We start from the raw sequence: 72,089 nt of genomic DNA, 5'->3' as shown, positions 1-72,089 counted from the left end.
TCTCTCTCAAAATAAATAAACATTAAAAAAATAAAATTGTTAAAATGATCAGTATTAAGTATGAAATGTTTATTCTACCTAGGTTTACTGAAGGTCAAATAAGCTTGTGTTATCTCTGTTGCAATTTGTTAGCAAAACAATGACTAAAATGATGACTAATTTGGGGGCACCTGGGTGACTCAGTCAGTAAAGTGAGTCTTGATTTTGGCTCAGGTCATGATCTCACAGTTCATAAGTTCGAGCCTTGCATCAGGCTCTGTGCTGACAGTATGGATCCTGCTTGGGATTCTCTCTCTCTCCCTTTCTCTGCCCCTTCCCCACTTGTTTTCTCTCTCTCTCTTTCTCTCTCTCTCAAAAATAAATAGATAAACATAAAAAATGATGAATAATTTTGTCTTTTTTTTTTTTTTTTTTGAGAAAGAGAGAGCGTAAGCAGGGGAGGGGCAGAGGGAGAGGGAGACACAGAATCTGAAGCAGGCTCCAGGCTCTGAGCTGTCAGCACAGAGCCCAATGCAGGGCTCGAACTCACAGACCCAGACTCTCAGTTCATGACCTGAGCCGAAGTTGGATGTTTAACTGACTGAACCACCCAGGCACCCCTCAAAGTCTTTGTTAACCTGAAACTTGAAAGTGTTTTTGGATGATAAATTGGATTTAATTCATTGGATATTTAAGTCTTTTCCAAATAAGATAAAATACTGAAGGACTGATCACTAAACATAAGGTTTATCTGCTTTTGACTTCCTATAGCAGAAAAACTAAAGGTATTTAGGGTCTGTTGTGTTTAATTGATTCACAAATTTGCCCTCTAAAGAATTCTGATGTAACAGGTCACAATTGGTTACTACTTAGTTTCCATTGGAGACTAAGGTTTCTAAGAGCTAAAATTCTGCTAAATGCAACTAAGAGTGATGGAAATAAGGGAAGCAACTCTGTATGTAGGAAAGCAGGAGATGTGTAAAAAAGATCTAAGGAATGGGAATACGTTTTTGTTAAAGGAAAAAGAAAATAAGTTTGTCCTAAAATGAGACTAGTTGTTTGGAGAAAAAATGGCTTGGGACAAAATCTGCATGCAAAAGAAAGTTGTGGAAGGTTTGTGAAGGGAAATCTTTGGAAAGGAATTTTTTGTGTGTGGTGAAGATGGGCTAAGATTGAAATGAATGGATTTTAAAAATACACTGGTATAAGATTGAAATTCTGCTTTTTCTCTGATGAACAGACCAAGTTTTCTTGGATTGTTGGTTTGCTCTTGATAAGAAAATGTAAACAAAGTTTTTTCCCTTTTATCTGCCTAGAAAACCAAAGTTTCTATGTTTTGTCTTTATCAGCTCTTTGATGATCTGTAATCCTATTTAGGCATGTGATTTTAGACTTTCTAGGGTTTTAGGGGTACCTGGGTGGCTCAGTTAATGGTCTGACTCTTGGTTTCAGCTCAGGTCATGATCTCACGGTTCATGGGATCGAGCCCTGTGTTGGGCTGTGTGCTGACAGTGCAGAGCCTGCTTGGGATTCTCTCTTTCCCACTCTCTCTACCCCTCCCCCATGCCCTCTCTCTTTCTCTCAAAAGAAATAAATAAACTTAAAACTTTCTAGGGTTTTAACAAATTTGCCCAATATTTGAATTGTAAATGAAGTCTCTTGGACTAATTAGGCTTGTTTATTTGGTATGATATGTTCTGGTATAAAGTCTTCACTTCATATTCTGATTATTGAAGTGTTGTGTGCAAAGAATTAACTGAATTTCCTTGTCAATTGCATCACAATGAACTCTTATATCAGATCTTTAACGATGTCCATTTCTGAGCGTTTTTTTTTTGTCTTTTATAATTGTTTTGATGCTCTTGAGAAACGTGTTTAATCTTCGAGGAGATTCATAAGAAGGACTTTTTTTGTGACAAATATGGTATTTGATATCTTTAAGATCATGAAACTGAGATGGGTAAGAATTTTCAGAAATAAGAAGCTACATTCAAACTAAATAAGAGTTAGTAAAATGGGACTAAATGAATTGAGGAAGATGATTATAGTTTTGTGACTCTTGTTTGAAACATTGCTGGTTCTCCAGTATTTGCTCTTTCAAATTAAGGAAACTTTCTCTTAAGATATCTAGGATTTCAAGAAATGTGATAAACTATTCATTTGTAACAAATTGAAGTATTGAACTTTTCTCTCTCACCTGAACTCTCTGAAATTAAAAAAATTCAGTAAGTGTTTTTTTCTTCCATGGTAGTTATAATCATTTGTGTAAGTTCAGTAAGAATCTATTCTCCTTCAAACAATCCTAAAATTTGTATGGGACCACAAAAGACCCCGAATACACAAAGTGATGTTGAAAAAGAAAACCAAAGTGGGAGGCATCACAATCACAGACTTTAGCTTCTACTACAAAGCTGTAATCATCAAGACAGTATGGTATTGGCACAAAAACAGACACATAGACCAATGGAATGGAATAGAGAACTCAGAACTGGACCCACAAATGTAAGGCCAAATAGTCTTTGACAAAGCAGGAAAGAGTATCCAATGTAAGATCCAGGGCTATCTTTAGCAAATGGTACTGGGAGAACTGGACAGCAACAGGCAGAATAATGAAACTACACCATACACAAAAATAAACTCAAAATGGATGAAAGACCTAAATGTGAGCCAGGAAGCCATCAAAATCCTCAAGGAGAAAGTAGGCAACAACCTCTTTGACCTCCGCTGCAGCAATTTCTTGCTTGTCACATCTCCAAAGGCAAGGGAGTTAAAAGTAAAAATGAACTATTGGGACCTCATCAAGATAAAAAGCTTCTGAACTGCAAAGGAAACAATCAAGAACACTAAAAGGCAACTGACAAATGGGAGAAGATATTTGCAAATGACATATTGGATAAAGGGTTAATATCCAAAATCTATAAGGAACTCACCAAACTCAACACCTGAAAAACAAATAATCCAGTGAAGAAATGGGCAGAAGACATGTCTTTCCAAGAAGACATCCAGATGGCCAACCGACACATGAAAAAATGCTCAACATCACTCATCATCAGGGAAATACAAATCAAAACCACACTGAAATACCACCTCACACCTGTCAGAGTGGCTAGAATTAATAACTCAGGAAACAACCGATGCTGGCGAGGATGTGGAGAAACAGGAACCCTCTTGCACTGTTGGTGGGAATTTAAACTGGCGTAACCACTCTGGAAAACAGTGTGTGTGGGGGGTCCTCAAAAAATTAAAAATAGAACTACCCTACAATCCAGCAATCGCACTACTAGGTATTTATCCAAAGGATACAGGAGTGCTGTTTCAATGGGATACATGCACCCCAATTTTTCTTGCAGTGCTATTGACAATAGCCAAAGTATGGAAAGAGACCAAATGTCCATCTACTGGAATGGATAAAGAAGATGTGGTTTATACATACAATGGAATATTACTTGGTGATCAAAAAGAATGAAATCTTGCCATTTGCAACAATGTGGATGGAACTAGAGTGTATTATGCTAAATGAAATAAGTCAGAGAAAGACAAATATCATGACTTCACTCATATGTGGAATTTAAGATACAAAACAGATGAACATAAGGGAATGGAAGCAAAAGTAATATAAAAACAGAAAGGGAGATAAACCATAAGAGACTCTTAAATATAGAGAACAAACTGAGGGCTCCTGGAGGGGCACTGGTTGGGGGGACGGGCTAAATGGGCAAAAGGCATTAAGGAGGACACTTGTTGGCATGAGCACTGGGTGTTATATGTAAGTGATGAATCACTAAATTCTATTCCTGAAATCATTATTACACTATAGAAACAAAAAAGGAATTGAGGTTGACTTTATGAAACATGAAGTCAATAAAGCTCTTTGGAAATGTTGGCCTGACATATTGCTTGCAGAGTTCCCAGCAGCCTCACCAGATGAGTAAAGAAGGTCACTTCCTGGCAGATATAGGAACCTCAGGATATTTTGGGGGCCTCGAGAAGAGGAATTTGCCCAATCTACAGATATAACAGGCATATCTGATGGCAAGTATTTGTTTGGATTCTGGCCTAGAAAGGCTACTAAAAGTTCAATCAAGGGGCGCCTGGGTGGCTCAGTCAGTTAAGCATCTGATTCTTGATTTCAGCTCAGGTCATGATCTCAAGGTTCATGGGATTGAGCCCTGCATTGGGCTCTGTGTTGACAGGGAGGAGCCTGCTTTGGATTTTCTCTCTCTCTCTGTGCCTCCCTCACATGTGCTCATTCTCTCTCTCTCTCTTTCTCTCTCCAAATAAATAAATAAACATTAAAAAATAAAAGTTCCATCAATATGTCTTATAAAAGTTCCAGCAAAGCAGATTTTAAAAGGTCTATATGATCAATAACTATTCTTGCTAGCTTATGTAAATAATTAGGCCAAGTTTGTTAAGTATTGAACTTGTTTTTCATAAGAATTTGTCTTGATTTGGCTATCTCTGGAAATAAAGGTGATTTTAGAGAGAAAAATTATGTTTCAATAACACACCTTTGTGGATGTTAAAGTCTAGTTCTGATTGTCTTTGAATGTTTATTGTGTGCCTACGCTACACAACTTGTGGTAAACTTCAGAAAAATTGCCACAATAGCTCATGTATAGACAGTTTTCATGTTTGTTATTCTGTGGAGATAGATAACATGACCTCTTGGGTATATGATTATTTGAACAGCTGGGAAATGAGATGGACTCCCCAACAATTGTATAATTCAACTAGCACTTGACCAATTCTGTGTGGCTGGAATGACACAATTGCTCCTTAAAAGCCAAAGTGTACCCCCTCCATGGAGTTAACTATGTACTTATGAAGATAATGGATGGCCCCACTTTCCTTATGATTGGATTGGATGATGCACTTGGTGATACCCACATTCCCAGACAAGTCGTCTTCTGTTTGCCAGTGATTCCTCATAATTAGGATATTGTTAAGGCTAAACATCAAAAGGGGATTCTTTTGTTCCCCCAAATTTTATTTAAATTCTAGTTAGTTAACATATAGTCTAATATTGGTTTCAGGAGTAGAATTTAGTGATTCACCACTTACCTATAATACCCAGTGTTCATCATAACCAGTGCCCTCCTTAATACCCATCATCAATTTAGCCAACCCCCACCCACCTCCCTCCATTAAACCTCAGTTTGTTCTATATAGGTAAGAGTCTCTTACGGTTTGCTTCCCTTTTTTTTTTCCTCACTTCCCATATGTTCATCTATTTTGTTTCCTAAATTCCACACATGAATGAAATTACATGGTGTTTGTCATTCTCTGACTGACTTGTTATGCTTAGTATAATGTACTCTAGCTTCATCCATGTTGTAGCAAATGGCAAGATTTCATTCTTTTTGATGGCTGAGTAATATTCCATTGTGTATATATACCACATCTTCTTTATCTATTCATTAGTCAATGGACACTTGGGCTCAAAGAGGGCTTTTTGATGGTTTTATCCCTTAGCCATTACTTGTCCTAGAAGCCACCTCTATTGATGTAAAATTGCAAATAGAATCTTTAGCAAGCATACAGGAGTCACCTTTAATCAAACCCAACTTGTAGTCACCCACAAATTTAAAAGGTAACCCTCTAAAATCAAATGGCCCTTGACTGCAGCTCAAGGAATAAACTATGCTTTATTAAAACAGAATGTTATGTATATACTTCAGATTACCACAAAAATGTGACAGGGTTACTAAAAGACTTAAATACTCAAATTGGTGCTTTAAAGGATTCCTCCCTTTCCTTTAGTGATTGGTTAAACTCCGGGACTGGAGGAGGATTTTTGTCAACTATCAAGGGACTCTTATTTGGGCTTCTTTTTCTTTTTGTTATTCTGATTATGTTTTCCTGTTTTCTCCCACATATCTCCACCTGGTGGCGAGATTCCTTCACTGCCATATCTTCAAGCCGACGGATGATCCTTTCTACCCGGAAAATGATACGTGTGGTCTACCTTGGATTCAGCTGCCTCTGCCTTTTCTAATTCCTCCATATAAGTTCCCCCACTGACCAATTTTGGCCCATAGGGAGGGACATCCTACACCACTATTCAGCAAGAAGTTACAGAAGGACAGACCTTCTACTCTCAGCAACCTTCAAGATTTAAGGGTCAAAATTGTTCAGGCTTCTTGTAGGCAACAGGCTTGAACAGTGGAAACTTGAGCAAGGGGAAAGGGCCCACAGCAACCACTTGGCTGAATACAGACAGGCCCGTCAGGTGACTCACCTCAAAACATCCACAGGCCCTAACTGACCAATGGGTTACTTACAGCCAGGCACAGCTACCAAAAAGGGGAGAATTTCATACCTCCCCATACTTCCTCACCTTCCCCTTCAAATACCTACTGCCTCATTGTAGACAGTCTCTCCTCTGCTATCCTGCCTGTGGCTCCTTTCTGGTGTATTCAATAAGCTTCTATCACCTTTGTTTTGTCTCAGGTGAATCCTTTCACTGCACCACATTTGGGGGGTCCCCATCTGATCTAAGGGACACACACTAAATGGTTATTTTGATGAATTGGTGGAGGCTGGGTGTGATTTAGTAGGAGAAGCAGAAACTCCTGGGGCCGCAGTCTTAAAGGTGCCTCTCCACTTTTCCATGGGTCACAATCCTCCAAAAACTCCACCAGGTTTTCATAATGAAGAGCCTAAGAAAAAATGTCCTCAATGCTCTGGCAGGGGGAAGGGAGAAGTAGCCATTGGAATGTGCCCTGAGCATTTACTATAATAAAGGTCTAGGGGCACCTGGGTGGCTCAGTCAGCTGGGCGCCTGAACTTCGGCTCAGGTCATGATCTTGTGGTTTGTGAGTTCGAGTCCTGCGTCTGGCTCTGTACTGACTGCTCGGAGCCTGGAGCCTGCTTCGGATTCTGTGTCTCCCTCTTTCTCTGCTCCTCCCCTGCTCATGCTCTGCCTCTCTCTGTCTCTCAAAAATAAATAAATGTTAAAAAAAAATAATAAAAAAAAAAGGTCTACTCTCCCAGGACATTTTATCAAAGGACAATTACCCAAATCCATCTTTAGCCTTCCTCCACCACCTATACAGAAGCTAAAAAGCAGTTGTCAGCATCACAGTCTAGAAACACTGGTCCACTAAAAGGCTGAGATTTAATCACCAGTTTATAGAATGTTTCTCCTCCTCTGCACTTTGCCATCACATTAATAGAGCTTCAGAATAATAACAGTAGATTATAGTTGAAAGAGCTACAAGGTAGAGTCAATATTTAAGGAGGAGACAAAAACAAGGACAGTGGGATCTGAACCTTCTGGCACCTGTAACTACAGCAAACATGAAGCGGCCCAAATCCTAGCTGGAATAACATAAAACGTCACACTAAAGGCCTTTTACTTCGGTTCCTATACCCATCCATAGGTCTGGCTTTCAACAAAAATTAGAAAGCACACTAAAACACACGCATGCACACACATACACACACAATTAAAAACAGTCTGAAAAGACAAAGCATGTCTCATAACTAGACTCAGGTATGACACAGATTTTGGAATTGTCCAACAGGGAATTTATTTGTTTTAGGGAGAGATCAAGAGCGAGCAGGGGAGGGGCAGAGAGAGGGAGAGACAGAATCTCGAGCAGGACCCACATGGTCAGCGCAGAGCCCGATGGGAGGCTTGAACTCACGAACTGTGAGATCAAGACCTGAGCGGAGGGGCGCCTGGGTGGCGCAGTCGGTTAAGCGTCCGACTTCAGCCAGGTCACGATCTCGCGGTCCGTGAGTTCGAGCCCCGCGTCGGGCTCTGGGCTGATGATGGCCCGGAGCCTGGAGCCTGCTTCCGATTCTGTGTCTCCCTCTCTCTTTGCCCCTCCCCCGTTCATGCTCTGTCTCTCTCTGTCCCAAAAATAAATAAACGTGGAAAAAAAAATTAAAAAAAAGACCTGAGCGGAAATTAAGAGTCAGACGTTTAACCGACTGAGCCACCCAGGCACCCCTCCAATACTTCTAACTGTTTAACTACTCTCAGTTAACTATTCTTATCATCTTTGGGAAGCGGGGATTATTACTTGTATTTTACGTTTTGAGAAAACTGTTAAGGGCCTCCAGTACACCGTAGACAAGAAATCCAGCTCTCTCCCACATGGCCTGTACTTAGTCTACGAATCTCCACCACTCAGTCCCCATGCATTTGTTAGTACCCACTTCCTTGTCCTCTGCCAATCCCATGGTAGTTTTGTAGGAAAATGGAGCATCATTTCCTGAGGCTGTGAACTGTGCATCTTTCTTTGGCTTTAAAATATCAGGAAAAAACCCCAAAACACCAGGCATGTAACAATAGCGATCCAGCAAGCTACGGAAAGGAGATTGCACCTACAGAAATCTCGGGCGACTCTGTCTTTTCCTTCTTCTTTCTTGGTCCTGCTCAGAGTTGTCTCGTTGGCAGGCAGCCGCCTGTGAAATGTGCACATTTCAAAGCAAATGGCTCCAGGAGCTCATAATTGCTGCCAAACGTGTGTGGATTTTAATAGCCCATTTTCATTAGCCTTGTGTGAAATCACCTGTCTCTGTGTTGTTACCCAACTTAATTGTCAATTATGGTGATTAAGCTTGGCTTTCACTACCATCGCTGGTAATCATTAGTATTATCTCTGAGGCTGAACGGAGGGGAAAAAAATCATGCCAGAAAAAGTAATTTTGTAGGTGAAGGCGAGTATTTTGGTGTCAGTGAAAGAGGTAGCGTTTTTCTTCATTCAGGCCGAACCAAACCTGAACCTAGCTGTCATTTCCAATCTGCCTTTAGATGTCTTGGGACAAATCACCTCTCATCTGTCACTTGGTTTCCTGTCATCAAGGAGGGGTTCCTGATACCCACCTCCTTCCAGTTCTCCAGAGGTGTGCCCCATGGCTAATTAGGAAACTAGCTAAGATAATACCTTTAAGATGCTTTCAGCAATGTTGATGATTCTAAGTAGAACAGGTGGAGAACTGAAACATTTTGGGTGTGGCCCAGAAAGTGGGGCCAGTGAGATGCATGAGATTTTGATTGCTGATTTTTTTCTACTTTCCTCAGCCCTGTTAAGTTTCGAACACCTTGCCTTGGCTTCCTATATTAGAATCACCTAATTGTCTTAACTAATCATTTACTTTTTCCTGGAGTTTGGAATGAACAATAACGAAAATCAAGCAAATCGTCATTTTTTTTCTCCTCCTCCCTTACACATTTCAATTTAGTAAAATACCCAAGCCCATTTCTGTTATGCTTTTATGGGATTTCAGGACATGATAAAATAATGAAAGACATTAACAAAATGATATTAGATGTCATCTCTAGTATTTGAATGCCATGTGTGTCCCCAAGCTTTCTAAGACTCTTAAGATTTGATGGTTTCCTTGATCTTTCCAACACACTTTGAGAAAATGAAGAGATTTTTTATTCTAATTTAATGGGAAGAAAGAAATTAAGTCATGCAAGCTTAAGGGATATAGAGAGTGAATTAGTAACTGCTGCCTTGTGGGATAGAGAGGGAACAATCCCACACCGTCCTTAATAAAAACACCCAAGTCCATAACATAGCAAAGACCCTCTGGCAAGTCAAAACTGAGGCTGTGAAGAATTATAATGGAACCAGTTTTCTGAATAGTTTGCCTTCTCTTCCAATTTTCCCATTCTCATTTACTGTTGTTTTGAGTTTTTTTAAAGCTCCAATTACAACAAATACTTATGATTATCACTTTTTAAACCCTCTGTACTCAAAATTACTGTCAGAGTGTCTTCTTAAGCTTCATGGCCACCTTCCCATACACAGTAGAGGACTGGAATCTGAACTGTTATGGGATTTTCTAATTTCTATGAATATGTGTTTCTCTTGGGATATGAAGTGATATATATATGTATATGTACATATGTATATATATACATATATATGTTTTTAAATTTTATTTTATTTTTGAGAGAAAGAGACACGGCATGAGCGGGAGAGGGGCAGAGAGAGAGGGAGACACAGAATCTGAAGCAGGCTCCAGGCTCTGGGCTGTCAGCACAGAGCCTGACACAGGGCTCGAGCTCACAAACCACGAGGTCATGACCTGAGCTGAAGCCGGACACTTAACCGACTAGCCACCCAGGCGCCCCTGAAGTGATATTTTTATTTTCCCAAAAAGGAGACTATAATGTAAAATATCTAGGAGGGGCACCTGGGTGGCTCAGTCAGTTGAGTGTCTGACTTTGTCTCAGGTCATGATCTTGCAGTTCGAGCCCCGTGTCGGGCTCTGTGATGACAGCTCAGAGCCTGGACCCTGCTGCGGATTCAGTGTCTCCCTCTCTCTTTCTGCCCCTCCCCTGTTCACGCACACACACTCTCTCAAAAATAAATAAATTAAAAGAAAAAGGAAAACAATACCACCTAGGAATAAAGGAGGAGGACAAAGTACAGCTCAAATATTTTCTCTTCTATGAAGCTTTGCCAGCCTTTCTTCTCCCAAGTATCCAGGACAAAATACATCACCCCCTTTCCTATGTTCCCATGTTTCCTATGTTTCCTACTTTGTCCAAATGGGTTAAAGTATGACCACATCTTATTACAGTTTTTTGTTGTTTGACCCAAACTTGATGTCAAGTTTTGGTCAAGAGAGAGCTTCTTTTTCAGCTATTCTGTAAGTAAGGATAAGGGTGATGAAGGAGAGAGAAAATTCAAACACCCAAGAACTGTGAAGGATCCGTCCCTGATAGGGAACTTACAGGGTGCCTCACAGTGAACTGATTCAAAAGAGAATAAACTGCTTTGATAACCTGGTTGTGCTGTGAAGGCTGAGTGGTTTCTTTATTGGACAGCATTCCCCACATTCATGGAGATCCCATGTAGGCTTGTGAATGCTTGTGCTTTGTGATAGAAATGCCTCTGGAGGAGAGTAAGTCTAATTCAATACTTTCTTGTTTTCCCTTACAGTGTATGTATCTCCTGTTAGGATAAATTATGTATTGAACTCATTCTTCCCCATCACCTAGCACAGTGACTGGCCCAAAGAAGACAGTAACAAATGTTTGCTAAATAGGCTCAAAGTATTGTATTCCATCCCTATAACTCTATAAGTCAATTGTGAAATTATAAGTAAGGGAGAAACAATGTAAGATACTAATTTTCTTCCTTCAAAGTTTGCAACCTTACTGGATATTCAAGGCAATGAATGAAACAAGGCATAATGATACTTGATATTAGGATCTCAAATTCCAGCTGACCTCTCTCTACCTCTATTTTTTTCATAGAACCTATAACTTCTCTCAAGAGGCTGGCAGGACAAGAGATTGCTGTTTCTAGACCTCCTTTAGCTTCTCTTTTGTGCCATGGAATCTGTTTCTTTCTGGCTATTTAAATTTAGAGCTGCCTTTAAGATTTCAGCCCCCGGTACCAAGTGCTCCCAGTGTATCCCTGCAGAAGTTCCCTGATTCAGCCATCTCTGCCAGTTGGGGTTTCTGAGGAAATGAACCAAAGCCGGCAGTGGTTGCCATGGTGATCAAGTCTCTATGGCATGAAGTCAGGGGAGCATCCATTTGAAGGAATGGGGGAGCCATATTCTAGTAGAATGGCCACCCGCTAAGAATGAAGTGGTCCTGAAAAAGGAGTGGGGTTGGGGTTGGGGTTGGGGGTCTCTTAAGGAATGTGGAGAAAATTGGAATGGTACGGTACAAGGAGGGGTGTATCAGGGAGTCAAAAAGCAGTGAGTAAAGTAATTGTCTGAAAAGCAGTGAGAGTCCAACCCATGTGAGATTGGATGTATCAGAGTGGACCCTGGGATTATGGTTTTGTGGTTACTCACAGAAACTTTGAGCAGCCTGGGCATGGCAGACATAAGGAATAAACAGACATAAGGAATAACCCAGAGTTGGGTATTGGCAAAAAAGATACACAAAATATGTGTAGATCAAACACACCTGTGAAACATAAACACACTTCAGATTACTAAGAGCTACACTGTCAGAAGTTTTTGCTTGAATAGTTTGCCACAGAATGAAAAGACTTAAGTGTGATAGAAAGCAAAACCTTTTATTATTCTAGTAATAATCCCTAAACCACAGGGTTATTATGAAATAAACTTTAAAATTTATTAGTAGGTGCTAACAGATCACCTATTATATACCTTATGTTCTGTAAATTCTTGTCTAGATATTTAAAAAGTTATTCTCTCATTCCAGTTTATGTCCAATCTTAAGCCATACACTGGCAACATTTCTTCAAAGAGATCATAGCCCTTAAAAAGATGTGATGAACTCACCAAATAGTCCCACAAGGTAACTGAGAAACAGGCCTTATTAACCTCGTGATAGAAAATAGCAATGTTGACCTCTGGGAGACAGTCAAAGCCCCTCTTGGCTTCTCTGTGATTTGGGATCCAGGAAAACTCTCCCCTCTAACAAGGAGTCGAGATTTGGATTGGCCAGTTGCCAGCAGGTGAAGCTCTTGAAGAGAGCAGACTCAGCATACACACATGTGGTATTTCCTCTTCTCTCCTTTCGCTTCCTTCCTGGGTAGCGCCCGCCATCTTTCTTTCTCTTCTCCCACACGAATGCCGGATCTAGTGCTCAGGATTGAGAACCCAAGGCAGGCAGCATCAGAGGCCAAGTCCGTGAGTCTATGTGGGAACTACAGCAGAGACTTGTCTTTTCCTTGTTGTCCATTATGGGTGCCAGATCTGGGATTGAAGATTGGGTTTGTGGAAGGTCCAAAGAACAGGCCCCACAGATTACTTTCTTTCCAGGCCATTCAAGTCAACTTAACATAGAGAAAGGACTTCTCTCAGCCCAGGCCACTGGAATTTGGGAATGAATCTATAGATGTTGCTCAGTGTTTCTTTACCTTTACTTGGTTTACTTTGTCCTTTGTGTATAAATATTAGAATCCTTTCAATGGAGGGGTCATGGGGGCAGGGGCAGGGTTTGATCATCCCTGAAACTCCTGAATAAAATACCATTTTAATACAATATCAATGTCACTCTTTAAGAGGATCTCCATTCTATCATGTGCCAACACCTGGTCCATTATTCATCCTATGTCTTGAATCTCAATTCTTTCATCAATAAATGAAGCGGCAAAGATGTAAATTGACTTTAATCTCAGCTATGGAAGGGAGTACTTATCTTCTTGTCTGTCTGTTTGTCTCCAGGTTGGTAAGTAATTTGAAGGCAAGAATCACATTCTGTTTATTTTTTATGCTTCAAAGCTCTGGTTTAGTGCCTTTTGCACAGTAGCTTTCTAATACCTAGTTTGTTGTACCTGAATAAGAACTTCTCTAAGTTGGAAGGTATCTGAGAGGTCACAGGACTCAATCCCACAGCCAGGGATGAATCTCCTCTCAAACCTCCAGGGCAAGAGGTATTCAGCCTCTCCATGGATGCTGCCAGGGATGGGGAGCCTGCGGTCTCACTCATCGGCCCATCCTGTTGTTGGACAGCTCTCACTGCTGGAAAGTGCTTCCTTCTCTTGTGTTGAAATGTATCTCGCTGTGAGGTTCACCCATTGCACCTTTTGCTGGACTCAGAAGCACGCATAGTCTGTTCCCAGATTCATCTCATAGCTCTTCAAGTATTCAAAGCAGCTTCCAGGTCATCTGGGTTTGAATATCCTCCATTCTTTTATATGTTCTTCAGAGGAAAGGTCTTTCGAGATCCTGTATTTCTCCTTTGGGCCTGGTTGGTCAAAATTTCTCATAAATTGTAGAGCCTGGAATGAACCCCACATAACAGTGAGGTAAAAGCAGCAGAGAATCCAGTGGACAAGTCTTCCACTCATGTAGGTATGAACACTTAGCTTTGCTGGCAGTGGTTCCCTGGGCTCCTGTTTAACTTACAGCCAGTGAAAACACATGCTTCATCTCATACAAACTGCTGTGGAGTCCAGTCTTACCTATTCTAAAATTGTGTAGCTGGGCTTGGAGTCTGGGTAAATGGCTTTATATTAATCCCTATTAATTGACTGTCCCTATGGATCAAGCCTATTGAGATGTTTTTTTAAACCCTGGTTCCATTAGGACTATTGTTCTCTTCCTCAAGTGTTGATGTGAAGATTATCTGAAATAATGCATGCAAAGCACTTAGAATACCCTGCACATAGTAGGTCATACTACGAACTACTTCATGTAATATGAAGTAGGTCATATTATGAACTACTTAATAGTAGTTCATATTATTGAAACCAACTTACTGATAGGTTGAACTGGATAAATTCTAAGTTTTCCACCAGTTGTGGCAATTCTGGGATTTTATTTATTTATTTTTTTAGGATAAACATGCAATTTGGAACTCAGTTTAATACTCAGTGTAACATTTTTATTTGTTTCATGTTTTTGTACCCTGCCTCTAACCTAAAAAGAGGAGAAGTAACAGTTCAAAGGCAAACCATTCCTTTTCCCACCTCCACAAGTGGCTGAGCCAAATGAAGTAAACAGTAAGGTCATCAGATGAATAAGTGTCACCAGCAGTAAATTCTTTACTAAGGGAAAAGACGAAAATACACAGAAGCATTCATCAAGAATGATTAAGAAGCAGCAAGTTCAGTGCTGGGAGTGAAATTGGACAATATAAATAAAACATGATGCCGAAAGAGACATATTTGTATTTAATGCAAATTTGAGTCAAAAATGAAATAAGTGGATATATGTAAGTATATAAAATGAGTTACGTATAGCTTTCGTGAGTGAAACTCAACTTGGAGCTGGTTGCATTATTAGGGCCCTGAAAGTTGCCCTCCGGTCAGTAGTGCCAAATTTCTCAAAATGTGACTCTAGGCCTTTGTATATATAAGAGAATCACCTGAGGTGCTTGTTTAAAGTGAAGATTTCTAGATATTGTCCCAAACCACTGAACTGAAATTGTTAGAGACTGGCCTGGGAATTTGAATTTTAACAGATTTTCCAGTTGATTATGGTATGCACAAAAGACTGAAAACCTCTGCAGTATAGCAAGTGCCCAGAGGCCAAAAGACTACCCCTGCAAGGAGGATTGAGAGGGAACTTGACCACACCTACCTTCACACACATCTACTTTAGGCCTTAACTCACCCCCTTGGAGGATATATACTTTGAGAGTCCCATTCATTCTGGACCATACAGGACACCATACAGAGAAACTGGGGTCTTTACAATCATCAGACCTCTGAAATGCCTCAGCAAGATAACCTACCCAGGAGTCAGCTAATTCCTGGGAGGCCAGAAAGTCCCCCACCATTGCTGACCCTGTATATCCAAAAAACACTTGTAAGAATTAATTAGCTTGAGTGCATTGGAATTAATTTCCTGGATCACAATTTGGGACTGTGCTCCTGACCCACTGGAGTTCAGAGTTAGTTGTCATGTTTGTCCCACGTGACTCTGCTGTTCTGGCTAGTAGGAACAGGGATGGACACCTACCCAGGCTGTGACAATCAGATCTTTTCTGGGATTTTGGAGTTGGGTCTGCAGTTGGTTACAATTTGCTAACTCATTTGGTGAGAAGCAACATGTAAATTTAAGATCTGTGTCCGCTCTGTGTACAAAGGCACAGAGAAAACTAATTGTAGAGAAGATAGAGATATGATGTAGAGATGAGATGTGTATATAGATAGAGATAAGAAGAAAGCAAATGGGCAGGGAGAAACAAAGACAGTAGTTCTTGCTTCCAGCATCTTCCTCAGGTCCCACTGCTTTTCTTACCTTTGGTTTCAGGAGAGACCTCTGAATCCTTCTACCAAATCGTCCAGCACTCCTTTTTTTTTATAACGTATGGATTCAAGGAACTTTCTATTACTTTCAACTAAAAAGATCCTAATTAGCTAAGCCCATTTTGCCACAAATCCGTTTATCCTTTCTCAGCACCCAGTATGAAACCTTGTCCTGTTATCTGTCCCTCCGCTTACATCTCTGTGTTCTGTGTTTTTGACCTAATTTCCCACTGTTGCTCTCCCACCCAGAGTTTCTGTGGCATCTGTCATATGATAAACTCTCCTCCATCTTTAACTGATTATTCTGCTTCCTTTAGGCTTTCAATGAAGTTCAGTTCTCTCCAGAGTCTAACAATTCTCTGTGGTCTTCTGGAGAGGAGGCTACTCTTTTCATATGCCTGTCAAGAGAAGAATGAGATCACTAAGAATGGTTTCGGCCAATCATGATTTATCCTGTAGGCTGGGGTGGAGGCCTATTTCCCTGTGATTAAGGAATGTCCTCTGGAAGTTTATCTGGGAAGCAGTAGGAGATTGGCCCCAGGGTAAGCAATGGTGTGTGTTTGAGATGTCCCCCACTGTCCCCTACCCACCTCACGTGCACACACAGACACACACACACACACACACACACACACTCCGTTCTCTAGCCACACTAGCATTCTTTTACCTTTGGGCTTTTCCACATGTTGTTCCTACTGCTTGATAATCTCTTTACCTTCTTCTTCACCAGATTAACTCCTACTCATGCTTTAGGTCTCACAAAAATTTGTCCCTCACCCTGGGAGGTTTTCCCTGACAACTTCAAAAGGCACTTTTCCGGTGCCTTTCCCTGTACACACACTTTCCCACCTTAAAACACTGCTGGTTTAGTTGTCAGTCTTTGCTAAAGATTCTAAGTTCCACAAGAGCAGGGGCTTTGTAATTCTTGTTCACTCTTTCCCAGGACACATGATAGAGAGAGGGAAGGGTGACTTACTTTGTATTCTCTGTAGCTAGAACAGTATTAGGGCCATCATGGCAAGAATTCCATAAACAGGGGCACCTGGGTGGCTCAGTCAGTCAAGCACCTGACTCTTGATTTCGGTTCAGGTCATGATCTTATGGTTGTGAGATTGAGCCCCGCATTGGGCTCTGTGCTCGGCATGGAGCCTGCTTCGGATTCTCTCTCTCCCTCTCCGTCTGCTCGTACGCTCTCAAAAATAAATAAACATTAAAAAAAGAATATATTGACCCCCAAGTTTCCATAAAATGAGAACACATCTGAAATCCTGAGAGATAAAGAGGTCTCAGATAGATGCAAAAAGAGACATGAAGGAGTTCTGCAGCTACAAAAGAACAATGCATTGTTTTGCAATGAGCTGATTGCAGAACCGAGGGAATTTTTTGGATGAGAGTCTGCCTCCTGACCTGAAGATACAGGACAGATTCAGCAAATGTCTGGGCCGTATGACAGGAGCTAACATGCCTGTGCTTATCTGTGTCGCTAGATGGATGAGTCCCCCTCTTTGCCTTCCCCTTCTCTGGATATTCATATCTGGAGCAGTGAGTGGAGAGAGTATGGCTCTGGTCTTTTAAATTTGTCTTCTAGTCTTAAAATCCTTCTTCCCTCCCTTCTCGTTTCTCACCACTCCCCCCAGGACAAACAATGGTGTCTTTTCTTTCTTCTAGGTATATTAGACAAGAAATTGAATTTAGTTGAGGCAGGAAGCTTTTGGCTAGGTTTCTACCTGGAAATGCTATACAATGGGGAATAAAATAATAAGGAGCAAATAAGAAATAAGATAATAATGGGAGGAGAAGATAATAGAGGGCAAATGAGAGGCAAGTAAGATAATAAGGGGAGACATTTAAAACTATGGAGAGTATTATCAGTCAGGATTGGCCCTTTTTTGGAGAGAAAGCAAGTAGCCAATCATTTTCTGAAATTTTCCTTCACACCTGTGTTTCATAATTATCTATATCATGGTCCTGTGTACAGGTGACACAAAGGGAATGATTGGCAAGATTTCTATTATATTGTTCTTCATTTTTTAAAAACAAAAGCAACATTTCTTATTTAAATAGCCAACATTTTAAGTAGATGGAAAGTACAAGATTCAAATAAGTCAAACATTTAAGTGAAACCAGGAATCTTTCTCATGTTATCTACCACTGATCAACCTAACCTTGATTTGTGTTCTCAGGCTTCGGCAAAAATTTCCTTCTAACTTATTTGAGTTCTTATGTTGCTTTCACCCCTGGAATATTTTATTGGGATAAATCAGGGGTTTTAGGAGACCATGATTTCAAAATCTACCTGTCTGCCACTGCTTTCCTCAGTCCAAACCACAAACGACTTTTCTTTTTAATGTTTATTTATTTTTGAGAGAGAGACAGAGAAAGAGAGCACGCGAGTGAGCGGGGATGGGGCAGAGAGAGAGGGAGACACAGAATTTGAAGCAGGTTCCAGCTGTCAGCACAGAGCCCGGTGCAGGGCTCAAACTCATGAACCGTGAGATCATGACCTGAACTGAAGGCAGACGCTTAACTGACCGAGCCACCCAGGCGCCCCCACAAAGGACTTCTTTACTCTTCTTGCCTATTTGACTCTTAGGACTAAATGTAGAACTACTCTGCCTTCCTCTCTGGTTCTTCTGCTCCTCTTTCCTTTGCTTCTTCTCTTACAAACAGTGTAAGTGGAAAGAGAATGATTAGTCATGTTAATTGTTTGTATCAGTAGTGTGAACCTCTGTGACTATCTTTTTCATGATGAGGGAATAATATTTTATCCTCCTCTAAAAAGAATAGGAGCTATGTCTCTTCAGAAACAGCCTTTTCTCACTAGGGAGCCCTTACTTTTGCACAAAATTATTTTTCATAGCAATTACTTTATGAAGTTGTTGCAGAAGCAAAGTGCTTGAGTTAGAAGAACCATGTGCCTTTTTGTACAAGACAAGCTTTAAGAAAAAAAAACCATGCAAATTGAAAATTTGGCAATGCTTTATAGCAAATATGCTCAGTAATTCCATTTTACCACAAGCCTCCATGAAGAAAGTCAGATGAACACTCCTGTGCCACGATCACATCACAGCTTTTTGTCTTTTCTTTTCTTTCTTTCTTTTTTTAGCTTCTAAATTCATTTTTTCTCCTCAACTCCAAAAAAGTGCAGAAATGTCAAAGGCTACCAGCAACATGTCTAGTTGAGCCACTGAGTCACTCCACCCCTGGGAAAATACGATTAGCCTTCTCCACATCCAGAGTCATTTACAGGAGCGAGTGGCCATGTGAGATGCCTCCTTTGCACTCATTCTCCTACATTCAGTTTTCTTTCCTTGAAGTCCCTACCTCCTATGGGTATCATAAGATGAGTCCATGGAGGACGTGACCCACAGGTTTTCCACAGTCACCTGTACCTGCCTTTTGTGTTATTAAACTGAGCCAAATAGTTGCAGGGGAGGTGAATGAATGTCAGAAAGAAAACATTTTCTTTACATTAATTCAGTAGAGGTCTATGTTTTCAGAATACCGTCAAAAGTTGCTAGTAGAGACCCATTCTTTTTCTAGTAACTTATATTTATCACTTGATGTTCTGAACGAGTGACTTAGTCTCTTTTTCCTTACATTTATGTAGGGAGGATACTTAAGTAAGAAGAGATAGAAATCTTAGCAACAATAACTAGTATTTACCGAGTACTCTATGTCCCAAACTCCGTGCATTATTCACTTAATCCCCGAATACTTCTGTAGATTAAATACTATTATTATCTCTATGGTACGGATGAGGAAGCCGAGGCTTAAGTAGTAACCTGCCCAAGGTGAAATAATTATCATAATTGAGATATAGACCTGGGATAAGACCTTTATTTTATCCCCACTCAGCTCCTTCACAGCCCCTGGCTGGCATAAGATAAGGCTAGAGGTGTGGCAGGGGCTCTGGGTCTGCCCCAGAGTATTTAGGCTCTTCTGAATGGGGCCACTAGGAGAAGCTGAGAGTTCTGCACTATGATCTAAGGGTTAGTAAGGCAAACAAAGGAAACCAGGAAGATAGAAGGGGCTCCTTACTTACTTACCCAAGGCTGGTAGTTCCAGTCATACCTCTTCACTTCACTTACTCCGGGGGGGGGGGGGCAGGGGTGGAGTGGAGGGTCTTTGAAGGTTATTGTTAAATTTTGCTTTTTTATTTTGGCAGAGTCCTTATGCATAACCTGTTCTTGAATCCCCCTTTTCAACTGAAGGGTTCAATGAAGTATGACGATTGTTTTAGGTTTATAAAATATATCGGTGACAGACAGGTGCAGTATGAAAATTACCCAGTCCTAAATCCTTATGGGAATAATCTTTTCCCTCACGTTGTAGGTTGGAGTTAGCTGGTATAACATGGAGGGCAATGTAGGAAAGTGTGTTTCAACCACACATTGCTTCAGAAAAGCAAATAATGCCCTGCCAACATTGCTGATTCACTGCCAAGTTGCGCAGTTCTGAAAGGAATCAATTGAGTTATCCTGGGTGCAATCTTTAACCAGCCCTCTCCCTTTTCATACATACATATTCATCACTTTTATCAGAAGATAATCCATTCTGGAAAGGCAGCTGCTTTCTAAATAAATTGCTGTTTCTTAGCAGCTGAATCCAACAGGCTGTTTTTCTCACTTCAGTGAATTTGTTCTGACAACAGTGCATGCCAGTTATTTGCTCTTTTTCTTTCATGATTTGGTTTTATTATTAATCTATTCATTATGTTTATTGGCTCTGTCCATTATTTGAGAGCCTCAATGCATATTTACAAGTGCAATAAAAAGAGACAGCCTCAGCCATTCTAGCTTATAGTCTAATAGGCAATCCAGACAGAAAATGATCCTTCTGTCTTCTACCTCTGACTAAAGCTATGTGGGCAGTTGACTATTTGGCCAGATTAGCAAATACAGTATGATCTAGTCAGATGACGAGATAACGTAACAAAGAAAGTAGTTTGCCTGAGTTTTTCCCCCACCTAATTCAAATTCAAGGGTTAATTGTTCTATTTAACAATTCACATACCCGAAAATTCTTGCTTGGTAAAGTGTACAATTCAGTGGTTTTTAGTATTTCATCACCACTATTTAGTTCCAAAATATTTTTATCACATCAAAAAGAAACTCTTACCCAGAGCAGCCCCTCTCCTTTATGTCTGTCCCTCCCCATGCCGTGGTAACCACAAATTTGCTCTCTGTGTCCATGAATTTGCTTATTTGGGACATTTTCTTTAATGGAGTAATATAATATGTGACCTCTTGTGTTTGACTTCTTTCAATAAGCATAACGTTTTCAAGGTTCATCTGTGTTGAAACATGTATCAGTATCTCAATATTTTAAAAAATTATTATTGTTAAAGACTTTATTTTTTAGAGCAGTTTTAGGTTCATAGGAAAATTGAGAGGAAGGTACAGAAGTTTCCCATATACTCCCTGCACCTACCCTCACATGCATAGCCTCCTTCATTATAAACATCTCCCACCAGAGTGGTGCATTTGTTGCAATTGACCAGCCTGCATTAACACGTCATAATTAACCCAAATTCCTCATTTTCCATGAGTTCACCCTTGGTGTTGTACATTCTTTGGGTTTGGACAAATGTATAATGACAGGCATCCATCTTTATAGTATCACACATAGTGTTTTCACTGTCCCTCAACTCTTGGCAACCACTGATCTTTTCACCATCTCCATAGTTTGCCTTTTCCAGAATGTCATATAGTTGGAATCATACAATCTGCAGCCTTTTCAGATTGGCTTCTTTCACTTAGTAATATGCATGTAAGTTTTCTCCATGTATTTTCATATCTTGATAGCTCATTTCTTGTAAGCTCTGAATAATATTTCGTTGTCTAGATGCATCACCATTTATGTATCCGTTCACCTACGGAAGGACATCTTGGTTGCTTCTAAGCTTTGGCAATTATGAATAAAGCTGCTATAAATATCGGTGTGCAGGTTTTTGTATGGACATAAGTTTTCAACTCCTTTGGGTAAATACCAAGAAGCATGAGTTCTGGATCATATGGTAAGAGTATATTTAGCTTCGCAAGAAACTGCCAAACTGTCTTCCAAAGTAGCTATATCATTTTACATTCCCACTAGCCGGCGTATAAGAGTTCCTACTGCTCCACATCTTCACCAGCATTTATTGTTATCAGTGTTCAGGATTTTGGCCATTTTGATAAATGTGTAGTGGTATCTCATTGTTTTAATTGGCATTTCCCTGATGACTATGAGATGGAGCATCTTTTAATATGCTTATTTGCCATCTGTATATCTTTTTTTTTTTTTTTTTTTGGTGAGATATCTGTTAAGGCCTTTGACGCATTTTTAAATCAGGTTGTTTGTCTTCTTTTTGGTGAGTTTTAAGAGTCAGGGGATTCCCACTGAAAGAGATTGTAAAGAATTGGTACAATTACTTCCTTTAATGTTTGGTAGAACTCACCTGTGAACCCATCTGGGCCAGGTGCTTTGTGTCTTAGAAGGTTATTAATTATTGATTCAAAATCTTTAATATTTGTACACCTATTCAGATTGTCTATTTTTGTGTGGGTTTTGGCAGCTTGTGTCTTTTAAGGAATTGGTCTGTTCCATCTAGGTTATCAAATATGTGGGCATAGAGTTGTTTAGAGTAATCCTTTGTTATCCTTTTAGTATCCGTTAGGGGCTGTGGTGACGTCCCCTATTTCATTTTTGATATTAGAAATTTGTGTCCTCTCTTTTTCTTAGTTTAGCTACAGCCTTATCAATTTTATTGATTCTTTCAAAGAAACAGCTTTTGGTTCTGTTGATTTTCTCTATTGATTTCCTGTTTTCAGTGTCAATAATTTCTGCCCTAATTCGTATTATTTCTTTTCTTCTGCTTCATTTGGATTTAATTTTCTTTTCTCTTTCTAGTTTCCTAAGGTGGAAACTTGGGTTATTGATTTTAGATCTTTCTCCTTTTCTAACATATGCATTGAATACTGTAAGTTTCCTTCAAAACACTATTTTCACAGCATTTCAAAAATTTGGATAGGTTGGCTTTCATTTTTGATTAATTTAAAATATTTTTAATTTCTTTGAGATTCCTTCTTTGGATCCATGCGTTATTTAAAAGCATATTATTTAATCTCCACATATTCTGGGATTTTTAAAAGTTATATTCTGTTATTGATTTCTAGTTAATTCCAGTGTAGTCTGAAGGCAGACATTATATGATTTCTATTTTTTAATATTTGTTAAGGTGTGTTTTATGGTCCAGAACACAGTCTATCTTGGTGAATATTTCATGTGAGCTTGAGAAGAATGTGTATTCTGCTGTTGTTGGATGATACAATCTCTCTCTCCTGGACAACTGTAACAGTGTCTTCTGTAGTTTTCTAGAAATCTTTTAGGCACTTAAAAGCACCCCTCTGTCCACATCTTGCATTATCAGTGTTGAAGAATTTGCTTTATCTTCTCTATCAGTGCTCAAGCTCTTGAAGTCAGGATTTACAAGTGATCCCAAACTGTATCCTTCTGGGTACTTATCCCAGGACTTTGTGCCTAGTAGGAACTCAGTACATATCTGTAAAGGGAATGAATGACCTCTTCCTGCTTCCACTCAGACTGAAGTCCTTGCCAAGTTTGTATAGGACTTAGCATTTGTATCAGAGACTCGTTCCAACAGAGTTGACATTCTGGTGCAAACGACCATCACCAGTGGTCAAGTAGACATTTTACTTCCCATTAAAGAATGGCTAAAAGATGGCATATTCCCCTAGTTTCTTCTGCACTCTTTCTTTGCAAACCAGCATCCGAAGAAATTCAGACATAATTTCTTTGAAAAAAGAAAAAAGAAAACTGATCTGTTCAATGCAAGCCACGTAGATATCTGGCCACATTTTTGGTACAAGGCTCATCTTAACCTATATGTGTTTAATAACCTATATGTGTTTAATGTCACTGAGAACCCCCAGGTAGAAGGGCTAAAGAGTAATAAGTCTCATTATGTTAGTTTTACCATAAAACTGTTGTTGAGGAGTAGATGGAAATAACAGGATACTTTATGAGAGCTCTGGGCTTCTTGAGCTCTCTCATGACTCCTAATGAGAGCACAATCACAAAATTATTATGGGGAATTTTTTTCTTCAACCAATAAAAATGACACGTTTTTCTGAGTCTGAACTAGAAAACAACTTTTGCATGTCCCTGCTGTCATTTACCTGCACATGGTGCAAGCACTTATTTTTGGTTCTTAATGAAGGCACGGAGCTTCTAATTATTTAGGGATGTTGTTAAATGAGTTTCCCAGTGACTTGGTGTCGCAGGAGAAATCTTTTAATTTGCACACTCCTACCACTGATGTATCTTGCAAACAGTGACTATTTAACAATCCCCATTGCCACTCATTTGCCACTGCTACTCCAACTCATTGACTTTGAAAGTTTTAATAGTGCCCAATGAAACTTTTAATTGCCACTGATTAGGTTTAGGCTTCCTGAGGCAGACTGTTAGGGCTTACAGCCAGACTCTGCGAAGAATTGACTGCAGAGGTCTTGGAAGAAGAACATATAATAAACAAAATCACCCCTGCCTTCCCCTACTCCCTTTTTGCATAAAGGGCTCAATATCTACTTTTGAAGATCTGCTGACTTATTTTTTGTTTTTCTTTATTCTTCTCTCAGATGCCTGTTGGAAATCCATAGCCAGAACAGAAAAGCGAAGAGCATAATAACTTCAACCTAAATTCTGAACACTATATATTTATAGTTGAAAATCCTTAACCTCTACTTCTTTGAACCTGAGTCTCATCAGCCCTGATTTACCTTTCCTATATTTTAGAACCACCAATGGCAAAGCTAATATCAGAAAATGAAAGTCACTGCATTCCACCATGTCAAAATCTTGTTATGTAATCTATATTTGATTTGGAATAATTGTGGGCAATTAGAGACTAATAATAGGAATGAATTTTAGGAAAGTTGTAAGCAATGTTAATGGAGCAGGAAATAAATGGGGAGAAAGGATAAGGTTTGTGTTTTCCTGAACAAACCACTGTGAAGCTCTAGATTCAGTGAATTTCTTAGCATCAAGGAAAGAAGATTGGAGGAACTAGAAAGATAAGCATGTCAAAGTAAACTTAGGTAGGCTCTGTGGATACAGGGAAGTGGAAGAGAGTTAAGTTCTTGCTGATTTACACAGAACTTGACTGAGTTTAGATGTGCTCATTGCACTGATCATTTTTGTAGTTCTTTCAACTTTTTACTGTGATGTAGCTTCTATCATGTTTTTCTGAAAAATTCATTCATTTGGTTGTGCATTCATTCTCATTTGTTCTTTAAGAGACCTGGAAATAATTTAAAACAATTTTTTTTAAAACATTTATTTATTTTTGAAAGACAGAGAGACAGAGCATGAGCAGGGGAGGGGGAGAGAGAGGGGGAGACAGAGAATCCGAAGCAGGCTACAAGCTCTGAGCTGTCAGCACAGAGCCCGACGTGGGGCCTGAACTCACTAATCATGAGATCATGGGTTGTGCTGAAGTCAGACGCTTAACCGACTGAGCCACCCAGGTGCCCCAAGACCTGGAAATAATTTAATTAAAACATTTTTGGGAAGTCCAGTATGTTTATCTGAAACTGTGAATCAAAAATTCATCTACCATATTTTCCTTTGTCTTTTAGTTGTTCCATTAGTTAATTTCAATGACTGTTTAGGGATCACTGGTTATGCATTTGCTGAAAATGAAAACCATCTGGTCAATGACAACATTTTTTGAGTACTATTTGAAACAAATATTTCAGTATTTGAGGCCTTGGACTATCACCTTGTTACAATAATAATAGTGCCCATGGGGGGCCTGGGTGGCTTGGGCCATTAAGCGGCCGACTTCGGCTCAGGTCATGATCTCACAGTCTGTGAGTTCGAGCCCCGCGTCGGGCTCTGTGCTGACAGCTCAGAGCCTGGAGCCTATTTCAGATTCTGTGTCTCCCTCTCTCTCTGCCCCTCCCCTGTTCATGCTCTGTCTCTCTCTCTCTCTCAAAAATAAATAAACTTTAAAAAAAAATAAAAAAAATAATAGTGCCCTTGACAAATCAGTTTGCTTCTAACCTATGATTTACCATATGCACTTTTTTTTTTAAGGCTCAAACCCACCTGGTTCATGGAATGACTTTCACTGTGCTGGGTCAGTTTTTCTGGGATGGAGGCCCCCTGTTTTTTCCCTTTTCTTCCCTTCACTTTTTACATTTGCCTTTCTTTTCTTCTTCTTTTAAAAATTTTTTTTAACATTTATTTATTTTTGAGAGACAGAGAGAAACAGAGCATGAGCGAGGGAGAGACAGAGAGGGAGAACAGAATTGGAAGCAGGCTCCAGGCTCTGAGCTGTGAGCACAGAGCCTGATGCAGGGCTCCAACCCACAAACCGTGAGATCATGATCTGAGCTGAAGTCTGAGGCTCAACTGACTGAGCAACCCAGGCGCCCCAACATTTGTCTTTCTTCTCTTTACAAAGCAGAACACATTTCTCATATACCCCAAATCTAAATAAGCTCATTGCCTCAGGATACCAAACAAAGGGACAATTTACAATCTTGACTAGGCAAATCTTCCTTTTCAAGTTATCTCAGTATAACCGCCTTTCACGTAATTCTGTTAAGGGTGAAGCTTCCCATTAGGAACTGTCATTTTCACCCATGTTAGGTGTTATAAATTTAGATCTGTATCTGCCATGATTACCTTTAGCTGAGACAGGATTATCGTAAGTAAATTTTTAAGTAATTCTAATGAGACTTCTCTAGTGTATCACAGAGTTAGGAGAGGTGATTTCAAATATTGGCGTAATCTCTCATTAACAATCTGATCCAGGGGTAATATAAGGGTAATATAATATATATTATAGATTGCAGTAGCAGTGATGACAGTTTTTCTTCAACATGATCTCACCTGTTCAATTTCCTGGTCAAAAACATATCTTTCCTGAAGGCTGGGTTTTTTTAAATTTATTTCTTAATGTTTTTATTTATTTTTGAGAGAGAGACAGAGTACTAGTGAGGGATGGGCAGAGAGAGAGGGAGACACAGAGTCCGAACAGGCTCCAGGCTCTGAGCTATCAACACAGAGCCCAATGTGGGGCTTGAACTCATGAACTGTGAGATCATGACCTGAGCAGAAGTCAGACGCTCAACCAACTGAGCCACCCAGGCGCCCCTCCTGAGGGCTGGTTTTGGGCTGGTTTTAAGTAGAGCATCAGTAAGAAATAGGAAAGGCAGCAAACTGTGTTTCATTCTTGGGAAGTCTGTCTATTTTGTGTATTTGTTTATCTATCTTCAAATAAAATGTCATTAGTTAGATGACTGTCATGGGGATGCATGGTAATGTGTTTATTTAAATTAAGACATGAAGTCACATTTTTTTTTTTCTTATTTGGCTGATTGAGTTGACAATGAGAGTTGGCATTGTCAAATAGATTATGCAGATATTTACCATCCATTGAATGAGGTAGGCATCAAATCACAGCTCTAAGACTTTGATAAAAACACGTAATAAAATAAAAGTATTTTATAAAAAATGTTACATTGCAAAGATGTATTAAAACGAACAACAATTTGATTTTGGAACCCTTTCTGAGTTTACTGAGTACAACAAATACTTCTAAGTGGAAGAGTAACAGGCATAATTAATAGTAATTGACAAGTCTTAATAAAATCTTTTTGAGATACTTCCCAGAAAAAGAGAAAGTGAGTGACTGTAATGACTGGGTAATAAGTCATTTTGTGAGTCAGGTGATTTCCAATTCTTTGCTTTCAACTACAGTTAAGCATTAGCTGATATACATTACTATAATTGATTATACAATACTATGTGATTTTGGCTTATAGCTTAGAAGGAACAGAAGACTTGAGTGACTGTGGTATAATAAAATTCTCTCTATTTCCAGCCACTCATTTATTTGAGCTTAATTGCTTAGCACTAAAAGTTATGAAAACAAAAAGTAGGAGTAGAATTGATAGCAAACCCTATTTCATTCTAGCAATAAGTAACATTGGATACACCAACCAACTTTTTAAAACAAGTCCTATTTCCAATGAAATTTTACTTCTTTATATTTAACAACATATTTCAAAATATGAAATAAATTTCTGTTGTTTTGACCAAGTGTGTATTGCTATTTTTTTATGATAATAACTCAATCCAGAGGAAATTTTCTAGTACTTAGAGCTTTATGATGATGGGACATTTAAAAATTTGAATTTCTATTTCTATACTTCAGAACAGAAAGTGTATTACATTTAGATAACATTCTCATAAGATACATGTTTTATAAGAAAATTAAATGATGTAAATTTCCAACTCTTAAGAGCATGTTTGTGTAGTTTTAAAAATGGGTGGTGGTAGCAATTGAGTGGTTATTTAGATTCTACTGAAAATATTAAAGAAGTGATGTACCCATTTTAATTAAATATGCTGATATATATGAGGCTCTAAGAATTATATCCTATCATCTTTTTAAGTTATGATGAAAATCTTTAGATATTACTTAATGTGGATGGTATAATATAGTTTTTCAAAATTAATTAAGGAGCAACATGAGAAAAAAATATTTAAGAAACATTGCCCCTTTCCATGGGGTGCCTGGGAGGCTCAGTCAGTTAAGCATCCTACTCTTTTTTTTTTTTTTAATTTTTTTAGTATATGTGCTGCTGAAGCCAGCACTTTTTTAAAAATTTTTTTAAATGTTTATTTATTTTTGAAAGACAGAGAGAGACAGAGCACTAGTGGGGAGGGGGAGACACAGAATTGGAAGCAGGCTCCAGACTCTGAGCTGTCAGCACAGAGCCCAGTGCAGGGCTTGAACCCACAAACCGTGAGATCATGACCTGAGCCGAAGTCGGATGCTTAACCAACTGAACCACGCAGGTGCCCCTAAGCATCTTACTCTTAATTTTGACTCTGGTCATGATCTCATGGTTTGTGAATTCAAGCCCCACATTGGGCTTTGCGCTGACAGTGTGGCGACTGCTTGGGATTTTCTCTCTCTCTCTCTCTCTCTCTCTCTCTCTCAAAATAAATAAACACTTAAAAACCCCAACATTGCACCTTTCCTTAACTGAATGTTTATGTATCTGTTATTATCAACTTTTCTTTAAGGGATGTTCTGCTTTGTTTTATTTTATTTTTTGCCTATATACTATTTTATTTTTGTCAGCTTTATTGAAATATAATTGACATATAATATTGTCTAAGTTTAAAATATACATGTGCTGATTTGATATACTTATGTATTGCAATATGATTTTCACCACAGCCTTAGCTAACACCTTCATCATGTCACATAATTACCACTACTTTTTGTGGGGCAAACATTTAAGATCTACTTTGTTACAAACTTTATATGATACAGTACTGTTAACTATAATCACAATGCTGTGGACTTAATCCTCATAACTTATTTATCTTGTAACAGGAAGTTTGCACCCACTGACCAACTCTCTCCAGTTCCCTCACTCCCCAACCTCTGGTAACCACTCTTCTACTCTGTTTTCACTTGTTTGTTTTTTGTAGATTCCACATATAACTGAGATCATGTAATATTTGCCTTTTTCTGACTGACTGACTTCGCTTAGCATAATGACCCAAGGTCCATCCATGTTGTCACAAATGACAGGATTTCCTTCTTTCTCAAGGCTGAATAATATTGTTGCACGTGTGCGTGCATGTGTGTGTGCAAAATCACATTTGCTTTATTCACTCATCTGTTGATGGAAACTTAGGTTGTCTCTCTATCTTGGTTATTGTGAATAATGCTGCAATAAACATAGGATATCCTGTTTTCATTTTCTTTGGATATACACCAGAAGTGGGATTGCTGAATCACATGGTAATTCTATTTTTAAATTTTGAGGAATCTCTATACCATTTGTCACAATGGCTGTACCAATTTACATTCCCACTAACAGTGCACAGGTGTTCTCTTTTCTCCACATCCTCACTAACACTTGTTATCTCTTGTCTTTTTTGTCTCTTATCTCTTGTCCTGTTATTCTGACAGGTATGAGGTGAAATCTCATTGTGATTTAGGTTTGCATTTCCTGATGAGTAGTGATGTTGAGCATTATTTTTTGTGTGTGTGTATTTCTCTCTAGTTTTTAATTACATAGATTTTATATAGTTATATAACAAGTTGGGTATATGACAAAGATTTTCTCATGTTAACTAAAACTTCAATTTAATGGCTAGATATTTTAAAGCAACAAGCTTAAAAACTTTAAAAATATTTGTTATATGTAATTATATGTTATTCATGTACCTGTTGACCACTTGTATGTCTTCCTGGGAAAAAAAGGTCTTTTCAGATCTTCTTCCCATTTTTAATCAGATTGTTATTTTTCTACTGAGCTGTATGAGTTCTTTCTGTATGTATTTAATAATGGATATTATTCCTTATTCAAAATATGACTTGTAATCGTTTTCTCCCATTCTGTAAATTGTTGTTTCATTTTGTTGATTGTTTATTTTGCTGTGCAGAAGCTTTTAAGTGTGATATAGTTGCATATATTTATTTTTGTTTTGTTGCTTGCAGTTTTAAGGTGTCAGTCCAAGATCATTGTCAAGATTGATATCAAGACTTTGGAGACTATGTTTTCTTCTAGGAGTTTTATAGTTTCAGGTCTTATGTTTAAGTCTTTAATCCATTTTGAGTTAATTTTTGTCAGTGGTGTAAAAAGGTATGCAATTTCATTTTTCTGCATATGGTTATCCATTTATCCCACGCCATTTATTGAAGAGACTATTGTTTCCTCATTGAGTATTCCTGCCTCCCTTGACAAATACTGGTTGATCATATATGCACTGGATTATTTCTGGGCTCTCTATTCTGTTCCACTGGTGTGTGTATCTATTTTTTTATGCCAATGCCATACTGTTTTGCTTACTATAACGTTGCAGTATAGTTTGAAATCAGTAAACGTGAAGCCTCCATTTTTGTTCTTCTCTCTCAGAATTGCTTTGGCTACTTGGGGTCTTTTGGCTGTTTCCTATAAATTTTAGGATTACTTTCTCTGTTGATTCCATTGAAATTTTGATAGGGATTGTATTGAAACTACAGAAGGCTTTGGGTAGTTTGGACATCTTAGCAAAATTCTTCCAATTCAGAAACACAGGATATTGTTCCATTTGTATGTGTTTTCTTCAATTTCTTTTATCAAAGACTTGTAGTTTCAAGTGTACAGACCTTTCATCTATTTGGTTAAATTTATTCTGAAGTTTTTAAAAAATTATTTTTAATTCTACTGTGAATGAGATATTCTCCCCCCCCCCCCACCACAAATATTCCATTGTTAGGGTACAGAAATGCAACTGATGTCTGTATGTTGATTTTATATTCTGCAACTTTAATGAGGTTGTTGATTAATTATTTTTTGTTCGAGTCTTTGGGGTTTTCTATATATTTGATCATATCATCTACAAATAAAGACAACTTTACTTTTTCCTTTCCAGTTTTTCCTTTTAGTTCTTTATTTCACTTGGTTGCTCCAGCCAGGACTTCCAGTACTATGTTGAATTAGAATAATCAGATTGAGCACCCTAGTCTTGTTCCTGACCTTAGAGTAGAAGCCTCAACGTTTCACTATTGAGTATGATATTAGTTGTGGGCTTGTTGTATATGACCTTTATTATGTTGTATGTTGTTAAGGGTTTTTATCATAAAAGAATGTTGTATTTTGTCAGATGCCTTTTCTACACCCATTGAGATGATCATAATTTTTACCTTTCCTTTTTTTGAATATGGCCTGTCACATTTATTGATTTGGATCCCACTGATTTATCCCACTGATAAATCCTGCTTGATCATGGTGTACAGTCTTTTTAATATGCTGCTGGGTTCAGTGTGCTAAGTTTTTGTTAAGAAATTTGCATCTATATTCATCAGGGATATTGGTCTATCATTTTCTTTTTTTGTGGTATCCTTATATGCCTTGGGTATCAGAATAATTCTGACCTCATAAATGACTTTGAGTGCACCCCCTCCTCTCTAGTTTCTGTAGAATGAGTTTGAGATGTCCCCCCTCCTCCAATTTTTAAAATGAGTTTGAAAAGGATTAGTGTTAATTCTTTAAATGTTTGGTAGAAATCACCAGTAAAACCATCTAGTCTTGTGTATTTCTTTATTGGAAGATTTTAGATTACTGATTCAATCTTCTTATTCATTATTTGTCTGTTCATATTTTCTATTTGTTCATGAGTCAGTCTTTGTAAGTTGTGTGTTTCTAGGAATTTATGCATTTCTTTTAGGTTATCTAGTTTGTCAGCATATAGTTGTTCATTGTAGTCTCTTATGATCTTATATATTTCTATGGTATCAGTTGTAATGTCTTCTCTTTCATTTTACATTTTATGTTTTTTGAATATCTTTCTTTTTTCTTAGTTTGACTGAAGGTTTGTCAATTTTGTTTATCTTGTCGAAAAGCTAGCTCTTAGTTTTATTGACATTTTCAATTGTTTTTCGGGTCTCTATTTCATTTATTTCAGCTCTGATCTTTGTTATTTCCTTCTTCTAACTTTGGCCTTTGTTCGTACTTCTTTTTCTAGTGTTTTTTGAGGTATAAAGTTAGATTGTTTATTTGAGGTCTTTCTTTTTTCTTAATATATGCATCTGTTGCTATAAACTTGCGTCAAAACTGCTTTTGCAGTGTCTCATAGGTTTTGATATGTTGTGTTTCCATTTTCATCTGTTTTCAGATATTCTTTGATTCCTCTTTTGATTTCTTCTTTGACCCATTCATTGTTTAGGAGTGTGTTAATTTCTGCATATTTAAAAACTTGCCACTTTTTCTGTTCTTGATTTCTAGTTTCATACCATTGTTGTTAGATAAGATACTTGGTATGATTTCAATCTTTTCAGATTTGGGTCCTATCATATGATCTATCTTTGAGAATATACCATGTTCACTTGAGAAAAATACATATTTCGCTGTTGAATGAAATGTTCTATATATGTCTATTAGGTCCATTTGGTCTAAAGTATGGTTCAAGTTCAACATTTCCTGGTTGATTTTCTGGCTGGATAATCTATCCATCATTGAAATTTGGGGTATTAAAGTCCCCTACTATTAATGTATTGCTGTCTGTTTCTCTCTTCATATCTGTTTATATTTGCTTAATATATTTAGGTGCTCCGATATTGCATGTGCATATATTTATAATTGTTATAACCTCTTGATGAGTTGACCCCTTTATCATTATATAATGACCTTCTTTGTCTTTTGTTGACATTTTTGGCTTACAGTCTATTTTGTTTTATACAAGCATAGCTCCTCCTGCATTTTTATTTTTATTTTTTGGTGTGTACTTGCATGGAATGTCTTTTTCCATCCCTTTACTTTGAGCCTATGTGTGTCCTTAAAGTTGAAATAAGTCCATCCAGCTACTCTGTGCATGCCTTTTGATTGGAGAATTCAATCCATTTACATTTAGAGTAGTTATTGATATATAAGGACTTACTAATGCCATGTTATTAATGGCTTTCTGGCTGTTTTGTAGTACACTTGTTCCTCTCTTGCTATCTTTCTTTATGAATTGGTGATTTTCTGTAGTGACATGCACTGAGTCCTTTGCCCTTTCTCTTCATCTTTTGTGAATAGGTTATAAGTTTTTCCTTGGTGATTATCATAAGACTTAAATAAACGCCTCATAAATTTGTTTTGGGGCACTTGGGTGGCTCAGTCGGTTAAGCATCTGACTTCAGCTCAGGTCATGATCTCACAGTCTGCGGATTCAAGCCCTGCATCGGGCTCTGTGCTGATAGCTCTGAGCCTGGAGACTGCTTTGGATTCTGTGTCTCCCTCTCTCTCTGTAACCCCACCCCTCCCATGCTCTCTCTTTCTCTGTCTTTCCAAAATAACTAATAAAAACATTAAAAAATAAATTTAAGTCTATTTTGTTGAAAGCACTTAACTTCCCTTTATACTAAAAGTTTTACTCCATTTTTAAAAATGTTCATTTATTTTTAAGAAAGAGCACAAGCAGGGGAGGTGCAGAGAGAGAAGAGGACAGATGATCTGAAGTGGGCTCCATGCTGACAGCAATGAACTGGGTGTGGGGCTTGAACTCACAAACCTTGAGATCACGACCTGAGCCAAAGTCAGAAGCTCAACCAACTGAATCACCCAGCCACCCCCTTTTACTCCTTTTATATATTTAAACATTTTTTAAGTTTATTTATTTATTTGGAGAGTGAGAGAAAGTGCATGTATGAGAACAAGTGAAAGGGAGGAGCAGAGAGAGAGGAGAGAAAGAACTCCAAGCAGCCTCCATGTGCTGTCAGTGCAGAGCCCGATGTGGGGCTTGAACTCACAAACTGTAAGATCATGACCTGAGCCAAAATCAAGAGTTGGATGCTCAACCGACTGAGCCACCCAGGCACCCCAACTCCATATATATATATATATATATATATATATATATATATATAAATTAAAAAAAATTTTTTAATGTTTACTTATTTTTGAGAGAGAGAGAGAGACAGAGCATGAGCAGGGGAGGAGCAGAAAGAGAGGGAGACACAGAATCTGAAGCAGGCTCCAGGTTCCAAGCTGTCAGCACAGAGCCCTATGTGGGGCATGAACCCACAAACCATGAGATCATGACCTGAGCCAAAGTCAGACGCTTAACTGACTGAGCCACCCAGGTGCCCCTCCTTTTATATTTGATGTCACAATTTACCTTTTTAAATATTGTGTATTTGTTAAATTATATAGCTATAGTTATTTTTAATACTCTTGTCCTTTAATCTTTACACTACTTAATACACCATCATATTATAGTGTTAGAATTCTGAAGTTGACTATATTTACTTTTCATATATTTTGTGTATTTTTGTATGTTATCATGTTACTAATTAATGTCTTTTCATTTCAGCTTGAAGATAGTCCTTCAGCATGTCTTGTAAGGCAGTGGTGATGAACTCCCCCAGCTTTTGTTTTTCTGGGAAAATATAATTCACATTTCTGAAGAATAACTTTGCTGGGTAAACTATTCTTGGTTGGCATTTTTTTCTTTCTTTCAGTACTTTGAGTATATCATCCTACTTTCTGTTGGCCTGTACATTTTTTGCTGAGAAATCCACTGATAACTTACAGGGGCTTTCTTTGTAGGTTACAATCTTTTTTTCATTTGCTGTTTTTAGGATTCTTTGTCTTTGATTTTTGATATTTTTTACTATAATGTATCTTGAAGATGATCATTTTGGATTGGAATAATGGGTGATCTATTTGCTTCATACATTGAATGTCCAAATCTCTTCCCAAATTTGGGAAGTTTCTAGCTATTATTTCTTTAAGTAAGTTTTTTACCCCTTTTCCTCTCCTGGAACTCCAATGACTTGAGTATTAGGTGTTTTTTGTTTTTTTGTGGTTTTTTTTTGTTGTTGTTTTTTGTTTGTTTTTGTTTTGTTTTGTTTATGGTGTCTGAGAGATCACATAGGTTTTCTTCACTTTTTTTCATTCCTTTTTCTTTGTTCTCTTCTTACTCTGTTATTTCAAAGTTTCTATTCTCTAACTCCCCAATTCTTCCTTCTGTTTTATCTATTCTGCTATTGATGCTGTCTATTGCATATTTTATTTCATTCACTGAATTCTTCAGCTCCAGAATTTCTGTGTGGTTCTTTTTATGATTTCTATCTCATTAATTTCTTATTTTGTTTGTGTATTGTTTTCCTGATTTCATTGAATTGTCTTTCTGTGTTTTTGTGTAGCTCATTGAGTTTCCTTAAAACAGCTATTTTGAATTTTTTATCAGGTAAATTGCGGGTCTCTATGTTTTTGGGTTCTGCCACTGGAGGACTATTGTGAACTTTGGTGATGTCATATTTCCTTGATTTTTCATGTTACTTGGAGTTTTGCATTGCTATTTTCACATTTGAAATAGCAGTCACTTCCTCTAATCTTTACTAACTGCCTTCAGCTGAGAGATGTCTTTTATCAGTTCAGCTATAGATTCTGGCGTTTTCTCTGACTTTGAGTGGATAACTGCTCCATGCAGTTTCTTAAGTTTATATGTCTTCTCTCAATCCTACAATATGCCAGGTTAGCTGCTGCTAACTTCTCTTTTGTTTTCTTGAAGGTGGCACTATAGCTCAAGTTTGTGATTTCTCCCTCATCCAGAGACCCCAGTCTGTTTTCTGTGCATGTTCCCTGTCTGCTTGAGCTTGTTCTCCCCACTTCGTTCAAGACATGAACAGGGATCTGGCTACAGAATGGGAAGAGGTGTAGGTGTGGCACTGGGGACTTTGGGGGATCAAATGGGGGAATGTTCAAATGAAGTTTTCCCAGTGGCTTTAGGGGAAGGCTTCTTGCTAGAGTCCAGAAGGCAGCCACCAGGAATCACATCATTTTAATGCCCTCTAATGTTCTTATCTGCCTCTTTTCCAATCTCCTCCCTTCCTCCAGTCATGGATCTCCTGATTTAGTTTTTTGGATACTGCAGGAGAGAAGTTAGTTTCTTTAGCAGCATCCTGCGCAGCTGAGGAAGGCCATGCATTCACTCACCACTCTCCTTTCCCTGTGGAAGAAAGAGCTGGCCAGCTAGTTTGACCCTACATTGTGCCATTCTGAGGAACGATGCTGGTAAAATCAAGTCATTCCTCTTAACCACTCCAATGCATCTAAACTCACTTTTTTTCCTACAGTGGAGTGCTGGAACTTCTCTGGAAACCTGTACTTCCACAAAGGCTCTCTTATCCATTGATATCTGCCCAAGTCCATTATCTCTGCTTCTAGACTATGGCTTCGAGGGGATGGAACTAGTTCATACACTTTTTCCAGTTCTACAGCCTGTACTGAGGTCTGTCTGTCTCTTACTCAACACCAGTTGGGTGAGATTCCTCCCAGGTCCTTGGCATATGGTGCTATATCCCATGACCCCACAAAGGCATTTTTGTTCATGGATGAGTGCCACTTTTTTGTTGTGTATAAGAGGGGGACAAAAGCCAGAAATTTATGCTACCATGATGCTGATGTCAGCCTGTCATGATCATTTTTAACTGAGATGAAATTATCTTCAGTAAAATTTTAAGTAATTCTAATGAGGGCATCTGGGTGGCTCAGTCAGTTAAGCGTCTGACTTTGGCTCAGGTCATGATCTCAGGTTGTGAGTTCAAGTCCCATGTCAGGCTCTGTGCTGCACTTGTTCTCTCTCTCTCTCTCTTTCTCTTTACATCAAAGTGAAACTAGAAAGTATTATGAGGGATTTCCTCAACTTCATGCCCTTACCAGTCACCTGCCTGACTACATCAACATACCAAGAAAGAGAGGTCCATTCCATCTAAGGTTGACCCCTTTTCATGTGCTTTAAATTTGACCACTTCTTATCTTTCTAAGGAGCTCTGCTTCTTCAATTATCCCTCCCACTCTCTCTTACCTCCAATCACTGAAAATCTATTGAGTTTTCCCATTCAACATCTAGAAACCTCAAATTTATCCCATATTAAAATTGGGAAAACAGTCTGTGAGGAAAGGGCATTCTTGTAACGTACTTTGGCAAGTATAAATTGGGATTTCCTTTCTGTAGAGCAAGTTAAAATAGGGATTGAGGCTTTAGAAATGGATGCATAGGGGCACCTGGGTGACTGTTTGTTGAGAATCTGACTCTTGATTTCAGCTCAGGTCATGATGCCAGGGTCATGAAATTGAGCCCCTCATTGGGCTCAAAGCTGAGTGTGGAGCCTACTTAAGATTCTCTCTCTCTCTCTCTCTCTCTCTCTCTCTCTCTTTCCCTCTGCCCCTCTTCCCTGCTCTCTCTGTCTAAAATTAAAAAAAAAAAAGAGATGTATGTATAATTTGGCTTGTCAGTTTTAATTATAGAATTATATCCTTAGGAAATCATCTAGTATATATGTTTGTATGTATACCTATTTTACAGGGATGTTCATCACAGCATATTTATATAGGGAAAAATTAGATACAGCTTATGTGTGCAACAATAGATTTGTTAAATTGGTTATAATTATGCCATTTAAAGTCATGGTTCATTTATTTAATCATAATGAATTAATTAAATTATTCTATTTATTTATAAATTGTTTATAAGTTGCATTATTAAAAAAATTAATTACTTAAAATTGAATTTAAAATATTTATTTTGAGAGACAGAGAAAACATGCACATGTGGGAACATGTGCATGTGAGCAAGGGAGCGGCAGAGAGAGGGAAAGAGAGAGACCCAAGCAGGTCCCATGCTCAGTGTGGAGCCTGATGTGGGGCTGGATCCCATGACCATGAGATCATGGTCAAAATCAAGCCAAAATCTAGAGTTGGAGGCTTAACTGACTGAGCCACCCAAGAGCCCCTAAAATATTTTTTAAAATAAGGAAATATTTAGGGGCGCCTGGGTGGCTCAGTCGGTTGAGCATCAGACTTCGGCTCACATCATGATCTTGCAGTCAGTGAGTTCGAGCCCCTCATTGGGCTCTGTGCTGACAGCTCAGAGCCTGGAGCCTGCTTCAGATTCTGTGTCTCCCTCTCTCTGGTCCTCCCCCACTGACGCTCTGTCTTTCTCTGTCTCTCAAAGATAAATAAAAGTTAAAAAAAAATTAAAAAAATAAGGAAATATTTGATTGAATACATGAGTAGAAAAATTCAGATTATAAAATTATGCACACATACATGTGTGTCAGAAATTGTGTGTGTGGCTTATATATATATGATATATATATCATATATATATATGATCTATTATATACATCTATGATCTATTATATATATATGATATATATATATATATATATATCTCAAGAAAAAAATGGAAGGATATATCTTCCTGTGAAGATATATCTTCCTGTGATTACCCACCTCTGGGTGTGGAATAAAATGATTTTTCTCTTTGTGTTTTACTATTTATTTAGTACAATTAATATTCATTTATTTACTAATTAATATACACTTCTTTTTTTAATGCTTTAATTTATCTCTCTCTAGTGGACATGCACAAAAGGAAAAAACCGGAAGAGCCAGGGTGGTGATGGAGTAAGCATTAGCGGATGAGAAATTTCAATAGTAGAAAACCTATTTCCCGATCTCTTTATATCAATGAGATTCAAATTTCTTTTGTGTGAAATATTTAAGTAGCACTTTTATGGTTTTCACAGATTATTTCTAGCAACAGATTTTTTTAATAAAAAAACTTTATGCAGAACTCTAAATTAAGGAACAATTAACTGAAGAGCTGCTTCATTGGTGAGAGCCCCTGTTCACTGTCACTGCATTGGAACCTTGGGCCTGGGAAAGTGATTTGAGAAATAAACTACTAACTAATGATTATCATGAATTGGAATGATTTCTTTACATCTTTTACTGACTTCCCCTTTAGTAAATATGGTTTGTTGTACTAGGTACTTAGTTAACCATTTTTAGAGTGGTTAATGAATGGAGATCATTTGGCATTCTTATTACTTGTATAGTAACTTTCATTAAAAGCATAAATAATGATTTTGATTGACTCATGGGTTCTGGAACCCTTTGAAAATATCTCAATGTTACCATACATGTTTCATCATTATCTCACATTTGATGGGAAGCTTTATGGAGAAGGTATTGGACAGGACTGGAAATCAGTCTGTGGGATAACCAGTCATGCACCTTGAGCAAGTTTCTGGACCTCAATTTCTCCATCTACAAATTAAAGTTCTTGGATTAGATATCCCAAGCCTCTTTCAGCTCTAACACTATGTGATAATATATCATTTTCTCTAGTCTCTTATAGGCCATATCCCAGGTACTCTATGTGTCAGAGACAAGCCAATGATGATGAGAATCTGGTAAATCACAAGAAAGACCAACTGAATTATTTATTCACATGCTTAGAACTGACACAAAGAAACACCCATAAGCTCTCACCTGAATAATATTCAGAATTGCAAGCCTAAATATTACTAGCCACACTTATATCTATAAGAGGGAAAGGAGCTCACATTAAAAAATGTGATGAGACTCACTGGTAGAGCTTATCAAGGATAGGAGTACTTCTTTTATCCCAGAATAAACTGGATAACATAAATTAATTTTCTACATATTAGGAAAATATTCCCTCAAGTGCCAAAATATTTTAAATTTTTAATTGTTTTCATGGATGATCTTGTAAAAAAGTCAGATATTTTTCTGCTTTCTTAAACAAAGTAGGTAAAACACAATTTTATAATTGATGGGAGAGGGTTATCTTTTTGAAAAAAATTTGTATCCTCTGTTATAATATAGTGATGCCAATAATCACTACTGGAGCATCTGAAGAAGTGTGTCTCTGGGCTGACTCAGATTGTTCTGCTTTATAAAGTCGTTGTCTCTCTCACAAATGGGAAGATATTCCCTGTTTACAGATCTGAAAAATTATTGTTAAATGTTCATACTGACCAAAGCCTTCTATAGAGTCATTGTGATCTCTATCAAAATTTCAATGGCACTTTTCACAGAAATAGATAAAACAAATCCTAAAATTTGTATGGAACCACAAAAGATCCCAAATAGCCAAAGCAATCTTGAGAAAGAAGAACAAAGCAGGAGGTATCACAGTTCTTGATTTCAAACTATAGTACAAAGTTATAGTAATTAAAACAGTATGACAGTGGCACAAAAATATACACATAGACCACTGGTCAGTGGAAGAGAGTAGAGAGCCCAGAAATAATCCAGCACATGTGGTCAATAAATATTTGAAAAGGGAACCAAGAACACTCAATAGGGGAAGGATAGTCTCTTAAACAAAGGATGCTGGGATAACTGGACAACCACATGCATAAAAATGACATTGGATGCCTATCTTACACCACTCACAAAAACTAACTCAGAATGGATTAGAGACTTCAACACAAGATCCAATACTGTAAAACTCCTAGAAGAAAATATAAGGAAGAAACTCTTTTGACATTGCACTGGGTAATGATTTTTTAGCTATAACACCAAAAGCATAAGCAACAAAAGCAAAAGTCAACAAGTGGGAATATGTCAAAGTAAAAAGCTTCTATGAAGCAAAAGAAAGAATTAACAAAATGAAAATGAAACTATAGAATTGGTGAAAGTATTTGCAAACTGTACATTGGATAAGAGGTTAATTCCACAACATATCAAGAAAAACAATCTAATTTAAAAAATGGACAGAAGAACTAAATACACATTTTTCCAAAGAAGACATCCAAATGACCAACAGATACATGAAAATATACTCAACATCACTAATCATCAGGAAAATTCAAATCAAAACCACAATATCACCCTACACCTATTAGAATGACTATCATCAAGAAGATAAGAGATAACAAGTGTGAGAATGTGGAGATGAGAACTCTTATACACTATCGAAGGGAATATAAATTTATTCAGCACTATGGTAAACAGTATATAGGTTTCTCAAAAAATTAAAAATAGAACTACCATATGATTTAGCAATCCCACTTCTGAGTATATATCCCAAAGAAATGAAAACAGGGTATTGAAAGGATTTGCACTCCTATGTTTACTGTAGCATTATTCACAATAGATAAGATATGGAAACAACCCAAGTGTCCATCAACAGATGAATGGATAAAGAACATGAAATATATATTATACATTATTATATAAATGTATATACGTATATATATATTATAATTCAGCCATGAGAAAGTAGGATATCCTGCCATTTGCAGCAACATAGATGGACTTTGAGGGCATTTTGCTAAGTGAGATAAGTTAGACTGAGAAAGACAAATACTGTGTGATATCATTATATGTGGAATCTAAAAAAGCCAAACTCATAAAAATAGAAGTAGAGTAGAATGGTAGTTACCAGAGACTGAAAGGTGGGGGAATTGGGGGTTATTTAAGGGTACAAACTGGGAACTGGCAGATAAATAAATCTTGGAGAGCTAATGTGCAGTATTGTGATTATAGTCAACAATACCGCATTATAAACTTCAAAGTTGTGAAGAGACTGGATCTTAATTGTTCCCACCATAAAAAATAAATGACAATTGTGTAACTTGGTGAGGTGTGAGCTCTATTTCTTGATAGAGGTGTTTGGTAATCATACTGCAATATAAATGTGTCAAATCGACATGTACACCTTAAACTTACACAATGTTATATGGCAACTATATTTCGATAAAAAATGAAAGTAAAAACATCAGATAGTTGTCTCTGTGTCTAAAGTGTTGTGGCTCTAACCTTGTCAGGCTGTCAACTGTTGCATGTGTCTGTCAATGCACTTGTAATCAGTAGAGCTCTACATTTCTTGTTAGCTTTTAGCATCTCTATCTTGGCAGGGGAAGTGGTTGTGGTGATAGGAGATTTTCATGGCCCTTAAAAAAAACACTTGATGTTTCTCAATTGTGTTATGAATATATGAGGTTGTTGGGAAGTTAATTTCCGGAGAAATAATATGTAATTGAGTGTCTTAGCTCAGGCTGCTATAATGAAATACTATAGACTGGGTGACACAAAAAACAGATATTTAATTTCTCATAGTTCTGGAGGTTCAGAAGTCCAAGATCATGGTGCTGGCAGATTTGGTTCCCAGTAAGAACTCTTCCTGTCTTGCAGATGGCTTTCTTCTCACTATATCCTCACATGGAAGAGAGAGCTCTGGTTTCTATTCCTCTTCTTATAAGGACAATGATCCTATCACGGGGGACCCTATCCCCATGACCTTTGTCTAAGCCTGATTACCTTCCAAAGGTGTCACCTCCATATGTCATCACACTGTGAGTTAGGTCTTCCACATATGAATTTTAACATATGAGCATTCAGTCCATAACACTGAGATTCCATGATATTTGTGTTTCTTTTAACCCCAAGAAAAGTGATGAAAGTAATCCAGCATGAACCGGTCATTCACAGGATATACAGTATTTTATATCCTGACTCAATATAATAGGGGTGAGACAATAAACAACTTGAGGTACTTCTCTATTAGAGACGCTAAAGAAAAACAATGTTTTCAGAGTGGAATGACTTTTCTATTGATTTCCAGTTCCTTGCTGTCCCTAGATATCTTTTTAAGGACAACTTTGAATCATCAGGAACAGGTGCAAGCTGTCTTTTCTAATAGAGACTGTGTTGGATGAGGCAGCAGGGGGGATGCAGTGTGCTAGAGCGGACAACATGTCAACCAGGAGGCAATTTCTGATTTCTGTATAAGTGATACAGTTATGAGAAAAGAAGCCACCATTCAAACCTAGTCCTGTCTGACTCCGAAGCCAATAAAGGGTACTTTCTATGGGAACCTGTGACCTCCATTCTGTGAGTCCTGGGATGAGTTCCTACGCGTGCGCACACGCACGCGTGCGCGCGTGCGCACACACACACACACACACACACACACATTCTCCATGAGGTACGGCCAAGTCTCTTTGGTAGTAATTCTACAGGTAAGCATTAATACAGAGCAAAATTTGTGTGGGTAACCTAAATTCAGGGACAAAGATGACCAATTTAGCTTGTAACTTAGACCAAAAATTAAAACAAAGAGCTCCATTTCTATGGCTCCCAACAACAATCCAAAAAGCAAAATATCCTGTTAACTCATTATTTTGCATATAACTTTACATTTTTTCTCTTTAAGTTACTTATACCAAGAGGTTGTTTCAAAGTAGTAACAAACTCAGGGCTGGTGAATTTTGAGAACTACTTCCTGATTATTACTGCCAAATTTATACAAAGCAGTGAGTAACTTTTATGATCTCTTTTATTTATTTGTTATTTTAAAATTTTTTTTAAAAGTTTATTTATGTTTGAGAGAGACAGAAACAGCATGAGTGGGGGAGGGGGGAGAGAGAGAGAGAGAGAGAGAGAAAATCCCAAGCAGGCTCTGCACTGTCAGCACAGAGCCCAACGTGGGGCATGAATTCACAAAACTGTGAGATCATGACCTGAGCCAAAACCAAGAGTTGGACGCTCAACCAACTGAGCCACCCAGGTGCCTTTATTGTCTCTTTTAGATGTCTATTTATCATTTATTGTCTCCTTGTGTATCAATTTTCACCAAATAGGACTTTATGTGTAACTACTCTGACTAAAATTTTCCAAATGAATATTGCTGCCATCACAAATTTCCTCTAGGGAAGAAGTGTAATGTGGGTGAAATCCCCACATTAAAAACAGCATGGATAAATAGGGGCATCTGCAGGGTTCAGTTGGTTAAGTGACTGACTCTTGGTTTTGGCTCAGGTCATGATCTCACAGTTTGTGAGATAGATAGAGCCCCATGTTGGGCTCTGTGCTGACAGTGCACAGCCTGCTTGGGATTCTCTCTCTCCCTCTCTCTCTCTGCCCCTCCCCCACTTGTGCGTGCTCTCTCACCTCTCTCTCTTTCTCTCTCTTTCTCAAGATAAATAAATAAACATTTTAAAAAATAGCACGGGTAAATAAAGGGAAAATATATGTGTCAATGTGATATAATAGCCTCTTTTCAATAGATAAAACTCACTCAGATAATTTGTATATGTATTATCAGGGCTCTGAAAAATAATATATTGTGTAACTCTGGGTCAAAACTGCCAGCACTGTTGGTTTTACATAACAATGTGATTAGAATAACTCATACTTTGTACTTTTGCTGACTGTACAATTTTGTAAATATACTGTGTTGATCAGAAACTTAAATACAGAACAGTTTTTTATAAAAGGCACGATGAGGACAGCTCTAGATCTAATGATATACTAGGGAAAGTCAGACAAGAGAGTTACTTTCTTTCAAAGTCACCAGCTTTTGATTTTTTCCATAACCTGATTCAAATTTTCTGTTCCAATCATACTTTCTTCCACATCTAAACATTTTATCTTTTTTTAAAACTTGACACAATGTAATCAAACCTTAGGCCTAGAAGACAAGTACACCTGAGTTTGAATGACAGCTTCAACCATTCATTAGTTGTGTGATCTTAAAAGGTCTTTAAATTCTTTGATCCTTAGTTTCCTCACCCATATATTGGGTATAATAATAGAATATTCCTCATAATATTATTGTTAGGATTAAATAATATAATATATATATAAGATACTCAGAATAAGGCATGGTATATGGTGAAATAACCATAAATATTAACTATTACCATTTACATCATTAACAAATAGGGGTAACTAGCTCTTCCAATTAATCTATGATGCTTATAAGTGAAATGCCATATCAGTTAGCTTTTTAGATTAATTACTGAATTCTGGAAGCAAAAATAAGTGTGATGAACACTTGAAAAGGGCACGGCTGTGTCTTGATTTGTCAAATTTACATGTAGTTGTTCCTAGTGTCAGCCTCAGAGAACAGTTGGCTCATTAAAGAGCTGAAACAAGGTTGCTGTTCAAGAAAGCATACTGAATTTTCTAGTTTCTTCTACATCATAGAAGTTGGTGAAAATATGAAGTGGGACACAGGGCATTTCTGGTTTCAGAAGAGCAAGACAATTGAGTATGGGTAGTTGCTAATAATATCTAAAACCAGGGGCGCCTGGGTGGCTCAGTTGGTTAAGAGTCCATGATCTCATGGTTCATGAGTTCAAACCTATTCCTGGACCATGCGGTCAAAGAATTATAGATGTGACCTTCACTTATAAGAAGGACCCCAACAGGGACCAGGTGGTGAATCCACACTGGGAAGTTGAACAAAATGAAATGATTCAAGACTAAAACAAAAATAAACATTTAACCATGGCAGCATAATTCCTGGATTCTTCAAATGAATAAATAGATAAATAAAGGAAATAAAATCCAGTAGAGTGCATATGTCCCTTCAAAAAAGCACACCTGTATCCCTTGGATAAATACCTAGTAGTGCAGCACTATCAACAATAGCCAAAGTATGGAAAAAGCCCAAATGTCCATCGATGGATGAATGGATAAAGAAGATGTGGTATATTACTTGGCAAGCAAAAAGAATGAAATCTTTCCATTTACAACTATGTGGATGGAACTGGAGGGCATTATGCTAAGCAAAATTAGTCAGTCAGAGAAAGGCAAATATGTGACTTCACTCATATGAGGACTTTAAGAGACAAAACAGATGAACACAAGGGAAGGGAAACAAAAATAATATAAAAACAGGGAGGGGGACAAAACATAAGAAACTCTTAAATATGGAAAACAAACAGAGGGTTCCTGGAGGGGTTGTGGGAGGGGGGATGGGCTAAATGGGTAAGGGGCATTAAGGAATCTACTCCTGAAATCATTGTTGTACTATATGCTAACTAATTTGGATGTAAATTAAAAAAAAATCCAGTGGATTTGTTTTTATTTCTTCTTGGGGTTTCAACCTAGGGAGATAGTATAGGCCATTGTCACATTCCATTGGAGCCCTTCTATTACTCTCTTAGAGTTTCTTGAGTCATAGATTTGGTCATATTGGATTTTAGAGATTATTAGTAACTACACATACCCACCAACCTTGCTTTCCTGAAACCAGTATCTTTGGGCACTTATTTAAATATTCAAAGATGATTCCCAGTGGAATCATTATAGGCTGGTGATGGGGAATTGTATTTTTTTCATCATTAGGATGCTGACTCAGGAAATAAAGAATAAAGACAGGCACATCACTGGATGAAGAAGAGTAACACACGGGATCACTCAGGATCCATACAGCAGAGAGTGTTGAATAAGTTTACAAGTGATAGCGAGGAAGGTCCACACAGCAAAGTCTCAGATTCCAAGATACACAAATCTCTCTAGTGGAGGGCCACCTCAGATAACAGAGACTACAGAATAATCTTATGAATCTATGTCAGTAAGCAGAGCCTTAAGACATATGATAATGAGTGTGAGAGAAAAATAATGGATTTAGGAATAAATAATCCAAAATACACACTTATAAAATACGACTCCCTTATCAGAAATTCACTTAAGAAAAGGACCCGGGCACCTGGGAGGCTCATTCCGTTAAGTGTCCAACTTCGGTCATGGTCTCCGGGTTTATGAGTTCGAGGCTCTGACAGCTCAGAGCCTGGAGCCTGCTTCGGATTCTGTGTCTCCCTCTCTCTCTGCCCCTCCCCCACTCACACTCTGTCTCTCTCTCAAAAATAAGTAAACATTAAAAAAAAAAGAAAGAAAGAAAGAAAGAAAAAGACCAAGAGTCATTACAGGTTGACCCTAGAATCTGGACCCAATATTCTGCATTAGCCAAAAAAGTCTAGAAAATGAAGAAAACTATTAAAATTATACTGGAAACAAAGCTTTATCCTGGTATATTTCTGTTGAAAAGGATTTATGTAGTTCTTACTGCTCTGCCTCAGAAACAAGTTTGTCATTACTTGAAAAGAACTGGGGAAGACGAGTCCAAAATAATTGGAGATATTGGAAATACAAAGAGTGTTTTGTTTAACATTAGATTTGGACTTTCAGTCTGAAAATGAGAAATCTAATTACTTTGGAGTAATTAAATCTGTGCAATAATAAGTAACATGAATTAGGTGAACAGAGATTTGCTTACTCGCTAACCTCAAAGTCCTAGAATTGGGAAATGGCAACTTTTGAAACTTATAAAATAAATGTATTAGCCCAAGAAGTAGGTTTCACGGGAAATATAAATGCATTTCGAAAGTATTTGGATAAATTATGACCAAAAGTCATCGGTGAATTTGAGATATATTCAGCTCCTGGAATTAAGAAGTCTTCAGAAGGAGTAACAGAAGTATTTTCCTGACATCTCTGTGGGCAAGAGAATCCAGGTATGAATGGGTCGAATGTTCCCAGACAGCTCATGAGTTAGAGAAGTTTGAGTACTATCTCTACAATAAGAGAATTACCTCACGTTCATTCAGCATACCACTTTTTATCCTCTCTTTCTATTTCAGATCCAAGTACAGTGACGACAACTTTCAGTAGTGGATGTTCCCCTCTGATTGATGGCCAGAGGTCAGGACTCTCCAGCAATTCTGATGAGTATATGTAACTTCTTGGTTCATCTCTATTGTTTCATCTTAAATTCTGCAAATGAGATGATGCAGATGAGCAGCGCTGCAGTTCCTTCTCATTTGCATTTTATTAGCTTTATGACAGTTTCCTTCTTGCATGATATTACCTAATTACATCCTTCAAAGAAGCACTAACATATCCCTCTTCACTTTCAATTATTCACTCCAATGAAGGGAATCATGAAACACCCACTCTCTCCCAGAAAATCCACCCAGCACTGGGTCGCTGTGGGAGGAAGATGATGTGGAGGAGTGGGACCACAATCCCAAGCAGCTCTTACAGAAAGCCTGGCTTTGGCCCCGTTTCCTCTCAAGTCAACTTTCTAGCCACACAGGAACGCAAGTCTCATAACCATATACATCGAGATGGTATTACCCAAGTTTATTGGTCATGTGATCCACTGGACTTGTTACAAGAATAACCTGTTTCAAATAATTTTGGGATGTTTCTAAAAATCATCCATTTTGAATCATCCACAAAGAATCACATTTTCCCAGGATTTCAAAGAAAAAATTGTAGTCTCTGAAAATTTCTGAAAAGAGAACATCCAGACTGAGTTTTAAGTATTTAATTTCTAGTTCTCTTTCTAGTTCTCTTTTATTTGATCACCAATATTTTATTTAAAAAAATAATCAAATCAGCATTCTCCAAGTCTTCAGAGAATAACTTCCAATTGCTTCCAGAAACTTTTCTTGGGCTATACCAAGTATTAGGTACACCTTCATAAAGAATAATATACTACTAGTTCACCTACACAGTGGCAAGAACATATGAGATGTTTCTGGAGTCGATCTCAATACCCTGACTGATTCTTAGATTCCTGATAAAGTTTTGCACCATATTCAGACTTAGAGAGTGCACCATCTATTATGCTATAGAAAAGCTAAAGATGTAAAAATGAAAGCAGTTCAAGCACATGTACTTGATAAATCCTCAGTCAAGACTCCTCCACTCAGAAGTATTCCTTAACTTACTCTTGCCAATGTCAAAATGCCAACAGTTAAAATGGGAATACAGGTTGCCTGGGGCCTAACGTTACAGGGGACCTTGTGTTACTTTGTGTCAATTGCTTATTTTCCTCCAGTGATTCTTCTAGTTGGGTCATTCTCCGTCATGGACACTACAGCACTCATGGCAAGATTGTTTTTCTAATTCATATATTTTACCATATGAATGATAACCTGCAACTGGCACAGAGATCAGGTGTTTAGAATACTCATTATTTTCTGAATGAACACATTTTCTTTACACCAGCACTTTCAAGAAGGCTTTAAAATACAAGGAAAGATCTTGATTTAATAGATCTACTGAGGTATAATTTATATACAATAGGCTGGACATTTCAAGTGTACAATTTGATGAATTTTGATATATATACACACCAGTGAAACCATCACTATATGATGAATATTTTTATCACCCTCAAAAGATTCCCTTTGCCCCATCACTTCCCCAAATCCTAGGCAAACAATGATACGCTTTTTTCCCCACTACATATTACTTTTCATTTTTTATAATTTTATATAAATGTAATCATACAGTACTCTTAACAAAATCTAGCTTCTTGGGGCACCTGGGTGGCTCAGTCAGTTAAGTGACCTACTTTGGCTCAGGTCATGATCTCACAGTTTGTGAGTTCAAGCTCCACATTGCAGACCCTGTCGTCGGTGCAGAGCCTGCTTTAGATCCTCTGTCTTCCTCTCTCTCTGCCCCTCCCTGGCTTGTGCGCTCTCTCTCTCTCTCGCTCTCTCAAAAATAAATAAACATTAAAAGAATCTAGCATCTTACACTCAGCATAATTATTTTGAGATTCACCCGTGTTGTTGTATCAATACTGTTGTATCAATAGTTTGTACTTTTTTTCATGTTTTTTTCTTTCTCTTTATTTTTTTCTTTTTCACGTTAATATTCTATTGTATGGATATACCACAATTTGTTTAACCATTTACCTGTTGATAAACATTTGAATTGTTTTCAGTTTGGGGCTTTCACAAAGATGCTAAAAATATTCATGTACTGGAATCCTGGGAAGATGGCGGCATAGGAGGACGCTGGGCTCACCGGCGTCCTGCTGATCACTTAGATTCCACCCACACCTGCCCAAATAACCCAGAAAACCGCCAGAAGACTAGCAGAACAGAGTCTCCGGAGCCAAGCACAGACGAGAGGCCCACGGAAGCCGGTAGGAAGGGCAGAGAGGCGGTGTGCGCTCCACGGACTGGCGGGAGGGAGCCAGGGCGGAGGGCGGCCTGCCGGCCAAGCAGAGCCCCCCGAGTCTGGCTTGCAAAAGCGGAGGGGTGGGAGGGAGTGTGTTCCGACAGCAAGTGGGACTTGACATCTTGAAGGTTATAAGCTAACAGCTCTGCTCGGAGAACGGGAGGGCTGGAGGACAACGGGAGGGAGAGTTGTTGAGCCCGGGACGACAGAGCTCAGCTTGGCGGGGAACAAAGGCGCTCGCCAGCGCCATCTCCCTCGCCCATCCCCCAGCCAAAATCCCAAAGGGAACCAGTTCCTGCCAGGGAACTTGCTTGCACCTCGCAAACACCCAACGCTGTGCTTCTGCAGATCCGTCCCTCCCGCGGGTCTGACTCCCGCCCGGTGCTGCAGGGCCCCTCCCGAAGCGGATCTCAGAAGGAAAAGCGAGCTGAGCCTGCCCATCCCGCCCCTGTGCACCTTGCCAATCCACCCCAGCTAATATGCCAGATCCCCAGCACCACAAGCCTGGCAGTGTGCAAGTAGCCCAGACAGGCCACCCCACCCCACAGTGAATCCCACCCCTAGGAGAGGGGAAGAGAAGGCACACACCAGTCTGACTGTGGCCCCAGCGGTGGGCTGGGGGCAGACATCAGGTCTGACTGCGGCCCCGCCCACCAACGCAAGTTATTCAAGGCAGCACAGGGGAAGTGCCCTGCAGTCCCACACCACTCCAGGGACTATCCAAAATGAGGAAACAGAAGAATTCCCCTTAGAAAAACGTCCAGGAAATAACAACAGCTAACGAACTGATAAAAAATGATTTAAACAATATAACAGAAAGTGAATTTAGAATAATAGTCATAAAATTAATCCCTGAGCCTGAAAACAGTATAAAGGACAGCAGAGAATCTCTTGCTACAGAGATCAAGGGACTAAGGAACAGCCAGGAGGAGCTAAAAAATGCTATCAGTGAGTTGCAAAATAAAATGGAGACAACTATGGCTCAGATTGAAGAGGCAGAGGAGAGAATAGGTGAACTAGAAGATAAAATTATGGAAAAAGAAGAAGCTGAGAGAAAGAGAGATAAAAAAAAAATCCAGGAGTATGAGGGGAAAATTAGAGAACTAAGTGATGCACTAAAGAGAAATAATATACGCATAATTGGTATTCCAGAGGAGGAAGAGAGAGGGAAAGGTGCTGAAGGTGTACTTGAAGAAATAATAGCTGAGAACTTCCCCGATCTGGGGAAGGAAAAAGGCATTGAAATCCAAGAGGCACAGAGAACTCCCTTCAAATGTAACGTGAATCCATCTTCTGCACAACATATCATAGTGAAACTGGCAAAATACAAGGATAAAGAGGAAATTCTTAAAGCAGCTAGAGATAAACATGTTCTAACATATAAAGGGAGACCTATAGGACTTGTGACCAATCTCTCTACTGAAACTTGGCCAGAAAGAAATGGCAGGATATCTTCAATGTGTAGAACAGAAAAAAATATGCAACTGAGAATCCTTTATCCAGCAAGTCTGTCATTTAGAATAGAAGAAGAGATAAAGGTCTTCCCAAACAAACAAAAACTGAAGGAATTCGTCACCACTAAACCAGCCCTACAAGAGATCCTAAGGGGGATCCTATGAGACAAAGTACCAGAGACATTGCTACAAGCATGAAACCTACGGACATCACAATGACTCTAAACCCATATCTTTCTATAATAACACTGAATGTAAATGGCCTAAATGCGCCAACCAAAAGACATAGGGTATCAGAATGGATAAAAAAACAAGACCCATCTATTTGCTGTCTACAAGAGACTCATTTTATTTTATTTTTTTTTATATGAAGTTTATTGACAAATTGGTTTCCATACAACACCCAGTGCTCATCCCAAAAGGTGCCCTTCTCAATACCCATCACCCACCCGCCCCTCCCTCCCACCCCCCATCAACCCTCAGTTTGTTCTCAGTTTTTAACAGTCTCTTATGCTTTGGCTCTCTCCCACTCTAACGTCCTTTTTTTTTTTTTTTTTTTTTCCTTCCCCTCCCCCATGGGTTCCTGTTAAGTTTCTCAGGATCCACATAAGAGTGAAACCATATGGTATCTGTCTTTCTCTGTATGGCTTATTTCACTTAGCATCACACTCTCCAAAGAGACTCATTTTAGACCTGAGGACACCTTCAGATTGAGAGTGAGGGGATGGAGAACTATTTAACGTGTCACTGGAAGTCAAAAGAAAGCTGGAGTAGCCATACTTATATCAGTATAAGTATCTATCAAACTAGACTTTAAATTACAGGCTGTAACAAGAGATGAAGAAGGGCATTATATAATAATCACAGGGTCTATCCATCAGGAAGAGCTAACAATTATAAATGTCTATGCGCCGAATACAGGAGCCCCCAAATATATAAAACAATTACTCACAAACATAAGCAACCTTATTGATAAGAATGTGGTAATTGCAGAGGACTTTAACACTCCACTTACAGAAATGGATAGATCATCTAGACACACGGTCAATAAAGAAACAAGGGCCCTGAATGATACATTGGATCAGATGGACTTGACAGATATATTTAGAACTCTGCATCCCAAAGCAACAGAATATACTTTCTTCTCCAGTGCACATGGAACATTCTCCAAGATAGATCACATACTGGGTCACAAAACAGCCCTTCATAAGTATACAAGAATTGAAATCATACCATGCATACTTTCAGACCACAATGCTATGAAGCTTGAAATCAACCACAGGAAAAAGTCTGGAAAACCTCCAAAAGCATGGAGGTTAAAGAACACCCTACTAAAGAATGAATGGGTCAACCAGGCAATTAGAGAAGAAATTAAAAAATATATGGAAACAAACGAAAATGAAAATACAACAATCCAAATGCTTTGGGATGCAGCGAAGGCAGTCCTGAGAGGAAAATACATTGCAGTCCAGGCCTATCTCAAGAAACAAGAAAAATCCCAAATACAAAATCTAACAGCACACCTAAAGGAAATAGAAGCAGAACAGCAAAGACAGCCTAAATCCAGCAGAAGAAGAGAAATAATAAAGATCAGAGCAGAAATAAACAATATAGAATCTAAAAAAAACCTGTAGAGCAGATCAACGAAACCAAGAGTTGGTTTTTTGAAAAAATAAACAAAATTGATAAACCTCTAGCCGGGCTTCTCAAAAAGAAAAGGGAGATGACCCAAATAGATAAAATCATGAATGAAAATGGAATTATTACAACCAATCCCTCAGAGATACAAGCAATTTTCAGGGAATACTATGAAAAATTATATGCCAACACACTGGACAACCTGGAAGAAATGGACAAATTCCTAAACACCCACACGCTTCCAAAACTCAATCAGGAGGAAATAGAAAGCTTGAACAGACCCATAACCAGTGAAGAAATTGAATCAGTCATCAAAAATCTCCCAACAAATAAGAGTCCAGGACCAGATGGCTTCCCAGGGGAGTTCTACCAGACGTTTAAAGCAGAGATAATGCCTATCCTTCTCAAGCTATTCCAAGAAATAGAAAGGGAAGGAAAACTTCCAGACTCATTCTATGAAGCCAGTATTACTTTGATTCCTAAACCAGACAGAGACCCAGTAAAAAAAGAGAACTACAGGCCAATATCCCTGCTGAATATGGATGCAAAAATTCTCAATAAGAGACTAGCAAATCGAATTCAACAGCATATAAAAAGAATTATTCACCATGATCAAGTGGGATTCATTCCTGGGATGCAGGGCTGGTTCAACATTCGCAAATCAATCAATGTGATACATCACATTAATAAAAGAAAAGATAAGAACCATATGATCCTGTCAATCGATGCAGAAAAGGCCTTTGACAAAATTCAGCAACGTTTCTTAATAAAAACCCTCGAGAAAGTCGGGATGGAAGGAATATACTTAAAGATCATAAAAGCCATTTATGAAAAGCTCACAGCTAACATCATCCTCAATGGGGAAAAACTGACAGCTTTTTCCCTGAGATCAGGAACACGACAGGGATGTCCACTCTCACTGCTGTTGTTTAACATAATGTTGGAAGTTCTAGCATCAGCAATCAGACAACAAGAGGAAATCAAAGGCATCAAAATTGGCAAAGATGAAGTTAAGCTTTCACTTTTTTCAGATGACATGATATTATACATGGAAAGTCCGATAGACTCCACCAAAAGTCTGCTAGAACTGATACATGAATTTAGCAAAGTTGCAGGATACAAAATCAATGTACAGAAATCAGTTGCATTCTTATACACTAATAATAAGCAACAGAAAGACAAATAAAGAAACTGATCCCATTCACAATTGCACCAAGAAGCATAAAATACCTAGGAATAAATCTAACCAAAGATGTAAAAGATCTGTATGCTGAAAACTATAGAAAGCTTATGAAGGAAATTGAAGAAGATATAAAGAAATGGAAAACCATTCTGAGCTCATGGATTGAAAGAATAAATATTGTCAAAATGTCAATACTACCCAAAGCTATCTACACATTCAATGCAATCCCAATCAAAATTGCACCAGCATTCTTCTCAAAACTATAACAAGCTATCCTAAAATTCATATGGAACCACAAAAGGCCCTGAATAGCCAAAGTAATTTTGAAGAAGAAGACCAAAGCAGGAGGCATCACAATCCCAGACTTTAGCCTCTACTACAAAGCTGTCATCATCAAGACAGCATGGTATTGGCACAAAAACAGACACATAACCAATGGAATAGAATAGAAACCCCAGAACTAGACCCACAAACGTAAGGCCAACTAATCTTTGACAAAGCAGGAAAGAACATCCAATGGAAAAAAGACAGTCTCTTTAACAAATGGTGCTGGGAGAACTGGACAGCAACATGCAGAAAATTGAAACTAGACCACTTTCTCACACCATTCACAAAAATAAACTCAAAATGGATAAAGGACCTGAATGTGAGACAGGAAACCATCAAAACCTTAGAGGAGAAAGCAGGAAAAGACCTCTCTGACCTCAGCCGTAGCAATTTCTTACTTGACACATCCCCAAAGACAAGGGACTTAAAGCAAAAATGAACTACTGGGACCTTATGAAGATAAAAAGCTTCTGCACAGCAAAGGAAACAACCAACAAAACTAAAAGGCAACCAACGGAATGGGAAAAGATATTTGCAAATGACATATCGGACAAAGGGCTAGTATCCAAAATCTATAAAGAGCTCACCAAACTCCACACCCGAAAAACAAATAACCCAGTGAAGAAATGGGCAGAAAACATGAATAGACACTTCTCTAAAGAAGACATCCGGATGGCCAACAGGCACATGAAAAGATGCTCAACGTCACTCCTCATCAGGGAAATACAAAACAAAACCACACTCAGATATCACCTCACGCCAGTCAGAGTGGCCAAAATGAACAAATCAGGAAACTATAGATGCTGGAGAGGATGTGGAGAAACGGGAACCCTCTTGCACTGTTGGTGGGAATGCAAATTGGTGCAGCCACTCTGGAAAACAGTGTGGAGATTCCTCAAAAAATTAAAAATAGACCTACCCTATGACCCAGCAATAGTGCTGCTAGGAATTTACCCAAGGAATACAGGAGTACTGATGCATAGGGGCACTTGTACCCCAATGTTTATAGCAGCACTCTCAACAATAGCCAAATTATGGAAAGAGCCTATAATGTCCATCAACTGAAGAATGGATAAAGAAATTGTGGTTTATATACACAATGGAGTACTACGTGGCAATGAGAAAGAATGAAATATGGCCCTTTGTAGCAACATAGATGGAACTGAAGAGTGTTATGCTAAGTGAAATAAGCCATACAGAGAAAGACAGATACCATATGGTTTCACTCTTATGTGGATCCTGAGAAACTTAACAGAAACCCATGGGGGAGGGGAAGGAAAAAAAAAAAGAGGTTAGAGTGGAAGAGAGCCAAAGCATAAGAGACTGTTAAAAACTGAGAACAAACTGAGGGTTGATGGGGGGTGGGAGGGAGGGGAGGGTGGGTGATGGGTATTGAGGAGGGCACCTTTTGGGATGAGCACTGGGTGTTGTATGGAAACCAATTTGATAATAAACTTCATATATTGAAAATAAATAAATAAAAATATTCATGTACTAGTCTTTGAGCGGATATATGCTTTTACTTCTCTTGAATAAATATCTACAAGTGGGTTTATGGTATGGTACATGTATGTGTAACTTTTTAAGAAGATGCCAAACTGTTTTCTAAGGATTTGTTATTTCAGATTCTTATTTGTAGTGTATGAGAGTTCCAGTTACTCCATGTCCTTGGTGAAACATGGTTTGGTCAGTATTTTACATTTTAGCCACTCTAAAGAAGGTGTGCTGGTGTCTTATTTTGGTCTAAATTTGCATTTCCCTAATGACTAATGGTTTTGAGTATATTTCACAAACTTAATCTGTGCATCTTTGGTGAAGTGTCTGCTCCAATGTTTGCCCATTTTTTGATTGGGTTGTCTTCTCATTGTTGAACTGTTTTATATTCTAGATACAAGTCCTTTTTTTGGATATATGTTTGCAAGTTTCTCCAAGTCTGTGCTTTGATTTTCATTTTCTTTACAGTATCTTTTGGAAGAGAAAAATTTTTAATTTTTAATGAAGACAAATATATAAATATTTTCTTTTAGAGTTCATGCTTTTTGGGTCATATCTATGAAAGCTTTACCTAACCAATGCCATTAAAATTTATCCTATTTTTACTCCTGTATCCCTTGGGTAAATTCCTAGCAGTGCTATTGCTGGGTCATAGGGTAGGTCTATTTTTAATTTTCTGAGGAACCTCCACACTGCTTTCCAGAGCGGCTGCACCAATTTGCATTCCCACCAACAGTGCAAGAGGGTTCCCGTTTCTCCACATCCTCTCCAGCATCTATAGTCTCCTGATTTGTTCATTTTGGCCACTCTGACTGGCGTGAGGTGATATCTGAGTGTGGTTTTGATTTGTATTTCCCTGATAAGGAGCGACGCTGAACATCTTTTCATGTGCCTGTTGGCCATCCGGATGTCTTCTTTAGAGAAGTGTCTATTCATGTTTTCTGCCCATTTCTTCACTGGGTTATTTGTTTTTCGGGTGTGGAGTTTGGTGAGCTCTTTATAGATTTTGGATACTAGCCCTTTGTCCGATATGTCATTTGCAAATATCTTTTCCCATTCCGTTGGTTGCCTTTTAGTTTTGTTGGTTGTTTCCTTTGCTGTGCAGAAGCTTTTTATCTTCATAAGGTCCCAGTAATTCACTTTTGCTTTTAATTCCCTTGCCTTTGGGGATGTGTCGAGTAAGAGATTGCTACGGCTGAGGTCAGAGAGGTCTTTTCCTGCTTTCTCCTCTAAGGTTTTGATGGTTTCCTGTCTCACATTTAGGTCCTTTATCCATTTTGAGTTTATTTTTGTAAATGGTGTGTCAACTGATGAATGGATAAAGAAATTGTGGTTTATATACACAATGGAATACTACGTGGCAATGAGAAAAAATGAAATATGGCCTTTTGTAGCAACGTGGATGGAACTGGAGAGTGTGATGCTAAGTGAAATAAGCCATACAGAGAAAGACAGATACCATATGGTTTCACTCTTATGTGGATCCTGAGAAACTTAACAGGAACCCATGGGGGAGGGGAAGGAAAAAAAAAAAAAAAAAAGAGAGGTTAGAGTGGAAGAGAGCCAAAGCATAAGAGACTGTTAAAAACTGAGAACAAACTGAGGGTTGATGGGGGGTGGGAGGGAGGGGAGGGTGGGTGATGGGTATTGAGGAGGGCACCTTTTGGGATGAGCACTGGGTGTTGTATGGAAACCAATTTGTCAATAAATTTCATATAAAAAAAAAAGAGTATTAACTCCTATATACAACAGTTAAAATAAACCATATTCCTTTTGGAAATTACAAAAAAAAAATTTATCCTATTTTTCTTTAAAATTTTAATGGTTTTAGATCTTATATTTAGGCCTATGGACCATTACAGGATAATTTTTTATGTAGTACACATAAGTTGTTTTGGCTACCTAGGTCTTTTGACTGTCCACATAAATTTTAGAATAAAATTGTCAATGTCCTTTTAAGAAAACCTATTATTTGATTGAGACTGTGCATCATCTTTAAAGAAATTTGGAAACAATTAACATTTTAACAATATTGAGTCTTCCTATACATAAACGGGTCCTCAACTTTGTTCTTTTCAAGATAGTTTTGGCTATTTTGAGTCTTTTGCATTTCACTTAACTTTTAATATCTGCTTGTCAGTTTCTGAAGAAAACCTGGTGGAATTTTGATAAGGACTGAATAAAAATCTATAGATCAATTTGGAAATAACATCATCTTAATAGTGTGTCTCCCAATCCAGGAACATTGAATGTTTCCCCATTTGTTTAAATGTTTTAAAACAGTTCTCTCAGCAATGTTTTATAACTTTCAGTGTACAAAACTTGCATTTCTTTTATTAAATTTATTCTTAAACATGGTATTCTTTTTAATGCTTTTATGAATGAAATTATATTCTTAACTTTTATTTTCAGGTCATTCACTAAAGGTACATAAAAATATAATTTGTTGTTTGTGTATTGATCATGTATCCTGTGACCTTGCTGAATTCACTTAGTAGCTTGAGGAGTTGTTTTTGTTGTTGTTGTTGTTATTATTTGTTTTGTAATTTCTCTAGAATTTTCTATGTAGATCACCATGCCATCTACACATAGGCATGATGGTCTACACTACTTTCGTTTCCTCTGATATGTATGCTCTTTCCTCCCTTTTTCTTCCAAATTGTGCTAGTAGAAGCTCCAGTACAATTTGAATAGAAGTGGTGAGAATGAACATCTTTGCCTTTTACCCAATCTTAGAAGTGAAACATTCAGCCTTTCACTATTAAGAATGTTTGCTGCAAGGTTTTTTTTCCCTTTTTTTATAGATGGACTTCATCAGGCTGAGGAAGTCTGTTCTACTCCAAAACTGTTTTACAGTTTTTATCATGAATAGGTATTAGACTTCTGTCAATGCTTTTTCTGTGTATATTGAGATTTTCATGTGGCTTTTGTCCTATAGTGTCTCAATATGATGTGAAACAATTAATTTTTGGATGTTAAAACAACCTTGCATTCCTTGGTTATGCATCCATTTGGTTATGGTGCATAATCTTTTTTATATGTTCTTATATGTTGTTTCCTAATATTTGCATCTATGTTCATGAAGGATATTGGCCTGTAATTTTCATTTCTTGTGATGTTTTTGTCTGGCTTTGGTACAAGTGTGGTACTGGCCTCATAGAATGATTTGATAAGTATTCCTCCTTATTTTTTGGAAGAATTTGTGGAATAGTGGTATTATTTCTTCTGTAAGTATTTGGAAGAATTTGTCAGTAAACTTATGTAGGCCTGAGCTTGTCTTGTGGTAAGATTTTTAACTTTTTAACTTTTAATTTTTATTTTTTTTACTTATTTTAGGCATATTCAGATGTTTTTTTCTCCTTCAGTTGGTTTTGATATTTTGTGTTTTTCTAGGAATTTGGCCATTTCATCTAAATTATCTAATTTGTTGCCATAAAGTTCTTCATAATATTCCCTTATAAGCTTTTAATTTGACTTGGAATGTTTCTTTTCTAATATAGGCATTAAAGTCATGAAATTTCCTCTAAGTATGCTTTAGCTGCATGTCATAAATTTTGATACATTATGTTTTCATACTTATTCAGTTCAAAATATTTTCTAACTTCTTATTTGATCCATGAATTATTTAGAAATACAGTATAACTTTGGATTGCAAGTGACTTGTTCTACGAGTATTCTGCAAGATGAGCCAAGATTTCTAATACATTTTAACTTGATAAGCGAGCAATGTCTTGCAATACAAGTAGTATGTGATGCCAAATGTCACATGATCACAGCTGAGCCCATGGTTCTTGAAATTCGCTTTGATATATGAGTGCTTTGGATTACAAGCATGTTTCTGGAATGAATTATGCTAACAAACCAAGGTTTTACTATATGTTACTTAATATCCAAACATTTGTGGAGTTTTCAAATTTCGTTCTGTTGTGATTTCTTTCTTTTCTTTTAAGTTGTCTCCATGTCTAACATGGGGCTTGAGCTAACAACTCTGAGATCAAGAGTCAGATGGTGTACTGAATGAGCCAGCCAGATGCCCCTCTTTTGTGATTTCTAATTTAATTCCATTGTGGTCAGGAAACATACCTTGTAGGAACAACATACCTTCAATTCTTTTAAATGTATTATTGCTTTATGGGGTAGTATGTGCTCTATACTGGAGAAAATTCCATGTGCATTGAAAAGAATGTATAGTCTACTGCCATTGGATGAAGAGTTACATAGATATCTGCTAGGTCAAGTTGGTTGAAAGTGTAATTAGAATATTTTGTATCTTTGCTGGTTTTCTGTCCAGTTTTTAATTGAGAGTGCAATATTGAAGTCTCCAAATATTATTGTATTATCTATTTCTCGCTTCAACTTTCTCGGTTTTTCTTAAATATACTTTGGGGGCATTGTTTTTATATACATATGTACAATTATTGTAGTTTACCTCTGAATTGAACTTTATATCATTATAAAACGTCTCTTGTTTCAAGTGGGCTTTTGTTTTTTTTTTTTTACCTTAAAGTCTATTTTTCCTGGTATTATTATAATCATTCCAGCTCTTTTTGTTACTGTTTGCATGGATTTTTCCATCCTTGTACTTTCCATCCTTCCAACCTATTTGTGTTTTTGAATCAAAAGTGTTTCTTTAAAGTTGGATGCTATTTTTAAGTCTAGTGTATCTTTAAAATTAGATCCTGTTTTTAATCTAATCTAACTTCTGTCTTTTATTTGGAGTGTTTAATCCGTTTATACTTAATGTAATCATTGAAATGGCAGGATTTACATTTTCCATTTGATTCTTTGCTTTCTATGTATTTTATGTATTTTTTGTTTCTCCATCTTATGTGTTAAATAGGTGTTTTCAAGTATACCATTTAAATTCCTTTATTGCTTTTTTTGTTTTGTTTTGGTGACTTGCTTTTTTAAAAAGACTGTTTTTCAGAAAAGTTTTAGGTTCATGGAAAAATTGAATGGGAAGTATGAGATTTCCCATATGCTCGACTTTTTTTACTATGTATTTTGAAGTTATTTTCTTAGTGTTTCTATGGAGATTTCAGTATGCATCTTAATCTAAATCAAACTAGTTCAGATTAGTACTAACTTCATTTCAGTGATAGAGAGAAACTTCACTCCAGTATAACTCCCTTACCTTTCTATTATGAGCTTATTAACACAGATTTGTAGTTATTATTTTATATAGTAGTCTTTTAAATCAGGAGAAGAATATAAACTATGTATTATAATGTCTTCTGTATTTACTTGTTCAGTTACCTTTAATGTTACACTTTGTTTCTTATATGGATTTGAATTACTCTCTAGTGTCCTTTCCTTTAATCCTGTAGGACTCCCTTTAGTATGTTTTGTAGGACAGGACTGCTTATGACAAATTATCTCTGTTTTATCTGTGAATGTCTTTATTTCTCCTTAATTTATTATTTTGAAATAATTATATATTCAAAAGAGTTGTAATAACAATACAGGCTCTATAAGGATATCCCCTGTTACACTGCTGATTTTGATAATTTGTGTCTTCTTTCTTTGTAAGTCTTATTAAGTTTGTCAATTTTATCAATCTTTTGATTAATAAGTTGAACTGGATTTTTTTAGATTTTTATCTACTATTTCCTGTTTTTAATTTTGTTGATGTTTGCTCTGATCTTCATTATTTATTTCCTCCTCCTTGATTAGGGTTTATTTTACTCTTCTTTTTATGTTTTTTTCCCTCTTTTTTGGGGTGTGTGTGTGTGTGTGTGTGTGTGAGTTTAGATTAATAATTTTAAACAGTTCCTCAGCACTGCTTTAGATGCTTCCCAGAAAGTTTGATATGTTGTATTTTTATTTTCATTCCATTAAATATATTTATTAATTTCTCTTGACACTTCTTTTACTCATGGATTATTCAGAAGTGTGTTGTTTGGTTTCCCAGAGTTTTGCGACTTCACTGTTATCTTTCTGTTTTTGATTTCTGGTGTGGTTCCATTGTGGAGAGAGAATATACTCTGTATGATTGCAATTGTTATAAGTGTAATAACATTTGTTTTATAGTCTATCCTGGTGTATATGCTCTGTGGGCACTTGAAAAGAAGATGGTATATGTTGTTGTTGAATGGAGTGTTCTGTGAATGAACATTAGATCCTAAAGTTTGATGACACTGTTGAGTTCTTTAATACCTATGCTGATTTTCTGTCTAGTTGTTCTATCAATTATTGAGAGACAAACATTGAAGTCTTTCACTATAATTGTGGATTTGTTTATTTCTCCTTTTAGTTCTGTCAGCTTTGTTAGGCATATTTCAAAGCTCTGTGTTTTCGTTCATGCACACTTAGAATTACTTGATCATTCCAGTGGATTGATTCTTATCATGATATAATATCTCTCTCAATTATTGGTATTTTTTTGCTCTGAAATCTAATGTATATCCATTCCTGTTGACTCTTGCAAATTAATATTGGCAAAGTATTTTTATTTTCATTTTTTTACTTTCAACATACCTTCATTGTTATATTTAATGTGAGTTTCTTATAGACACATAGTTGGGCCATGTGTTTTTTTTTTTTTTTTTTAATTTTTTTTTTTTCAACGTTTATTTATTTTTGGGACAGAGAGAGACAGAGCATGAACGGGGGAGGGGCAGAGAGAGAGGGAGACACAGAATGGGAAACAGGCTCCAGGCTCTGAGCCATCAGCCCAGAGCCCGACGCGGGGCTCGAACTCACGGACCGCAAGATCGTGACCTGGCTGAAGTCGGACGCTTAACCGACTGCGCCACCCAGGCGCCCCTGGGCCATGTGTTTTTTAATTCACTGTACCAATCTCTGTCTTCTATTGATATATTTAGGCCACTTAAATTTAATATACATATTGATATATTGGGAATTAAGTCTGTTATTTTATTTTTTATTTTCTATTTCCTCTCTCTGTGGTTCACTTTCCTGGAGTGTTTTCCCCTGCCTTCTAATGGGTTGCTTGAACATTTAAAAAATTCCATTTTGACTCTAAATGTCTATATTTATCTATAAGTACTATAAATTCTGAGTACATTTCTTTGTATAACATTTTTAGTGGTTATCTAGGTATTATATATACATAACTTCTGTTATAACCACACAGTTCCCTGAGGTTCTATTAAGTTTTTAAGTCTATTTTCTTTCCATTGTTAAGATTAATTGATTTATATGATTTTATTTGTACAATTGATTTATATGATTTTATTTATTATTTCCTCTGTCACCTCTATTCAGCTATTGTACTCATAATTGCATATTGAATTTTGGTTGTATTTTTTGGTTGAAAAATTTTCGTTACTTTTTTTATGTATCTTCTTTCTTTGCAGAGATTCTCCCCACCCCCATTTGTTTTAGGTGTTTTGTAATTGCTTTGTGAGGCAGTTTTATGATGGTTTCTTTAAAATCCTTGTCATATTTTAACATATTATGTGTCATCTTGGTGTCAGTGTTTATTGATTGCCTTGTCTAATTAAAGTTGAGGTCTTCCTGGTTTGGGGTATGATAAGTGAATTTCTTATTGGAATCTGAACATTTGAATATTGTTATGAAAATCTAGATCTTATTTAAACCTCTGTTTTCACATGACTCCTTGTACACCACCCTTACAGAGGCAGAGTGCTGCCTCATTACAGCCAGGAGGGGGTGGAAGTCTAGGTTTTCCACTTGGCTTCTATTGGCACCTGGTGGTGGGTAGGGGGATCTTCTATGTCTGGGGAGGAGTGAGAAATCTGGCTTCCAACTAGGCCTCCACTGATACCACCATGGCTGGGAGAGTCAGGCATGACTCCCTACTGCTCCTCACATGGACTTCACTGACACTGCAGTGGGTAGTCTTGTGTGGTGGTAAAAGTTCTAACTCTCCACTTGGCATTCCCTAACACTGACCAAGCAAGGAGGGGAAGGGCTCTTTATTACCTTTGAGTGGGAGGTAAAATTCAAGCTCCCCACCTTGTCTTTAGTGATACTGTAGGGAATAGGGTTGCACCTTTATAGGTTGCAACCAGACAGTTTGCAATTCTATTCTTCCCACTTTGCCTTTGATAATAGGTGTGGGGTTGAGCTATAGTTTTTTTTTTTTTTTCTGTAATGTTTAGCTAAAGTAGAACAATTATTATTTAAACATGTTCTGCCTTCATATGCTGCACTTTTTCTGGTCCTTAGACTGGAGAGAGCAAGTTTTTGTTTTGTTTTGTTTTTGTATGTACCCATTAGTATTTCTGGGTTGCCAGCACTTAGTCTCACATACATGTAAAACAAAATTAGAACCCAGAGAATTTACTGTCACACATTTCCTCAGGTCTCAAGATTCCTAGCCAGTTTGCCTTCTTCTCTCCACCTTTTAAAGTTTTTTTGTGTTTTCTAATATAAATGTTCAGGTATGTATATACAGTGGAATATTATTCAGCCATAAAAAAAGTCTTCCCATTTGCAACAACATGGATGGATATAGACAGTACAATGCTAAGTGAAATAAGCCAGTCAGAGAAAGACAAATACCATATGATTTCACTCATATGTGGAATTTAAGAAAGAAAACAGCCAACTACAACAACAAAAAGAGACAAGCCAAAAACAGACTCTTAACTATACAGAACAATTAGATGGTTACCAGAGGGGGTGGGTGGGTGGGGGAATGGGTGAAATAAGTGAAGGGGATTAAGAGTATACTTATCCTGATGAGCACTGAGTAATATATGGAACTATATTGTACACCTGAAATGAGTATAACACTGTATGCTAACTACACTGGAATTAAAGTAAAATAAAGTAAAATAAAATAGAATACATGCACAGAAAAATGTCCATGGCTTTCAGCTCTACTTAATGGAAGGCATAGGGGAAAATTATTTATGCTTCATCTTTTGAAGCAAAATCCCTGTATGTTTCATTCTGAAGGAGATATTCTTTCTTATGACTATAGAATTATTCATTAACATTTTTCAGCACCTTGAATATGTTATCCCACTGCCTTTCTGCCTTTATAGTTTCTGGTGAAAAGTCAGCTATTAATCTTACTCATGATCCCTTGTATGTGATACATTATTTTCTTTTGCCACTTTTAAGATTTTCTCTTTGTTGAAGGCATACAGATGGACAACAGACATATGGAAAGATGCTCAATATCACTAATGCAAATCAAAACCATAAGAGATATCACTTTACACCTGTCAGAATGACTAGTGTCAAAAATACAAGAAATAGCAAGTGTTGGCAAGAACGTGGAGGAAAAGGAACCCTCATACACTGTTGGTGGGAATGTAAATTGGTCCAGCCATTGTAGAAAACAGTATGGATGTTCCTCAAAAAATTAAACATAGAAATACCAGATGATTCAATAATTCCACTACTGAATATTTCCCCAAGGAGAACAAAAACACTAATTTGAAAAGATATATGCACCTCTATGTTTATTGCAGCATTATTTACAATAGCCAAGATATTACTCATTTATAGACAAATGGATAAGGAAGATGTTATATGTGTACACACACACACACACACACACACACACACACACTGGAATATTATGCAGTCATAAAAAAGGATGGGATCTTGCCTTTTGCAACAACATGGATGGACCCAGAGGGTATTATACTAAGTGAAATAAGTCAGACTGAGAAAAACAATACCATATGATTTCACTCATATGTGGAATCTAAAAAAGTGAATAAACAAACAAAAAGTAGAATCAGACCTATAAATACAGAGAACAAACTGATAATTGACAGAGGGGTAGGGGATGGGGGATGGGCAAAATGAGTGAAGAAGAGTGGGAGATACAGGCTTTCAGTTATGAAATGATTAAGTCATGGGAATAAAAGGCAAAACATAAAGAATATAGTCAATAATATTGTAATAATATTGTCTCGTGACAGATTATAGCTATGCTTAATGGTGAGCATAGCATAATGTATAAACTTGTCAAATCACTATGCTGCATACCTGAAACTAATGTAACATTGTGTTTCAACTATACTCAAAACAATCTAAAGATTTTTCTCTTTGTCTTTGTTTTTCAACAGTTTTACAATGATATATCTAGGTATGAATGTTTTTCAGTTTATTTTCATTAGAGTTTATTGAGCTTCTTATATGTGTATGTATTAGTTTCCCAATGCTGCTGTAGCAAATTACCACAAAGATAGTGGCTTAAAACAACTCTGGAAGTCATGGTCTGAGATGTGTTTCACTGGGCCAGCACCAAAGTGTTAACAGGGCTGCATTTTTTCTAGAGGCTGCATTTTTCCCTTTCTTTTTCTAGCTTTGAGACTGACTGTATTTCTTGGTACCTTTCGCCATCACTAGAATCAGCAACTGATTCTCACATCTTTGTCACACTGCATCCCTGTGGTCTTTCTACCTCTATCTTATAAGGATCCTTGTGATTACCTTAACTCCACACAGATAATTCAGGATAAGCTTCTCACCTCAAGATCCTTAACTACATCTTCAAAATCCTTTTTGCCACATAAGTTAATCTATTAATAGTTCTCAGTGATTATGGACACGTACATCTTTGGAGAGCCATCATTCTGTCTATCAGAGTATAGAATAAAATTGTTTATCAAATTTGGAAAATTTTAAGAAATTATTTCTTCTTTAAATGTTTTTACTTTCTTTTCTATATTCTATCCTTTTGGTAATCTAATTCTGCAAATATGGGTATTTTTATAATGTTACACAGTTCTCTGAGCTCTGTTCATTTTTCTCTTTCTTGATTCTTATGGTTCCTCAGACTGCATTATCTCTATTGACCTATCTCCAAGTTTTTTCATTCTTTCTTCTCTCTGATTTTTTAATAAATCCTGTGAATTTTCATTTCAGTTATTGTATTTTTCAACTCTATAAATTCTATTTGGTGATTTTTGTAATTTGTGTCTGTTTATTAATATACTTTATTTGGTGAAACATAGTTTTCATACTTTAATTATTTAACCATAGTTGCCATTAGTTCTTTGAAACTATTTGTAATAGCCACTTTAAAGTGTCTGTTTATTTAATCTAACATCTGGGACCCCTCAGAGATCTTTTCAGTTGAATGCATTTTTTCCTATGTACGAGCCATACTTTCCTATTTCTTTGAATATCTTGTGTTTTATTGTAGTTGTTAAAAACTGGACATTTTAGGGTTGAAGATATTGTAGCAACTTTGGAATCAGATTCTCCATCCATCCCCCAATTTCACTGTATTGCTTTTCTTTTCCTGTTTGCTGTTCCTTGTTTCATGATTTTCCTGGATCAGTTCTGTATAGGTTACATTTCTTGAAGGGCTCAGCTACTGAGTTCTCAGATTCCATTTTAAAAGTTTTGGTTTTTATTTGCGAGCCTAGGTTCCTAGGTCAGCTTAGTTTAGTGGTCAGCCAATGATTGGTCAGACTGTTTCCTTAAATGGTCCAGGAAGTCTTCTACCTTTTACCAAAAACTTGTGTGTGAAGGCGTATCTTCGAATCTAAGGTCGTTTGCAAGTCAGCTGTAGCTTTCGCTTTTTGCTTGCAAAGGGCTACAAGGTCACCCAAATGTAAGTTACTAAGCCCTCTGTGGTTTTTCCTGTCCTTGCACATGTCCCTGTACATGCGTGTGCAGTCTTCTAGATCCTCAGGAATCTTAGAGCTTTTCAAAGTTCCCTGTGGTCATATAGTTTCTTTTCTCTAAATTTCCCATTTAAACTTTGGGTGAAATTTTTTGTTAAGGGCTGAATTGTGCCCCTTGCCAACCAATCCATTTGTTGACATCTTAACCACTTGAGAGTGTGACTTTATTTGGAGATAGGGTCTGTAAGGATGTAATTCGGTTAAAATCACAGCATTAGGGTGGGGTCTAACCCAGTATGGATGGTATGCTTATAATAAAAGGAAATTGGACACAGAAATGCATGGAAGACAATGTGAAGACACAGAGAAAAGATGACCATCTCTAAGCCAAGGAGAGAGGTTTCAGATGAAACCAACCCTACCAACACCTTGATTTCAGACTTCTGGCCTCCAGAGTTATGAGTGAATACATTTTTCTTTGTTTGTTTAAGCCATCTAGTCTGTGGTACTTTGTTATGGTAGTCAGTCCTAGAAAGCTAATACACTCCTCTTTTCCCCAGCATAATTCATAGCTTCAACTGACTGCAATGTTAACATTTCCAGCTGATGGCTATTGTTTTCCATAACTCCTGTAAATAGAACTTTTTCCATGGAGTTGAGCTTCAAGTTAGATTAAATATTGATAATGCCCTATGAATGGGGCTTTTCCATGGAGCTTCTGAAAATATTGTCAAAATATTGACAGTTCTCAGGGTATAGGACATTTCACAAAGCTCCAAATACATTAATTGCCTCCACTCCTCTTGACAGCACCACCCTGGTGTTGGGCAGTGGGTGAGTGGGAATAGTTCCAAGTTAAAATGTCACAGACCCCATTGTCCTTATGAAGTTCAGTAGTTTTCCTTGAATAAATGCTTTCTGGTTTAATTCATGCTTTTGGTTAATTTCCAAAGTCCTAACATGGTTGAGTTCTATTGTTTTGTCAGTATTTTTGTTGCTTTTGTAGGAGGAGGGTTCACTGAAGTCCTAATGCTGCCACTCTGAAAGTCTTGCCCTTCACCTTGTTTTTGAAAGGTATTTTTGCTGGATATAGGATTACAGGTTTACAGGTTCTTGTTCTTCTTTCAGAACTTTAAGGACGTTGCTCTATAGTCTGCTGGCTTCCACTGCTCTAATGAAAAGGCTGCTGTCATTTTTGTCCATTTTTCTGCATGCAATGTCTTTTTTTTACTAGTTGCTTTTAAAGTTTTCTCTTTACCACTGGTTTTAAGTAATTTGATTATGACTTTCTTAGTGTGGTTTTCTTTTGGTGCTTTCTGTTTGGGGTTTGTTGAGTTACTTGAAACTTTGGGCTATATATTTTATCAAATTTGGGAAATTTTGGCCAGAATTTTTCTACATGTTTTTGTCCCCTCCTCCTTCTGGGACTCCAGTTACAAGCATATTAAATTCTTGGTGTTGCCCCAAAGCTCATTGATATTTTGTTTACTTTTTTCAGTCTTTTTTCTCTCGTTTCATTTTGGATAGTTTCTGTTGCTATGCCTTCAAGTTCAGTGATTTTTTTCTGTGTCTAATCTGCTGTCAATCCCATCCAGTGTTCAATGTTATGTATATATTGGTTTTGGTTGTCAAATGGTCCTTTTTAAAATATTTTCCTTTGTAGTTCTTAACTAGCTGGGCATTTCACGACATCTCTATTCATATCATGAGAGTGGCAGCCATCATCATTGTAGCCCACCTATTGGGCAGTCCCCAGGGTCTTTTCAATGGTTCCAGGGTGTTCTCTGGCTACAGATCAGTGTCACATCTGTTGGGCAATGTTGACAATCCCATCAAAAGTGATATTTCCACTGTGCTTAATGTTTTTCTGCTTTTTTCTGTTTTTTTTGTTTTTGTTTTTTTTTTTTTTTTTTTTTTTGTCAGTCCCTTGAGGGCTTTGACAGGTTGGGAGCAGAAGGTACCACTTCAATCCGGGCTTGTCTATTCTGAATGGGCAGTTTCACTGTAATCCTCAGACTTTTCCAATTACCAGTTGCCTTGGGCAATCTCATCACCAACCTTTTTTGGAGACAGACAGAGGGAGCCAATCTTTAGGGCCAGGGCAGTGGTGGCACCAGCCTCCCATCGGTGCACCTTAGGTAAACGACTTTGAATTCATTTGGGTCGAACTTAGGCAGCATGGAGGAGGCAGCTGGTGTTGGATAAACTTGGATTTTGGGACAACTGAAGGCAAAGTTGCACCATTGCCTGCCCCAAGCGGAAAGTTATAAATTTTAATTTTTTAATTTTATTAAATTTTAATTTTTAAATATATCAAATACATACATTTTTTCCTTGTCTCTCCTTATCATGTGCATGGTTTCCTCTGCCTTCTTGAAAATAACACTGCTTATAATAGCTGTTTTAATGTCCTTGTCTGATAAGTCTATTACTGTGTAATTTCTGAGTCTATTTTCAGTTATTGATTTTTTCCTTAAAAAAATTATTTTTATTTGACAAAGGTGGGGGGGGGGAGAGAGAGAGAGAATCCCAAGCAGGCTCCATGCTCAGCATGGAGGCTGATGTGGGGCTTAATCCTACAATCCTGGGATCATGACCTGAACCAAAACCAAGAGTCCAATACGCAACTGACCGAGACACCCAGGCACCCCTAATTTTTTCTTCTTAATATAAGTTGAGTGTCCTGACCTTGTATGTCTGATACTTTTGATGCCTGATGTTGTAAATTTTACATAGGTGATTGAAGACTTTTTTAGTGCAGTTGACCTTTGAACAACATGGGTTCGAACTGTGCAGGCCCACTTATACACAGATTTTGTTTTGGATACAATACAGTACTGTAAATGTATTTTCTCTTTCTTACGATTTTTAATAAGTCTTTTTTCTAGTTACTTTACTATGAGAATATATAATACATATAACATGCAAAATACGTGATGTTATGTTATTATGAAGGCTTCCAGCCAACAGTAGTTAAGTTTTGGGGGAGTCAAATGTTATATGTGGATTTTCAAATATATGGGAGGTTAGCACCCAACCCCCACATTGTTGGAGGGTCAGCTGTATAACGTTAAGTGTTTTTGAAATTTGTGCTTAGACATAGTTGCTTAGAAATAATTTGATCCTTTTAATACTAGCTTTTAATTTTTGTAAGCTGGGTTCAGAATACCTTCTTGTCTAGTGCTAGTTTTGTCTCTTTACTAAAGTGGTACCCATCTGATGACTCTGTGTGTGATAAAAGTTATTTATATTCTGAGTGGTGAGAACACAAACCAAAAATCCAAGTTTATCCTAGCCCTCTGTGAGCTCTGGATCTTATTCTACCTGATCATCTCTAATGATCTTTCCTTTGGCTGTCATGTGCTAATGAACATTCTGCTAAAGAGTTTAGGGGAATCTTCTGTGGCTCTCTAGATTTCTCTATATGTGTGCATCTCTTTCCTCTTCAAAACTTTGCCACATAAATGCTAGGTACCTTGGTGTCCTTGAACTCTGAATTTTATCTCATTAATGCATGGAATCACCGAGCTCTACTTTTGTGCTCTTTCCTTGTGCTGTGGCGTGGAAACTTTCTGAATGAAGGGAACTAAGGCATTCACAGGGTTTGCCTCATTTGTTTCCCTTCTCTCAGTGTTCTCCATCCCATACTACCTGCTGTTCAATATCTGAAACCTCTTTTTTCCTTTAATTTTGCCCAGTTGGTAAGACAGAAGGGCAAATCTGGTTATAGTATTGTGTCATGGCTGGAAGCAGAAGTACAAAAATCTGATTCTTAAAATGCACAGTTGACACCTGGGCTGATATTAGGGAGTACAAGAGGGCTAGGAACTTATTTTGTTACTATTTAGATTAAATGAGAATTTAAAGACAAAGGGCACAAAAATAAAAAGGATTATAAGAAACTCCTATGAATAGTTACATGCCAACAAACTGGATAACACAGAAGAAATGTGTAAATTCCTGGGAACATATGACATACGAAGAATAAATCATGAAAAAATAAAAATCTGAATAGACCAATTACTAGTAAGAAGATTAAATCACCAATAAAAAACCTCCCGAGAAACAAAAGTCTAGGAACAGACAGCTTCACTGGTGAATTCTACCAAACGTTCATAGAATAATTAATACCATCCTTCTTAAACCCTTCCAAAAAATAGAAAGGGGGGAATAGTTTCACATTCATTTTACAAGACCAGCATTACCTAATACCAAAACCAGAAAATGACACCTTAAGAAAAGGAAATTATAGGCCAATACCTTTAATGAGCATAGATGCAAAAATCTTCAACCAAATATTAGCAAACTGAATTCAACAACACATCAAAAGGATCATATACTGTAATCAAGTGGAATTTATTTCAGGGATGTAAGGATGGTTCAATATCCATAGGTCAATTGATGTGGTACAACACATTAACAAAATGAAGAACAAAAATCATATGATCATCCCAATAGATGCAAAAAAAACCACTTGACAAAATTCAATATTCATTTATGGTAAAAATTCTCAACAAAGTGGGTATAGAGGGGATGTACCTTAGCATAATAAAGGCCATATATGACAAATTCACAGATAACATCATACTTAATGCTGAAAAGCATCAGGAACAAGACACGAATGCCTACTCCACTTCTATCCATCAAAACTTTGGAAGTCCTAGACAGTAATTAGGCAAAAAAGAGAAATAAAAGCCATCCAGATTGGTAAGGAAGATGCAAAGTGGTCACTATTT

Source organism: Lynx rufus, unplaced genomic scaffold (assembly GCF_022079265.1).
Source record: "Lynx rufus isolate CCGP_SWC_20201006 ecotype Redwood Valley unplaced genomic scaffold, mLynRuf1.p SCAF_2, whole genome shotgun sequence".
Taxonomy (NCBI): Eukaryota; Metazoa; Chordata; class Mammalia; order Carnivora; family Felidae; genus Lynx; species Lynx rufus.
The sequence above is the reverse complement of the archived record's forward strand: the minus strand, read 5'-3'. Positions refer to the sequence as shown.